At 49.8% G+C, this 72089-nt stretch overlaps 2 protein-coding genes and 1 pseudogene across 2 annotated transcripts; 2 read left to right on the forward strand and 1 right to left on the reverse strand.

Moving 5' to 3' along the window:
- The first annotated feature begins 11470 nt into the window (after nt 1-11470).
- LOC144140015 (uncharacterized) lies at nt 11471-20088 on the forward strand. The gene is made up of 2 exons (XM_077672228.1): nt 11471-13635; nt 20075-20088. Exons 1-2 carry the CDS (start codon nt 11805-11807, stop codon nt 20086-20088), a joined length of 1845 nt encoding a protein of 614 aa, XP_077528354.1. The 5' UTR covers nt 11471-11804.
- Nucleotides 20089-31244: 11156 nt separating this feature from the next.
- On the reverse strand, nt 31245-32523 carry LOC144140016 (uncharacterized). Its single transcript, XM_077672229.1, has one exon. It carries the CDS (start codon nt 32521-32523, stop codon nt 31330-31332), a length of 1194 nt encoding a protein of 397 aa, XP_077528355.1. The 3' UTR covers nt 31245-31329.
- A 5305-nt stretch (nt 32524-37828) lies between these two features.
- On the forward strand, nt 37829-41003 carry LOC144139526 (uncharacterized; annotated as a pseudogene).
- Nucleotides 41004-72089: the final 31086 nt, after the last annotated feature.

The raw sequence follows: 72089 nt of genomic DNA on the forward strand, positions 1-72089 counted from the left end.
AATACACATGATTCCTGGCACAAGAGTGCCGTTGGTCAGTTTCAACTGCGCGAACAAATTGCGAGGGACGAACCGACGGCCACCAGCCAGACTAAGCGCAGGTTCGAATGATTCCGTCGAAGGGCCCGATAGCCGTGCAATAGTGCAGTCAATCTAAGCCGTCTTGTTTGGCCGCTAGTCTTGAATTACTCTCGTTAGCGAGTATGTTGTGTTTGGGAGTCCCCTATCAGACCTTCAAACGCTCGTTCCGGCTTTTCTAAAACTGTCGTTCAGACGCGAGAAGCACGGCCGCACGGCAGTTCGATACGGGCCGACTGCCGACGGGCCCCGCTCAGCAGCAGCGGAAGAAGTAGGCAAAGCATGGCGGTCGAATGCCACAAAAAGCGTGATATACCGTCGAGAGGAGACAACTGCATCGCGCATTTCAAACCAGCAAGTGCATTTCCCTGTTTCTCAAGGTGGCCTTGCTCCTGGTCGGTGACGTGACAGTTTCCGCAATGCTTTAGAGGTGTGATGACAGGGTAAAAGCTAAAGCCCTTATTGCTGGCCCTGTTTAATGAACGATAACTCGGCTAATAGTTGCGGGGAACGCTCGCTCGCTTTGCTTTGAGGTTCTTGGGATGGTGTGAAGGGGGAGGAAAGGGGCCCGAAACTGTCTGACGGGGGGTTGCCGACACCTTATGAGGACCGCGGGGGAAGGCGAAGGGGGTATGACAGGGGGATAGCAGGAAAGGTGCGAGGTGAATGTGGCCGGGAATTTGGTTAATTTAGAGGGGAGAAATTTGATTAAGTAAGTCTGCACCAGCTCTGTTTGCGCGCGGAAGGAGAGTGCCATGTAATTTGGCGGAGGGAGGCCGGTGGCGGCTGTGGCTAAAGGCGGGAGGGGGCAACATGGCGGGGCTGATCGCAAGGGTGCCTCGCTTCCATGGAGGAAAAAAAGTTTAGGAGGGAGCGTCACGTGACTATCGTGAAGCCTAGTCATAAAAAATAAAAAAGGAAAAACTGATGGGAGATGCCCCACCTCACGTGATAGGCAAGCGGTAGTTCTTTGCGCCTCACGTGGCCGCCCACCTGCCCGCGCCACCTCACGTGATAGGCAAGCGGTAGTTCTTTGCGCCTCACGCGGCCGCCCACCTGCCCGCGCTATGCTGCTTCGTCCGTTCGGTTGCCGAATTCGGGTTTCGGCGACGAGTCCCCGTCCGGGCGTTGCGCGCAGCGCTGCCTGCAACCCTAAACGCGCAGCGGGCTGATCGTGCAGGCAAAGTGTTCGGACGGGAGAGACAGAAAACATCTTTATTTATTGAGCTTTGGGATCCGTCGAAGTGCGCCGCAGTCGAAGTGTAATGTTCCGCCGCAGTGCAAAAGTGTAGATGTCAGTACGACATCCGTGCCTCACATTTTATTTCACAAAACACACCTCACTTCCTTGGTTGTGGTCATTTTATCTTTTCTCCGCCCAGGCGTAATTTAGCGTTCGTTACCCATATACCTATCGCACGGATTGAGCAGTACTCGGACAACCAGCCCGCGTTCTGTCTGCGACGCGAGGCGGAAAATGATTTGTTCTTCCCGCGCACGCACCCAACATCAGTGGTTCTGCACATTTTGTTTTCTAATGCACTGAAGGAGGCAGCAACGCAAAACAGACGTCGTCACGACAATTGTGGCACTTACAACGGGCCACCATGCCGGAGCACCGATAAGGCGAATGTATGCAAATGCGCACGCGAGCGAAACCAAAGCTTTTCGCACCACTTGTCAGCTGATGGGACACTCGTTACAGCGCTATGATGTAAAGGGAAGGCGGCGCGATAACTCCCAGCAAAATTTGAAACGCAATCGTCAAAGCACACCTGGCAAACACCACGCACCCGTAGGCCGCTCCGTGCTTGGGAATGTTTACAGCGGCGCGTTCGAGCAAATCCGCTCGTGGTTCCAGCGGTGAGCGTCAAATTCGGCTCGCAGCTTGTGAAGGTGCTTCCTGAGCATGTGATCTACGTATCGTGTCGCTTTGAACAGCGACAGTACGTCCACGGTACGAGGGTGGGAGCGCAACGCTGGCGAAAAATCTCGTACGGCGCCTTCGGCAACGCCACTCGCCTCCACCTCCACCTGCAGCCAGCCGGAGCCACTAAATGCTAATGCGGGCCTGAGAGTGGTGCATCTTCCATATGCATTACGCGGGAGGAGCCCGAGGAGAGGAGAATGCGGCGTCAGAGGAGGTTGGCTTGCCAAAGTTGGGCCGCCTGACGTCATGCTCCCTCCTAACATTTTGCTTCCTCCATGCTCGCTTCTGCCCGTCATCTTCCGGGGGTGACGTTCTGCCCAGTGAAGTCCGGGCAGTTCGCGGGGATACAGGAGGAGAACGGCGGGGAGGCGTACTGCCTGGAAGGGTTGCTGCAATAATCAATAGCAAGCTTCCTCAGCACCTGCTAAGTAAAACGAAAAAGAAACAAAGGAGAAAGGGATGAAATGAGAGAGGAAGGTGAAGGTAACGGAGTGGAAGGGGTAAAAGACATGTTGATGCAGCCTGGGGGACAAGTGGGGAGGGGAAGAACAGGCGCTCTAAAGACGTGCGGCCAGACAGTCAGTGTTGGGCTAGGCCGGTCTCCTTCAGGTGTGCGAGGAGATGTTTGTACGCTTCGGGGAGGGGAGGTGCGGTGGCGTCCGGGGAAAAGCATATCGGCCTCTGTGCTGCACGGAACTCAGAGTTGTCCGTAGGCCAGGCGGGGTCGGGCGTGTAAGCAGTTGTACGCAGTGCAGCGGATAATGCAGCGGCCGGCGAATGCTTATAGACCGCTGTGGGGGCAAGCCGGGTTCTTGATTTTGCTGTGAAGGCGCAGTCGGTGCGTAGCCTGCTAAGGAGGTAGCTGTCTTGCCGGCTGAGAACACGGGCGGTTGCTGTGCGCGAAGCGACCCGAGCGTCCGGGTCCACTATGATATTGTGCCCCTCGTCAGTGCGCGACACGGCGGTGGAAAATGGCGCATCCTGTGAGTGAACAGCCTCAGCGAGGCCGTCCGCTGCCTCGTTCGCTTAGATGCCCGCGTGCGAGGGAAGCCATTGTAGCTTGACCGCGCAGTAGATGGCGACGCTTTTGTTTAAAAGCCGCTGCTCGAGCGCGAGGTGAGCAGCCAGGGAGGAGGAGGAAACAACTTTATTGAGAAAACACCTGCTGCGGGGACGCGGCCTAGGACGTCGTGATAGCTGGGCCCCTGTCAAGGCTTACTTGCGCGTCCTCTGTTGGAGGAGCACTTTCAGGCCGTTGACGGTTCAGGGCAGCCATCACCAGCTGGATGGCCTGGAGTTGCGAGTTGTAATTGACATCTCTCGCTGCTGCTGTAAGCTGTGGCGGGAGCGTGGTGCCTTTCGATTCGTCTGGATGAGTTCGGCAGTCCCATAGGACATGGGCTTCCGTGGCTCTCTCTCTATTACACAGTTTGCACAGATCACTGGTATACACTTCTGGACATATATGTTTAGCTATCACTGGGGTCAGTAGAGAGTTCGTCTGCAATTGTCTATATACCCCTGACTCTTTCTTTGTTAGTTTTGGATGGGGTGGGCGAAAGGTCCTGCGGCTATGTCGGTACCACTCCAGGATGTCCCTGTATGTGGTGAGTGGTGTCGTTTCTTCAGGCACCTGCAACCCTGGTGGGAGGCTCGGACTCTCAGACGCTTCGCGGCTGGTAAGCGCTTGTGCAGTCCGGTCCGCCTCCTCGTTGCGGTTGCTGTGCCCTTCTCGCGAGTTCAATGGGCCCACAGGTGCCGGGAACCATCTTATAGTCACTGGTGTCGACCGGGGGGGGGGGGGGGTAGGGTACCGCACACCCTCACAACACAAGGGTCACACTGTTTGTAGCATAACTGGTGATCGCTGGGCGAGAGTCACTTAACACCGTGGAGCATTTCGGATTAGGGAACACCAAGGCGATTGCCATTTCTTCAGCGTGTTTCGTGTCTTTGGCTTTGATGCTTCCCGCCGTGTATAGGTCCCCAGTGGTGGCGGCTATCACCACCGCGGTGTAGGGGTCTGGTCGGCCTGGGTGTTGAGCGACGTCGACGTAGAAGGCTCCTGTGTCCGCAGCGTGAGTGGTGGTTAGGGCCTTGGCTCTTGCGAGTCGTCGTTCTGGGTTGTGGTCTGGATGCATATGTCTGGGGATGGGACATATACGTAGGTTGTCTAGGAGATTTCTTGGCAATGGTAGTGATTGTTCGCTGTTACGTTGTGATTCTTGCTTGCGAAAGCCCAGGCGGTCCAGGATGTCTCGCCCAGTGCGGGTCTGCAGTAGCCTCGTACGTTGCGCCGTGCTCTGAGCCTCGGCGATTTCTTCAAGAGTGTTGTGTACGCCTAATTCGAGAAGCTTCTCCGTACTGGTGTGGATGTATAGGCCTGTCGCCATCTTGTACGCCTTGCGGATGAGTGCGTTGAGCTTTTGGCGTTCCGCTTGTTAAGAATTACTCCGTTCTCGGAAGGCGTGTCTAAAGTTTACACGTCGCTGACGGGGAAGAGCTCGGGAGGACTTTGGAGGCCCCGGATCAAGTAACCGAAGACGAGGATCGGAACGAAAAGCGGCCGCTGTTTACACCATGCGGCGCATCCGAAGAACCAGACCCCCGGACGGTGCGGCGCCAGCGAGCGACGTGTGTTTATATGTGTGCGCGCTTGCAGACGAACCGACGCCAACCATCGCCATTTGAGGCACCGAGACTCTCCTCTTTGTTCGTGCCCTTACCCTCTTTCAGTAGTGTATACCTGTGCGTATAATAAAACAGTTCTTCAAGTGAACCCCACACTGTTCGCATCGTTCCTTAGAGATCTCCTGCGCGCGCGGCACCAGCCGTCCCGTTAAGTTACGCGCAGTCGAGCGGGAACTCGCTAATATCTAAAGGCAAGTTCACGCCTGCGGTTTTCCGTACTGTTTTCGACAAAAAAAAACACTACTCAACATTTTGGTGCCGAAACCTGGGAGAAGTCGACCAAGCGACACCGAGAGCATCATGGATCGACTCCAGAGAAAGCAAGCAGCAATTCGCAACTGCATCGACAAGACCATGGCAACCGCCAACGAGCTACTGCAAGCGTCACCAGCAGCGATCGGTGAGCTAGAAGAATTGTTTGACTCGCTTATCCAACAATCTGAAGAGCTTAGAGTAGCTAACGAGAACGTCGAAAAGAAGATAGACATCGACCAGCTTGATGAAGAATTGGCCAGCTGTAGTGCGTACGGCACAAAAATAAGCTCGATGAAAACAATCCTCAAAAGAGCTATCAAAATGGGAACAGCTAGCGACATTGCCCCGGCGGTTTCATCGCAAGTTAACACCAGTTCAACGAGCAACATACAGTCCCCGGCTCCCGCGTCAAGTACGACGTCGTTTCAAACACAGGAGGCAACAACCAGACTTCCGAAGCTCGAAATTGCAAAATTCAACGGAGACGTGCGCTCATGGCCGAAATTCTGGAACGAATTCGAGTCGACAATCCACAAGAATTCAGCGCTTCCAGCCATTGACAAATTTAAGTATCTCTCAAGCTATCTGACAGGACGAGCTGCCGCTGCAATCGAAGGCCTTACGTTGACAGACAGAAACTACGAGATCGCGGTCAAAACCCTTTTGGAGAGGTTCGGCAAAGATGAAGTGATCATCGAGGATCATATGTCGCGGTTGCTGTCGATTCGACCCGTGCTGAACGTCGAGGAAACAGGGAGGCTGAGGATGCTGTACGATGAAATTCAGGCTGGTGTCCGAAGTTTGGAGGCGTTGGGCGTGCCGCCGAGCGGCTACGGAGTGCTGCTGCTCACTGTCCTCCGAAAGAGCATTCCAAAGGAGCTTCGCTTGGAGTACTGTCGCAGGAAGACAGCTCGCAGTGATGGAACCGAGGATGAGCTACTGAGTTTTCTAGACTTCCTGCGAAATGAAATCGAGAGCAGAGTACGGTACTTGTCGGTTTCAAGAGTCTCATTCGCCACGAAACAAACAGAACCGCATGGGAAACGACCAAAAGCAGGCATCGTCGTCAGTCATGTCAGCGTTCGCCGATAAGAAGGAAAATGCATGCGCCTTTTGCAAAGCACGTGATCACCTGACAGCCGACTGCCAGGCGGATGTTTCTCTCGAACAAAAGAGCAACATACTGAAACAAGAGAGACGTTGCTTCAAATGCACCAAACGAAACCATCGAGCAGCTGAATGTCGTACGGCTCGACAGGCCACTGCTCTTTGCGGCCTCAACAACAGACCCGCCCGGAAACCATCGAGCGAGGTTGCGGCCCCGCCAGCGCCTACCGCAGAGTCGTCACTTCAGGCAGCAGCGACGATTGGCGCTGTCCGCATTATGCTGCAAACTGCTCAAGTTTGGGCAGAGGGACCTCACGAGCGATACAAAGTGAGGATCCTTCTCGACGGCGGAAGTCAGCGCACATTTGTGAAACAAGAACTATCGCGACGGCTAAAACTCCGCATCCTGGGAGAGGAAAAACTGACAATTATGACCTTTGGCAACGAGAGGCCCATTGAGCAAAGAAAATGCCGCCGCGTCGAGCTGTGGCTGCGCAACCAACACAGCGGAAACGAAGTCCGAGTGGAAGCGTTGGAGGTCCCTCATATTTGCTGCGACGTGATACCAGCTCCGGAGATGACCACCGTGGCATACCTTAATGAACAAGGAATGGAGGTCGCCGACTGCTCGGTCGATGGGTCCCGTCGCGACGAAGTAGGACTCCTCCTAGGAGCCGATTATTACTGGGAGGTGGCCACCGGTACCATCAAGCGCCTACAAAGCGGGCTCGTCGCCGTGGAGACGGTTTTCGGATGGACGTTGCAGGGAAGTGCGTCAACTTCGTCATCCGCTGTCGCATATCACGCCAGCACCGGGGTCTTGCGCGTAACGGTAAGCGCCGACCTGGATGACGACAATCTTTCCAAGCAGCTAAAATCATTCTGGGAGCTGGAGCACATAGGTATTATGGACAAGCCAGATAACACCCACACCGAGAAGCAAGTGCTACAGGACTTCAAAGAAAACGTCGCTTACAAGGACGGTCGCTACTGCGTTGCCCTTCCCTGGCAAGAAAACATACACGAGCTTGCGGATAACAAGACGACGGCTCTTGCGAGGCTCTCCTCTCTGACTACAAAGCTTTTGCGCAGTGAAGGCACGGCTGAGGCCTACGACACGGCGATGCGGGACTACCTCTTTACCGGACACGCTGAGGAAGTTCCCGACGCGGGTGAGTCCCCGAGGGGGCCTGTTTATTACATGCCGCATCGCGGCGTAACGCGCACGAGCAGTGAAACTACCAAATTGAGAGTAGTTTTTGATGCTTCGTCAAGCGCACCAGGTCAGCGGTCTTTGAATGAGGTACTATCTGCTGGGCCGAACCTAAATCCGAACCTGTCGGATATCCTCATTAGGTTCAGGATGCACAATGTGGCCATCATGGCTGACATTGAGAAGGCCTTTCTCCAGGTAGGGCTTGCGGAAATGGATCGCGATGCACTACGCTTCCTTTGGTACGAAAGCGTTCCCAGACGGGGAGAAGTTTTTCCTCCGATCAAGGAGTATCGAATGACAAGAGTGCCCTTTGGAGTTACCTCTAGTCCATTTCTGCTCGCAGCTACCTTAAAGCACCATCTCGACTCTGTGCATAACTTGTTTCCTGCAACTTCAGAGATGCTACGTGACCACTTGTACGTGGACGATCTTGTAACAGGAGCTGACGACCTGGAGGAGGCGGAAAAGGTTTGTCGAGAATCACAGGAAATCATGCATCTAGCTGGCATGAGCCTCCGTAAATGGAAATCGAACAAATTCAAGCTCGAAGAGGCATTGTCGGAAACAGATCGAACCCAAAGCGTATTTTCCGACGTGACGATGACAAAAATTCTTTGAGTCGAGTGGAGGCCAGAAAGTGACGATTTTGTGTTTGAGATGAACACGCTGATTGACTTTTTGAGCAAGCGACAAGACACGAAGCGATTTCTTCTGCAGGCATCTGCACGCGTGTTTGACCCCTTTGGCTTCCTCGCGCCAATTTCGACTACTGCGAAAGTGATGTTTCAGAGCCTGTGGGACCGAGGGACAGACTGGGACGAAAGTCTCCCGCCCGATATAGTTGAGACGTGGGACAAGTGGTGCCACCAGCTGCCTATGCTGAGGCAGATCGCAACACCTAGGCTGATCGCTCGTGACCTCAGCCATGCGTGCACAGAAGTGGAGCTCCATGTGTTCTGTGATGCCAGCCCAAAGGCATACGGCGCTGTTGCTTATGTTAAAGCAAGGACAGAAAATGGATGCACCACGGTGACATTGTTGATGGCTAAAGCGAGAGTGACTCCTCTCAAGCGACTGTCACTACCGCGACTGGAATTGATGGGAGCCGTTATCGGCGCATGGCTGGCGAAAAACCTGACGAAACAGTTGGGAATTGAAGGCATGACAGTTCACTGCTGGACAGACTCAACGATAGCCTTAAGCTGGATCAAAAGTTCCGCCTCCAAATGGAAGCCTTTTGTTTCAAACCGAGTCCAAGAGATACAACAACTGACCAATCCCGCAGTGTGGAAGCACTGTCCCGGAAAGGAAAACCCCGCAGTCATATTAACCAGGGGTATCTTACCATCAGTTTTGGTGAATGCTAAGCAATGGTGGGAAGGGCCAGAGTGGCTCAACAAAAGCAAAACGTACCCCGCCTTCGAACCCTGCCTTGCTGATCCCCAATTCTGGCAAGAAGAAATCAGAACGCCGGTGCTAAACACCATAACAGACGGCGAACCAGCTGTTCTGATAAACCTAAGCGAAAAGAGTTCCCTCACTAGAGTGCTTGGGACAACAGCGTGGATCAAGCGCTTCCTCTACAACTGCCGAACCTCTTCGGAGAAAAGGATGGGGAGCCTGTCAGCCGAAGAGATGACCGAGGCGGAGAGGTACTGGCTGAGGATTTCACAGATGGAAACATTCGGAAATGAAGTACGGACCCTCAGTGCATCCAAGCCGCTCGACCGGAAATCCCCGATAAAAGATTTGAACCCGTTCCTAGACAACGAGGGACTGCTACGAGTTGGAGGTCGGCTGCAAAACAGTACAGAGCAAGAGAGAACAATACATCCGATCATTCTGTCTGCGAGGCACCCTTACGCTGGCCTTCTGATTCGCGGGGAACACAAGCGCCTTCTACATGCAGGAGTACGAGATACGTTATCCCACCTCCGTGAGAACTACTGGATCATTCGTGCAAGACAAGCCGTGAAATCAGCCATAAGACGCTGCGTGCCGTGTCAGAGACAGAGTTGTCGACCTGCCGCGGAAGCTCAGGCCCCGCTACCAGCTGACAGGGTGACTCAGGCGGACCCCTTTGAGGTTACGGGTGTAGACTTCGCGGGCCCCATATTTTACACAGACCAAGGAAGCATGCGGGAGTCTTATATAGCGCTCTTTACTTGCGCTACAACCAGGGCGGTACACCTAGAGCTGGTAAGAGACCTCACTACTGAGACATTTCTTATGGCGTTGAGGAGATTTATTGCGAGAAGAGGAATACCGAGAACTGTGTACTCGGACAACGCTCTCACGTTCAAGCGAGCCTCAGCGGACATGAACAAAATCTTCCACGCCATCAAGGGAAGCGACACTCAGGCATACCTAAGTGACCATCGAATAACTTGGAAATTCATAGCGGAAAGAGCAGCATGGTGGGGTGGTTTCTGGGAGAGAATGGTACGTACAGTCAAGAACGTTCTCCGAAAGGTTCTTGGAAGAAGTGCACTCGACTACGACAGCATAGTAACCATTCTCACTCAGGCGGAAGCGGTTGTCAATTCTCGTCCGCTCACCTACGTGCACTCTCAGGCGGAAGAACTCACGCCTTTGACCCCGTCGCACTTACTCATCGGACGTAGGCTTACAAGTTTGCCCTCCCCCGGCGGTAATATCGTAACGACATCTACGAAAAGTACAGTCACAAGGCAATCGCAGCGACGCAGCGCCCTTATGGATTTGTTCTGGAGACGATGGAGGCGCGAATATCTGCTGGAGCTACGTTCGGCGCACTTCGCAGCGGGACTCCCGCAGAAGAGCGTCAAGGAGGAAGACATTGTCTTGCTCGGCGAAGATAAAACACCTCGCCAGCTGTGGAAACTTTGCAGGGTGGTCGAGACGTTTCCCGGACGAGACGGAAAGGCTCGGGCCTGCAGAATAGTTCTTCCTAACAAGAAAGAATTACGGCGGCCAGTTCAAGCGCTTTACCCTCTGGAGCTTGTTACGAATCACCCAGCAACACGTGTTTTTCCGCATCAGCAACCACGTGGGAATCGACCATGTGCGCCCACGTGTCGGTGAATCGTACGTTCGTGTCTCGACATGCCGGGTCTGTCACCTCGCTTGGCAACGTGATTCCGGCAGCTGCCAGCGCCACACCCTTCAGGCACCGGCGCGTCGCCTTGACCTTCCCGGCTCAGACGTTTCGCTATCGGCACGATCAGCAGTTGATAGCGCGACCCCGGCACCTTTCAAGGACACTCTCTCCCCCCCTCTCGGACGCCATGTGGGACGAAGCCATGGGTGACTCGCGAACTATGGACACGTGTGTGTGTCTGTGATTTCGTGGCGTGTTACTCTTGGGGGCGTTTTTTGGGTATAAAAGAAGCAGCACAAACGCTGATATTCATTCCTGTCTGAGCAGCGAATCCATGCGGTCGCTCTGCTCGTGTCCTGTATTGTAACCTCGCCCGTCGGGGCATTGTATGTTTTTTTGGCTTCGGCTCACCTCTCGCTATGAAGTAAACAGTTACGTTATCCTACTGCTCTGGACTTCTTCACGGCTGCAACACCGGCTGGCCGCTCGCACCATACACGCTACCCATCGTATGTTGGAGGCCACGGAGAAAGGATCGGGTAGCTGTTACGAATCACCCAGCAACACGTGTTTTTCCGCATCAGCAACCACGTGGGAATCGACCATGTGCGCCCACGTGTCGGTGAATCGTACTTTCGTGTCTCGACATGCCGGGTCTGTCACCTCGCTTGGCAACGTGATTCCGGCAGCTGCCAGCGCCACACCCTTCAGGCACCGGCGCGTCGCCTTGACCTTCCCGGCTCAGACGTTTCGCTATCGGCACGATCAGCAGTTGATAGCGCGACCCCGGCACCTTTCAAGGACACTCTCTCCCCCCCTCTCGGACGCCATGTGGGACGAAGCCATGGGTGACTCGCGAACTATGGACACGTGTGTGTGTCTGTGATTTCGTGGCGTGTTACTCTTGGGGGCGTTTTTTGGGTATAAAAGAAGCAGCACAAACGCTGATATTCATTCCTGTCTGAGCAGCGAATCCATGCGGTCGCTCTGCTCGTGTCCTGTATTGTAACCTCGCCCGTCGGGGCATTGTATGTTTTTTTGGCTTCGGCTCACCTCTCGCTATGAAGTAAACAGTTACGTTATCCTACTGCTCTGGACTTCTTCACGGCTGCAACACCGGCTGGCCGCTCGCACCATACACGCTACCCATCGTATGTTGGAGGCCACGGAGAAAGGATCGGGTGCCCCCGCCCGGTCGCAACAACTGGTTGGCAGCGGTCGGATGACAACTTCACCTGGAGCCAGCGGTGCGAGACCCAACACCACGGACGTCAAGGCGGCTTCGGACTTCGCAGAATTCATGGCGGTCAAGGGTGAGTGCGGGACTTTTCTTCACTGAGTTTTACCAGGCTTCTGAGGATAGCTGGTAGGGCGTGTGTTTTTGTCGCGTGGGTTATTCGCGCAAAACATTTTTTGGAGCAGTGGGAAAGCAGTACTCTAGACCGGCCATGAATTTGAAAGCGTTGAAAAAACCGCAGTTGTTGGAGCTTGCAAAAGAGTTGCGCTTGGATGTTACGGACGCGCTGAGAAAGCCAGAGCTGATACAGGCTATACTCGCTATTGGGGCTGACGATGACGAGCTGTCTGAGTGCATTGAGACGATCGATGGCAGGGAGACCGCTAAACGTCAGGCTGCAGAGGCAGAGGCTGTGCGCCAGCGTGAGGAACGCGAGGGAAGAAAGCGCGAAGAGGAACGCGAGGAAAGAAATCGAGAACAGGAACGCGAAGATAGAAAGCGAGAAGAGGAACGCGAGGAAAGAAAGCGAGAACAGGAACGCGAAGATAGAAAGCGAGAACAGGAGCGACAGCATGAGCTGGAAATGAAGCGTCTAGACGTCGAGGCGTCTCGACCTAGACGTCAGAGTGGCAGCAGCGTGCAGTCTGCGGCGACTGAGCGACCTACGTTGCGAATGTGTGACCTAATGCGACCCTACAAGGTAGGAGAAGACATCGGTCTTTTTTTGGTCAACTTCGAGCGTACGTGTGAGAGGGCCCAGTTTAGCCGAGACTCATGGCCGCAAAAGCTGCTTACGCTTTTGCCAGGTGAGGCATCCGACGTGATGGCCCGCTTGCCAAAGGAGGAGGCGGAGGACTACCAAAAAGTCAAGTCGAGCCTCCTGCGTAAGTACAGGCTGTCAGCAGAGGCGTTTCGCCAGAAGTTCCGGGAAGCCGAGAAAGCTAGAGGCGAGTCGTACTCGGAGTTCGCCTACAAGCTTAAGGCCAATATGGAAGAGTGGCTCAAAGAGGCAGAAGCTTTCGGAGAGCACGACAAAGTAGTTGAGTGCTTCGGTCTTGAGCAGTTTTACCGCCGACTACCGGAGAACCTGAGACTCTGGGTGCAAGATAGGCCAGGGGTAAAAACTGTGGATCAGGCAGCTCAACTAGCCGACGAGTTCGTCGCACGTCGAGGTGCGCAGGGGCCGAGAGACGGCCACAAAGAGTTCAGGCCGAGGCCTGATAAGTCAGGGCCGAAAGGCAGAGCTCCCCAGGTAGACGGTGGAGCAAGGAAAGTCGTTGTCGGGGATAGAGAAACTGTCCACGACAACGAAACGAGAGCAGCAGACGCTGACGAGCAGCGCAGAAAGAAAGCCTATGAAGCGCGCAGACAGGCTGCGTGTTACAACTGCGGCGAGACTGGACATTTCGCCGCTAGTTGCAAAAAGGGAAAACTAGTCTTTCATGTACTAGATCCGGATGAGGATAGCAGGCAACTTTTAGAGCCCTACGTACGCGAGCTAGCAGTTAACGGCAAACCGTGCCGAGTTCTTCGCGATTCCGCAGCAACGATGGACGTGGTCCACCCGTCCTACGTCGAACCGCATCAATTCACGGGCGATTGCGCGTGGATAAAGCAGGCCGTAGAGGCACAAGGCGTGTGTCTTCCGATCGCCAGGATAACCATCGATGGTCCCTTCGGAAAGCTCGAAACCGAGGCCGCTGTTTCTCCCAGCCTTCCAGCGCAGTATCCGTATCTTTTCTCGAACAGGTCGGATCAGCTGTTAAGGGAAAAGGGGTACCATTTTGAGAAACTGCCGAGGAAAGAACCAGCGGGGCTCGCTGCGAAGAGATCGAGTAACGATAGGGTCGCCACCTCTGTGAGGAATGGCGAAACTCAGACAGAAAGCGATGATGGGGCATTTCTAGAGACTCACGACGGAGGGCAGCGTAAGTACACTGTGTGTAAGGTCCCTACGGTGAGCGGAGATGTTTCGTCGCCATGTTCAAAGTGCGCTAGATCACTGGAATCCCTGAAAACGGCTGTCGACCCGAACGCCAGCAGTTCGCGTGCAACTGAGCCGTCTTTTGAGACAGGGCAGCCTAGGTGTAGTGTGGTTCTGGCAGGAAGGAAGGAGAACGGAAACACGCTTCGGTCTTCGCGTGCCGAGGTTGTCGCTGAAAGCGCGAGGGACGACGAGGTAGTGACTGTTGGGAACTCCAAGGTGTCTAATGGGCTCGTCGTGCCCGTTTCACTCCCAGCTGATGCTCCCGTGGATAGGCCAACATTAGCTGAGCTAGTTAAGGTTCCGGTGTCGCCTGTGGCTGAACCGAAGTCTGGAACCGACCAGCCTAGAGGAGTGAACGTAAACGCGTTCCGAGGTTCGTTTGCCAAACGCGTTCGTAAAAAGACGAGCAACGAGGAGGTAGCAAAAACTTCAGCGCGTAATTGTGGCGCGTGTTTCAGTGCGAGCAAAGTTGTGAGCTCGCATCGCGTCGAGGGAACGCCGCCTAGAAGCAGTGCACGCCTAACGTATGAACGGGGGAAAATCCCGCTCGCTCCTCCTTTGTCGAACAAAACGACCGGTGTCATTTCACGCGGTCACAGCAGCGTTGAGAGAACGGCTGCAACTAAAGTGCGATACAGAAAGGGAAAAGCTCAAGGCATTAACGAGAGCTCAAATCGCAGCTCTCGGCGCGAGAAATGGCCTGTAGACGCCTGACTTTCTCAAATTCCTTTGTTTTTCCTGAAGCAGGTTTCGCCTTTATGATTACGTTTTTTTTGTGTGTGTATGGGACATTTCCAATCACGCGAAATGTCACCTTTCAGGTTTGTGCACTTGTCTAAAGTACTGCTGGGCTAAAATATAACTAGTCTAGATAGTTATTAGCGTATTTTTTCGCAACAAAAAGCCTGGTAGATCTTCAGTGTGGATTTGTCTTCGCACTTGCCGGCGATGCGGTTGTGTCTTGCTGTGTTGTTCTGTTGCTTGCCTGACCAATCCAGAGACGTTCTTGGGGAGCCACTTCTGCCCTGTGAAGCTCCAGCACGGTGTCGTACAGCCCAGGCCTGGAGTCGAGCGTCTGCTGAGCACTTCACTGCGAAAGCATCCCTCCGGAAAACGGTTGAAGACCCTTATCCATCGGGATCTCGGACCCCCGGCGGAGAAGCTGTTACGAATCACCCAGCAACACGTGTTTTTCCGCATCAGCAACCACGTGGGAATCGACCATGTGCGCCCACGTGTCGGTGAATCGTACTTTCGTGTCTCGACATGCCGGGTCTGTCACCTCGCTTGGCAACGTGATTCCGGCAGCTGCCAGCGCCACACCCTTCAGGCACCGGCGCGTCGCCTTGACCTTCCCGGCTCAGACGTTTCGCTATCGGCACGATCAGCAGTTGATAGCGCGACCCCGGCACCTTTCAAGGACACTCTCTCCCCCCCTCTCGGACGCCATGTGGGACGAAGCCATGGGTGACTCGCGAACTATGGACACGTGTGTGTGTCTGTGATTTCGTGGCGTGTTACTCTTGGGGGCGTTTTTTGGGTATAAAAGAAGCAGCACAAACGCTGATATTCATTCCTGTCTGAGCAGCGAATCCATGCGGTCGCTCTGCTCGTGTCCTGTATTGTAACCTCGCCCGTCGGGGCATTGTATGTTTTTTTGGCTTCGGCTCACCTCTCGCTATGAAGTAAACAGTTACGTTATCCTACTGCTCTGGACTTCTTCACGGCTGCAACACCGGCTGGCCGCTCGCACCATACACGCTACCCATCGTATGTTGGAGGCCACGGAGAAAGGATCGGGTGCCCCCGCCCGGTCGCAACAAGCTGTAATAAGAATGAGCAGAGGCTCATTGGGGGGGAGGATGTTAAGAATTACTCCGTTCTCGGAAGGCGTGTCTAAAGTTTACACGTCGCTGACGGGGAAGAGCTCGGGAGGACTTTGGAGGCCCCGGATCAAGTAACCGAAGACGAGGATCGGAACGAAAAGCGGCCGCTGTTTACACCATGCGGCGCATCCGAAGGACCAGACCCCCGGACGGTGCGGCGCCAGCGAGCGACGTGTGTTTATATGTGTGCGCGCTTGCAGACGAACCGACGCCAACCATCGTCATTTGAGGCACCGAGACTCTCCTCTTTGTTCGTGCCCTTACCCTCTTTCAGTAGTGTATACCTGTGCGTATAATAAAACAGTTCTTCAAGTGAACCCCACACTGTTCGCATCGTTCCTTAGAGATCTCCTGCGCGCGCGGCACCATCCGCCCCGTTAAGTTACGCGCAGTCGAGCGGGAACTCGCTAATATCTAAAGGCAAGTTCACGCCTGCGGTTTTCCGTACTGTTTTCGACAAAAAAAACACTACTCAACACCGCTGTCTTCCAATTGTGATAGGCGGCCACGTATGCGATGTGGCTAATGGCAAAAGATTGCAACAAGCGGAGGAGGCTGGCCTCTTTCATACCCGCATAGCGCGTGGATATTTTCCGGATTAATCTGATTGCTGTGGTGACTTTGGTTTCGAGCTTATTTAAGGTGAAGCCGTTGCATCCACGCGCGTCGAGGTGTAAGCCCAAGACTCGCAAGGTCTTTACGTGAGGGATGACGGTCCCGTCTCTTGTTCTTAGAATTATGCCGTCGGCCACCGTGATGTTCGTGCGTCGCCCGTAAGGTGATAGAACCAAGAGTTCCGATTTGGTTGGGGAGCATATTAGTTCAGTGTCACAAAGTCGATCTTCGATGATGTCGATTGCTTGTAGCCTCTATGTGGCCGTCGCTGCCTCCCGTAACCCACAGGGTGATATCGTCGGCATAGATGGTGCGTTTAACATCGGGAAGGCTTGCGAGGTGATTGGCCACATCGATCATGACCAAGTTGAATAACATGAGGGAGATCACTGATCCCTGCGGCGTGCCGACGCTTCCCAGCTGTTTGTTGGGGAGGTGGATGTCCCTGGCGTGGATAGTCATAGTCCGGTTGGACAGGAAATCTAACATACGCGAAAGCGCGTTGTCTCATGTTTAGGCGGGAGATTTGTTTCAGAATGGCTGACTGCCGGATCTTGTCAAAAGCGCTCTTGAGGTCCAAGCCGAGCACTGCCCTGTTGTCGAGGGAGCGTGCTGGCTCGTCAACAACCTCGTGTTTAGGTAGCAACATCGCATCCTGGGTCCCTAGCTTCCATCGGAAGCCGAGGATCGAGTTCGAGGATGGAGGATCGAGGATCGAGGACTGGGGATCGAGGAAGTCGAGGATCGAGGATCGAGTTCGGAGCAGCCAGCGGTTCTATCTCATTACGGCGGACAGTCCTATTACGGCGAAGAGTGCATTACGGCTGAGCGTCGCAACACGGCGGAAGGGGGACAGTTTCAGCCGTGCAGCCGTTCAAATGATCTGCAGCTAGTTTCACTCAGCATTGTCGCAGCTGTGCGTTACGTGCAAGAGCCTACATATATATATATACGTTGATACGTCTTTCCCAAATTTTCACTGTTTTCTGTCAATTGATATATTTTTTGGGTGTTTTGCGTGCTTATTTTTTACAGCTGTATGGGGTTGTACTGTAAATGTTCATTTAATTTTTGAATACGTATTATTTTTAGAGGCATTGGAAGTAGCGAGCAATATTTCTTTACTCAAGAAAAGTCTCGCGGGGTTTATGGATATTTATCAACCAAAATCTATTCTTTTCTTCTCAGATAAGGTTTTTAAAAATTAATTGAGACCAGCCTTTCGCGCCACAGTAAATTCCGCTTGCTCCATATTTCTGTTTGGTTTTCGCGCTGCCCTATCTCCTAACATTATGGCTGTGTGCCTAACAGACAAAATAAATCGTTCATTGAACACGGGGACATCGCTGCTGCCGTTTTCAGAGACTTCTCAACAGGATTCGACACCAGGGACCTTGACGTTCTTTTCACTTAGCTCGAGAATTATGGGATAAAAGGTACTGCCATAACTTCGATACGAAGCGTCTACTAATTAGGCAATAGAGCGTTTTAATTTCCATAGCAATATCATACCCTGTCACAGTTAATAGAAGAGTTCCAGAAGGGTCGATCTTGTGCCTGTTGCACTTTTTAATTTTCACGAATAATCTACCTCTGTGTTTTACTTCCTCAATGCATACTGCATGTAGACGGCACCACCGTCTTTGGATGCCATCAAAATAGCTGTGCCTTGAACCAAATGCTCCAGGCTGATCTTTGTTCCTTCCAACATTTATGTCTCTTTAAGAAATTATCTTAACGTTCCTGAAATTAGCTGAAATTACCTAACGTACCTGAAAGAAATTATCTTAACGCTATTCTTTGCCATTTAGTTCTGGAATTAGACACTTCCTTATTTGAATCTTCCAATTCACTTGCGTTTTTAAATAAAAACTAAAAACGTTCTTGGTAAACACTTCGCGTTTGATACAATTGTAAATGCAGTATTACGTGTTTGTTTGGTGAATATGGCCTTCATATTCCATTTTGTGAATGGATTGCCATTGTATTTGTATTGTATGTTTGTGTTTATTGGCGCAAGGATATCGAGGACCATAGAACGCCAAAACAATGTTGAGCGGTCCGTCAATAGTCAGGTTTGAGCTTAGAATGTGTATGAAATGAGTATGATATATCCTAAAATACTGTATATATGGGTGTAGAGGGCCCGGGACAAAAACATGAGATGTTCATAATGGCGGATGAAATGGATTATAGATGGAACGTGACTGTAGCTCGAGCCGAAGAGCACGCTACGTGAGCGTGCCCCTAGTGCGAACAATGAAAACATCGAGGCTTCGCTCAATGCTTGTAGGCTCTGACGTGACGCACTGTACGAGATGAGCTTTAAAAACTTGATATCTGCAAGATAATTTCAAAAAGATTTGTTTGTGAACATAGGTTCATCTCCTAAAAACAGGGACGGGTGTAGCGGAATGTTGAAGGTATAGATTTTAGAGAAATGCCGTTTTCTGGCCTCACTGCAGGATGCGCACTCAATTAACACATGGAGGACGGAGAGCCGGTCCCCACACTTGTCACAAAATGGTGGGAGTGCGCCATTTAAAAGGTATGCGCGTGTAGCGTATGTGTGACCTATGCGTAGTCTGCAAATCGATACTTCAATGAATCTGTATTGTTTTTCTGTTCAGTATCTTCCTAGGTGTGGTTTTATTGAGTGGAGCTTGTTTTCTGTGGGTGTGTCCCACGTGTCCTGCCAGCACTTACGGAATCCCCTTCGGATCACTGGCTTCAAATCGAGGTAAGGAATCTCTGCGACGTCAACACCACTAAGGAGGGCCGCCAAAGTGGCGTTCTGGTCAGCAATTTCATTGCCCAGAATGCCACTGTGTCCAGGGATCCAGCAAACAAGTATTTCTAGTTGTCATTTATAAGCAGTCACAAGAGCTTTAAAAAGGTGATTGAGGACAACATTTTTTGTAGGTTTAAAGCAATCTAGTGCCATAACGACACTTAGGGAGTCTGTGTAGATAATTGATTCTTGTATTTTGTTCTGTGTAATGTGCTCTACTGTGATTAAAATACCATAAGCTTCTGCTGTAAAGGTACCGGTATTTTTGTTCAAGGTCCTTGTGCTGGTGAAATCCGGGCCATGTGCAGCACACGACACAGCGGAAGCTGACTTCGAGGCATCCGTGTAAAACGAGGTGTATGGATATGTGTGTTGTAGATGTAAAAAATGCTGTAAGATCAATTCACGAGGTGCTCGGTGCTTATCAATGCGTTTAAAGGATGTGTCGCAACGAATCGCTGACATTTCTCAAGGCGGGACTACGTCAGCGATGGAGGTCTTCATGCCCTCATCGAAAGACACCCCTACTTCCTCTGCAAGGCATTTGACACGTAAGGATAAAGGGGCAGGGATCGAAGGGCGCGCTAAATACTAACGGGCAGATAAGACGTCATTCAGAATTTAACTGCACGGGTGATTCTTCACAGACATTGTCCTAATAGCATAGAGCAGTACTGTATAAGCACGCTGGTGCTCTAGGGACCAGTGGTCACATTCTACATAGAGACTTTGAATCGGACTTGTCCTGAAGGCTCCCGAGGCAAGGCGAAGGCCCAAATGTAACACTGGGTCCAAAATTTTAGGCCAGTTTTAGACGCAGACCCGTACGTTACGCTTCCATAGTCTATACGGGACCTAACTAAACTGATAAAAATGCGTAGAAGGCAATCTTTATCAGCACCGTAAGATTGATGCGACAGCACGTTTAAAATGTTTATGGTATTTAGGCATTTCTGTTTGAGTGTCTTTATGTGCCGTATGAATGTTAGTTTTTCGTCAAGTATAACACCCAAAAACTTATGTTCTTTCTTGACGGGAATCCGTTCTCTGTTCAGCGCGATGTCGGGTTGTGGATGGATTCCACGCTGTCTTGTGAATAGAACACATGTACTTTTTTGAGGATTCAGTTTAAAACCATTTTCCTCTGTCCATTTCGCAAGCCTGTTTGCACCTAACTGTGTTTGCCTTTCGCATATGGACAGGTTGGAGGAGCTAAAGCTAATATGAACATCGTCAACATACGTTGAGTAGCAGATTGTGGGTGGCAAGGATTTCCAAAGCGAATTCATTTTAACTACAAATAGAGTACAGCTTAATACTCCACCTTGAGGAACACAATTTTCTTGTATGTACGTTCTGGATACAGCTGTCCCTACTCCTACCCTAAATGTTCGCTGTGACAAAAATTTTCAATAGTGTTTAACATGCGCCCAGACACACCGAAAGTCTTGAGATCAAGCAGTATGCCGTGGCGCCAAGTTGTGTCATATGCCTTTTCTAAGTCAAAGAAAACAAAGACAGTGCTGTTTGTTGCAGGGTGGCGAGTTTGGCGAGTTGGTGTACTTGCATCTTGGGGAACAGCGCGAAATAACAGGGACACAAAAAGAAAGAAGTGGACAGGACTAGCGCTGACTTTCAACTCGATTTATTAGAAAAGACGTAACTACTTATACATACACAGAATCCTCCTACCCCCCCCACGCCACGTGCCCACACCAGCCAATGACATACTATCAAGATCAAAACACTCCACTGTTGACAACGCACATTTCCTAACACAGGAACACCTTATCGCGACGACCGCTCCAGATAACCAAATTCTTTTTCGTGCAGGACAACTGATGTTTCACTGATATAATCTCTCCCCCACTTTCTGATGTAGTATGATTCCATCAACTTAAACAGGATATCAGTCTTGCTTAAACAGGATATCAGTCTCGCGGAAAAGCGGATAGCATCGGTGCTCACACGTGCGGCAATGTTCGGCCAGACGTGTGTAATCATCTTTTTTAAGCTTGTTGCGATGCTCCAATAATCGAACGTTTAAGCAGCGACCTGTTTGACCAACATACACTTTTCCGCAAGATAAAGAAATCTTATAAACAACAGCCGCAGAGCACGGTACAAAGGGTGATACATGATTTACTAAATTACATACATACAAACTAGATACATGATTTACTGGTTTACTTACTGATTTACTTACTGATTTACTGATAAGTAGCTACGTCGTTTCTAATAAATCGAGTTGAAAGTCAGCGCTAGTCCTGTCCACTTTCTTTTTGTGTCCCTGTTAGTTCGCGCTGTTCCCCAAGATGCAAGTGCTGTTTGTGGATGAAAGCATCTTTGACATACGACTCAAAGGCTACCAGCTGGTCAGTTGTGCTTGGACCTGATCGAAAACCGGCCTGACAACTGTCCAGGATGCCGTTATATTCAATAAAATACATTGTCCTTTTATTTACCATTTTTCTAAAAGCTTTCCCAGGCAACTTGTCAAAGCTATTGGTCGGTAACTGGCAGGTAGTGAGGCATCTTTCCCCTCCTTCAATACGGCAACTACAACAGCTTCTCTCCAAGCTCTCGGAAAATATCCTGCTGCCCAAATTTTATTGAATAAGTTCAAAAGCATTTGGAGAGTTTCTGTGGGCAGATGTTGTATCATCGCATATGATATCCTATCGGCCCCTGGTGCTGAAGCCTTACATGTTCCTAGGGCAACCAAAAGCTCTGTTAGAGAAAAATTCGAGTTGTATGGTTCGTCGGATGTTTTGTTATCTCTAGTCGGTTTTTTCTCCATGGATGTTTTGTGTTATAAAAAGTATTCGTGTAGTGCGTATAACTTGAAATATATTCAAAGTGTTTTGCAAGGGCTTTTGCCTGATCCTCAAGGGTGTCACCCGCACTGCTAACCAAGGGTAGGCTGTGTGTTTTACGTCCATTAAGCTTTTTAATTCTATTCCATACTTTGCCTTCATCTGTGTATGAATTGATAGAAGTCACAAAAGAGGGCCAGCTCTCCCTTTTGGCTTGTTGGCGAATGCGCCTTCCTTGTGCTTTCGCACGTTTGAAGGAAATGAGGTTTTCAGAAGTGGGATACCTGCGAAGGACACCCCATGCCTTGTTTTGAGCCTTGCGTGCATGCCGACACTCCTCATTCCACCATGGCCTCCTAGTGTTAGGTGTGGCACCAGATGTTTGCGGAATTGAGCACTCGGCGGCATGAAGTATATGGGCCGTAATCAGTTCACAGGCTTCATCAATGCCCAAATGGCTTAAAGATGTGTATGAAAGCTGCGATAGCTGTTTAAATTTCAGCCAATCTGCAGCACATTCCTTAAACCTTTTATGAGAGTCGGAACTGTTAGGGATTTTTCCAATACTTTTCAGGATGAATGGGAAGTGGTCGCTCCCATAAAGATTATCGTCCACTCCCCATTCAACACATGGAAAGAGGACAAAAGACAAGCATTTCCCAAGTGAGAGGGAAGATGGCAAAGTGCGAATGCCCGAGTTTGCCCGAAGTTACCCGAAGTTACCCGATTTGATCCGGAGGGGCGCGCCGTGGCGCGAGCGCCCTCGAGCGTCGGAATGCGGAGCCGACGAGCGAGCGCCCTCACGCGGACGGAACGAGAAGCGAACCGGCGCAGCGGCGCGCCGCCCGCAGCTACGCCGAGCAGGAGACCGTTGCTACGCCGAGACCGTTGCTACGCACGCTCTCTCTCCTCCTCCGCGCCGTTGCTAGGGGAGAGGGAGAGCGCGAACGGCGGACGAGTGATGCAGGGAGCGGCGCGCCGCCCGCAGCTACGCCGAGCAGGAGACCGTTGCTACGCCGAGACCGTTGCTACGCACGCTCTCTCTCCTCCTCCGCGCCGTTGCTAGGGGAGAGGGGGAGCGCGGACGGCGGTCGAGTGATTTAGGGTCGCTTATAAAGTGCATTCGCACTTAAAAGAGCCGATTGCCAAGTCTATGTGTGAGTATGTGTTGTGTGTAGTGTTGTAGTATGTCGGCTGTTTTTTATTGAGTAGACAAGCTCCGGAGGAAAATAAAAGCTTTTCTAGCAAGCCACCCCGGGCATCTGTCCGTTGAGACCCCCAGAATTTACTGTGAGCATTAAAGTCGCCTACCAATAAGAAGGCTTGCGGGAGTTCATCTATGAGGGACTCGAATTTCTGAGCTCGATAGGCGGTAATCCGGGGGAATGTATAGAGAGCAAACTGTTATTAACCTATTAAAGAGGATTGCTCGGACTGCCACAGCTTCGAGGGCAGTGAGCAACTGAAGAGGTTGGCAGGGGACAGTCTTTTGCAAGACAATTGCTACACCACCAGAGGAGTGAGTGCAGCAGTCCCTGTCTCTCCTGAATATTGAGTATTGTTTGAGAAAATTGGTTTGTGTAGGTTTTAAGGGTGTTTCTTGTAGGCATAGGATATTTGGATGGTACTTATGAAGGATTTCGTAGACATCATCGAGGCTTCTAATTAATCCCCTACAGTTCCATTGGATAACGCTTTGATCTGCCATAAAGACTAGAAGAAAGATGTTGAGCATAGGTTTTGCTTGGATGGAGATACCTATGTCACTGAGCCCAAATCAGGCCCAGTGACTCGGGGAGCTTGTGGTTTTTTGCCGCGGCCAAGACTGACGCGCTGTTCGTTCTTTGGGTGACTGCGATGCAGGCTGAGATGGCGTGGCATCCATGTCCTCGTCCGAGTTTCGGGCCGTTGACGGGAGGGAGGTTTTACGACGCCCATCCCGCAACGTGTGTGATGGGATGGCAGAAGATTTAGCCAATACCTTTTTCGTTGTGCTAGACATGGCTGCAGAAGAGGGGCCTCCTGTACCCATATCCATCGCCACCGGAGTTTCAGCGGCCGGAGTCTGTGGAGTAGTGACAGCAACGCCACTCCCAGTGCAATTCTGGTCAGGTGCAATGCATGCGAGCACGGCTGGCGTTGCCTGAGTTGTTTGGCCTGCCAAGGGCAGCACCTCGGGGGGTAGGTGCGCCACCAAGTCAGTTTCGCTGACCTGAGTGGCCGCTGAAACCACACGCCACCCCACCCCCCGGCGGGCCGCGCTGGCATAGCTCCCTGAAGGAAGCAGAGCATACCGTTTACGGACTTCTGAAAATGAGACATTTTGCATCACTTTTAGGTTGATGATTTCTTTTTCTTTCTTAAACTCCTGGCAAGAGCGAGAGTATGCCCCGTGGGGTCCTCCACAGCTGCTGCACTTGAGTTGTGTGCTTTTGCAGTCGTCAGCAGAATGGTCCTGCTCAGAGCACTTCGCACACGTTTGTTTTCCTCGGTACGAATTGCTGCCGTGCCCATACCTCTGGCAAATAAAGTAACGTCGCGGGTTTGGTATGTAGACTCTGGTCTTACAGTGCAGAAACCCTGCGTTCACATACTCTGGCAAAGTGCAGCGATCAAAGGTCAATATTATGTGCTTTGTCCTAATTTCGTTCCCGTCTCGTCTAATGGTGATGCGTCGCACAGCGGTTGCTCCCCTGCTCGCGCAAACCTTCAAGCAGGTCAGAGTCTGTTTCGTTGATCAGTTCTCATTCGGAGATGACACCCTGGCAGCTGTTAAGGGTACGGTGGGTAGTTACTGTACCAGGCGGTACAGAAAGTGTGTCCGAAGACGGGCCCGTCTATGGCCGCTTTCTGGCATGTCCGGCCAGCATCCAGGTTCTGGCAGCCGCTGATCATACGACGAGCGGCCAACATTCGGCAACCAGCGCTTCGGTATTTCTCCGGCCGCCCGTGTTCAGACGCACAACGGCAGCTGCCCGGCTGCCAGATATTCAGTTGCCTTTCGGCTGCCGATGTTGAGAAAGAAATCGGCCGGAGTACGGCTTTAGGGCATCCGTTTTTCCTTCGGGAAGCGGTGTTCAGGCGAAGCACGGCAAGCGACCGGCCACAGGATATCCGTATTCTTGTGGCAGTTGGTGTTCGAAAGGAGACCGGCCGTAGCGCGGCTGCCGCGCATCCTCTCTTTCAACGGTGAACCGCGCGTCCGGCGGCAGAATATTCGTTTTCTTCGGGCAGCCGGTGTTATAAAGGAGATCGGCCGACTTACGGCTTCAGAATGTACGTTTTTCATTTGGTTAGCGTCCTCGGCCGAATTACGGCAAGCGAACGGCCGCAGAATTTTCGGCAACCGGTGTTCAAGAGGAGACCGGCCCATAGAGAAAGAAATACTGGTAAGAGTGGACACTCCCATAGAGGCCTGCGGCCGAATGACTGTACTGTAGTGTAGCGCACCGAGTGGACGGGTAGCCAAACTACTAACCATACTTTCGTTCACTTTCGTACGTTCACTTTCGGTTTCAATTTCACGGATACCGATTTTGGCGGGTAGTTTGAAGGACTGGAAAGCGCTGCTCACGGCGACGGGCATCGGTACGGTATTCGAATGCTTTCATGCAATAATTACTGTTTATTTGAATATATCATTCTCAGGCTTAGTGCCCGTATGCTTTTACAAAAAAAAACCTTTTTCTGAAAATGGCAAATTGCAATTTACAGTACCACTCACACTTGGTTAAGAATTCTGTCGTGTGTTCACATGTTGCCGAGCCCCATAAAAGAGACACATCATAAATGAAGAAATATTTATTGCGTGGCACTAAACGGAACAAGTTCAAATTGTCATCATTCTTTGCAACACACATATAATAATAAACAGTGAGTAATACTTAACAGAGACAATACACAGTAGTGAGAGGAAAATACGTTTCCAGGAATGAAAAAAATATGCACAAGTAAAGGTATCACAACCACACAAAGGATTTTTTCTCCACGGTAATTGAAAATGCAGAAAACCCAGAAACTCAGCCATCCACAGGTTTACTTGTATCTACGACACCCTCAGACTCTATGCGCTGTTGCAGTCATACAAAAATATCAACCATAACATAATCTAGACACTGGGATACTTGCAACTGTTTACAACCACTATCTCCGGAGATAATTTTTTAGTCTGGCAATTTCTCCAGTTAGGATGTGAAAGAAGGGAAAAACTTAGGCTTTGATGGCCTCACTTATTTGATGAACTCTAATGAGATCTATTGCCTCGGGGCAACTTCAAATCAGTAGCAGTAATTGAACAGAAATCCCATTTATGTGGAGATGCACACGCAAAAGGTTAAGAGGAAAAAAATCAACTTCCTATTGGTTCCTTGCAAGGGTGCATTTTCCCAAGAAGCCGGGTTACCTACCGAAAGCGTCACCTTCCCAGTAAAGGCAAAGGGCCAGGAGGAGATATTTTAGGTACGTGCACGTAGTCAACCGACAGGTTCCAGGCTCGTTTAAGGCACACAAATTCATGCCTTCCGCTGTCAATACGAACAGTTTAATATAAGAAACAGGGAAGCAGTATATGCTTCTCGTGTATGAGACAATGGTGGCACTTACAGAGTACCATAAGCATTTGACAACGTAGGTCCCAACATGGTTCTCTTCATCTCGGCCAGTCCGACAACAGGCAGCACGTACGGTGGCAAACGACATTTAGCATGACCTCTTACCCTGGCAGTCTTCATAATGTCAAAGGGTTTTTGTGGATGTACTGTTTTCACAATATTACAACTAGCAGGAACAATAATTTGCGAGTGGAGTTTAGAGACTGTATACGCTGTTGTTCGTGGTTTTAAAGAGATGAGGCATGTCAGTGATAAAAAACAGTTTGTTCCTTGAGTCAACGATAGTCTTTTCAGTGGTCACGCCTTATTGAGTGCCGAGACTTGCGTTATATTTTAGGTGCTAATGGCAAAGTTCAATAGATGGAATACAGTTGCGGTATCCATCAGAAGCATCAATAAAGCAGCAAGAAGCATTGCAGGCAGTCATCAATACAACTGAATAACTCTGGGAGAACAGTTGCCACGGCCACTTTTGTGAGTCCTGTGAGGGCACAATTCATGAAGTGCTTGCACCATGTTTGGTATGACGAATGCAGTTGGCTGGTTGGCTCTGTCTTGAGGGCACCTGTAGACCTGCACAGGTGATAGGTGAAATAGTACACAAACTGCTTGCAATGACAAATGATATGTGAACAGTCAGTAAATTTCACTTCAACTAGTATTCAAGTATTGCCTCCAGTGCATGCCACCTATTTAAAACACAAGTTCTCTTAATCTATTCAGCAATCATGCGGTCAAGCTATTAGCAACACTAAAAATATGGGTCTTTGTAATTTCGCAACACTGGTTAGGCATATTCTTAAAGGAGCCATGAAGAGAAAACACAAGTTCGGTTCATTCAAAAGGTTGTCTCGTTAGAATCATACTGACACCACTTTTAACGTCAACTTCGCTCAAATAAGCTACATAATTACGAAAAACGGGAATGGTCATGCGACCCACCAGCTCATTTCCCGCAACAGAACCTATGTCGTCACATGGGCTAAGCTCTGCGATTGGCGGAGGCTGGCAGAAGCAGCCGCAAATTAGGTAGAACTTACAAACTAGACGAACGAGCAATTTGCGCTTAAATTTAGGGCACATTCTTTACAAAGCAATAAGAATGATGGGACAAACAGTGGAAGTTACGAAAGCACATGTAAACATAGAAGTACTGATGCGTTCTGCTGTTCGTACTGCGCACAGCATGCTTTGGTTTCGCTGCACAGCACTACGGGGCTTGGGGTTGTCTCAGACGACACTGGCCGATTGACGCAAGCAACGGTGTCTTACGTGACCCCATTTGTCGAGCGAGCACTGTTTCAGGGAACGAATATTTTCTCCCAGAACAAAAACAAGCCAGGTTTAAATGCGGGCAAAAACAAACCAAACGCTTGCCACGGTATGGTGGCGCCATCTAGGTTACGGAACGTAAAGAAACGGGGGAACAAACCAACACCGCTCTACAGGGTGGAGACAACCTTTGAACGGTCCCGTGCCGCCGCAATTGGGCCAACGGGCTCAACGCGTTATTCTTTTCGTTTCCCACGAGACCTAGCAACGCGAAACAGACAATATGATTCAAAATTTTTCAGTAAACCGCGTTGCGGCGATAATTTTAGCGCGGTTTTGACACAATGACTTGCTTCGGCGGCGAGCGAGCAACTGAAAATGGCGGCGCCAACGTATACGTGTCCCTACCCTGTACGGCGGATGCGTGAATGAAGGTACTCTAGGCTGCAGAGCGGTCGGTTTCAGTGATGTCACTTGGGACCACGAAAACGCACGATTGAGCGGGAAAATCAAAATTTTAACCTAAATTGTTTAATTTCTCAGTGAATAAAGCACCGTTTGTATCCGGACAAGCGCTGGGGGCACTATAAAACACGAAATCTTTCGAATAAAACCAACTTGCATTTTCTCTTCATGGCTCCTTTAATGCAATTGAGCTATTGTTTGGGTTAACAAGAATGATAACGCTGCTCACATAGCCTGAATCCCTTTGTCTTTTTTGTAAAATCAGGACGAAGAGCGAGAGCGAGCTGAACGTTAAACAAACCTGTTGCCCCACGGGCTCGCGAAAGAAACGCATCCCGAGAACGGGCACCTGGCGAAAGTATATTTGGGCGCTGTGTGGGCAGCATGGCAAGCAGCAGTGAGCGTCGTACTGAGTACTACTAACCGCCAAAGGCTATGCCTTAAAAAGATATGACAAGAAACACACAGTTCCGACTGAATAGGTGCAATCTGCGCAATACGCGTTTAATTAAACTAGCCAAAATATGACCAGAGAAAAGCGAGCAAACGCTTGAAAAAACGGCAAGTGTGGATCAGTTGTATGCAATACCTGCGATACCGGAATTGATATACGATGTAGAACGAAGACCAAATATGAAGGTTTCAATGCACTGCGCACTCACCCCGCCTCGAGCAAAGCTGTTATCTGCCGACGAAAGACGCGTTTTTACCGTACCTGACGCGCCAAAGCGAAGCGACGAGCGCGCGTTATCGGCGTCGGCGAGCGGGTTCGCTTTGTACGCCGGCAGCTTGGTATGCACCCATGTGTAAAACTTACGATGAGTGAACGGCTGCTGGTTTTGCCCGGATAAGCCAAATTAATGCAGATACGGCTACTTCGCCGCGTACGTTAGCCCGGACGGCTTTGCAGCGCATCACGGCCATAATACATAATAGCAGTAACAGTTGGCCAAGCTAGCAATGGCTAGCTAGTATAATACAACGCAGCCTGCGGCTCACGTAATTCAGTGCAGCGACAGCAGCGCGCAACGCCTGCTTTGCCTACGGACCGCCGGCCGGCCGGCCACTTCCGCAACTCACCGCCGTCGTTTGCGGCACGTAAACGCTACGTGCGACGACGGGCGCGTACCGCTGACATTCCTCAGCGCTAGATGAAACGGCACAACCAGCCTAAAATACCATTACGTCCGGCTAAAAAATGGTGTCTTACGCCTTTCCGGGGCGTTTCCCAAGCGCTTATCCTAAAGACGCCACACTAGCTATGCCTGATTCCCTGAGGTTACGCAGTGCTCGCAGTGTTTGCAGTACAAGGAAACGCAAATATGATACGCCACACCAGCACTTAAAAAAAAATTCCCCCGCATTTCCCCGAGGGGGAGAATGTGAAAGTGCGAATGCACGGTTGTCTGCCCGCTTGCGGCTCTTGCGCTCGGCCCCAGCAGCCCACCGCCTCGCCGCCTTCTCTTCCATCTCTTCCATCGGGTTTGTAGTATCACGTGTACACCACGCAGTAATCAAGCCGCTATAACGCCGCTGAGTCGCCAACGCACGCCGCTGACGACGTAGTTTGAATGCGTTAAAGATATAAGGCGCGTCACTAACACTGATATCAGCGTCGTGTCCGTGGCTTGGTCTCTATATTAGCCTGGTCACTATAAACCACACCTTCAGCTTCAATTTCCACTATTGCATTTCTGCGCGCATACTTCTTTTCCGCGCTGAACGCTCTTTTAGTCGGCGCTTCCCCGTGCAAAAATCTCTCAGCTCGTGCGCGCACAAGCGCACCCTCATACGTCTCTTTATCTATTACTTCGAGCTGCGCTTTTAATCCTCTAATGTCATCCTTCAACGCCCCGGGCGATTCACATTCTTCCTTAACGTAAACGTCCAGGGTACTTCGTAACCAGGCTTCTCTTTGCTTCTCGTCGTATTTGATTGCGGATGATCTTTCAAGGGCCTTTAACTTAACTTCTTGTTTGAAGAGCTCCTAATTGAGAGTAAAGTTAACGTTCTCTTCTCCACCGAAAAACGTCCGTGCACATGCATTAACGGCGTCAGTGAAATGTTCATCCTGCAGCAGCTTGTTATTAAGCTTCCAAAGCCCCCAACAGAACGCGTTGCCTGGTTTTACCATTCTACCAACGGTTACGGTCACTAGACAGTGATCGCTGAAGGAAACGGGGGAGACTAGGTAGCTACCACACTCCGGCAGAATCTCTGACGAAACATACACTCTGTCGAGACGCACATGACTGTTGCCCTGGAAGTGTGTATAGCGAACGGTACCGCTACTGCCAAGGCTATCGCCCACATCTTCCAGCGCGAAGTCAGCGACGATATCAGTTAAAACTATCGTACTCGCATCGCGGAACCTTGTCGAGCTACTTTTGTCTTGCGCAGAACATACGCAATTAAAGTCGCCAAGTAAAATAACGAGCCTCTCCGTATCGCAAAACCCGCGAACATCCTCAAAAAAACCCTTCCTTTCCGCTGCCTTTGTGGGCGCGTACACACAAATCAAGCGCCATTCGCTTGACGATAAAACAAAATCGCACACAACAAAACGCCCACACTCGGACGCGGTGACGGTCTCTAGGGTTGCCCCCAAACTCCTTCGATCCAACAGGGCAACGCCCGCAGACATCCCGACCGCGTGAGCAACGCACATGTCGTACCTCGACGCAAACGGGCGCACCATACGATCTGTCTGCTCCTCTCTCTCAACCTTCGTTTCTTGTACCGCCACTATATCCAGGTCCTGTTCGGTCACTAAACGATACAACTGATTCTGCCGTCTCCGGTCAGCAAGCCCCCGGACGTTAAGCGTGGCAATACGGATTGGCGTGTTTAAATACAGCAGGTTAAGAGAGAAAACAAACAGACCCGAAAGCATTTATGCTGGTACATTTGACAAATGAAAAAAAAAAACACAACACCGTAAAACGACGAAAACAGCCCCCCCCCCCTCCCCCCATGGAAAAAAACAAACGGATCCAACTTGAGCCCGTTGAGAGAGCTTCACTTAACGCTCGTACATACAAAACACCCCAAACCCCCACCCTGAAACGAAGGAAGAACTCTTCGACGCCCAACACACCCCCCCAAAAAAACGCGCAATGACCGCAAGGAAAACCCTTCGACACCCGACACAGAACCAAAAACCCACGTAATACAACTAACGAGCTTAAACCCAATACTAGAACACGCCCTGCACTTTTCTTGCTTTTCAAAGACACACAAAGAAAACTTAAAAATACTTTTAGCAGTCCGAAAACGAAGGCAAGGATGGCGTTCTTACGAATTCTTTGTTGCCGTGGGTCCTCTGTCGTAGGGCGTGTTGAGCTTCGGCTTGAAGCTCGAGCGCCGCGACGTGGGTCCCACACTCACCGACCCCACCGCTACGGAGCCATCCCCCCCTCCGCGTTGTCCGACACTGTCTTGACGCGGCCGCTTGGCCACAGACTGGTCCTGGTCGCTAGTTTTCAAGTCGACGCCCTCTTGGGGGGCGGGAGATTCCAACGCCGCAAACTGACCCGCCACGCTCACCGGGCTCTCACCGTCGCCGTCGTACGTCAGCTGGTCTCCTTCGTTGACACTTTGCGCAGGTAGCACTACGACGGCGGCCGACTCCTTCACCTCAGCGCTCTTTTCAGGCGGCGCGTCCTCCGTCACCGGGTCTCCTCCGCCCCCTGCTGCAGCCGCCTCCGTCTCCTCCTCGTCCATGATGTTCTCCGTTCGGTCCACATCCCCCACCGGTCCGGCCACCTTCGCGTACGTCCGCACGCACTCGTTCGCTTCGTGACCGAAGCGGCGGCAGAGAGTGCAGCGCGGCACCTTGCAGTCGCGCCTCATGTGCCCCGTGCCATAACAGCGAAGGCACTGCGGGGCCCTGCCGGGCACGACCACGAGCGCCTGCTCGCCTGCGACACGAAGCTGGTGGGGCAGGTCCTCAGCCCTCACGCCCGCGTTGAGCTTGAGGGTCACGGACCGCGTCGTCGAGCCCTTGTCGTGGACGCCTTGAACACGCCAGCGCTCCCGTGAAACTTCGCTGACCCTCCCGTAGGGAGCCAGCGCAACTCGTACGTCGTCCTCGGTCACGTTGTAAAGCAGCCAGTGGAGCTTCAGCCGCAGGTCCTGGTTGGCAGGGTCGACGACGAGGCAGTGTCGACCTTTGACGTGAAGCTCCTTTGCTTCCAAGATCTTCTTGACGCCTAGCTCCGACTTGAACGTCACCGCCCATACGTGACTCATTTGGAACGCCCCCAAGGCAAGTACCTCAGGGAGCAATTCCAGCCGAGCCAAAGTATCGCGGAAATCTTCAACGCGATACGGGCGCGCACGCATGTCACCGTGCAAAAAAACGGTATTAAAAACAATACGTCCTGTAGGCAATGTCGGCAACGAAACTTGATAACAATCGTCCTGAGCAAGAAACCTGTTACCGCGGCCGGGAACGGCCGCATTAACCGCTCCTGAGGAGCCCTGCATCCTGCGTCTGTTCACTGTGGTGGCCGGAAGCAGACTTTTATAAAAATTTGTTTTCTTGTCATCCTGTCGATGCCGTCAAGTTTAGAGAAGAGTTTACGTCATTGTTACCGTGCTTAGACGAGGAAGTTATGGCGCATCTCGAAAGAGATATTACAGTAGAAGATATACGCGGCACTATCGACGAGTTAAGCCCAGGGAAGACGCCGGGCCCTGATGGCCTGAGCGCTGCTTTCTACAAGGCGTTTAAGGGTGACATTAGCCCGGTCCTATGTAGAGTTTACTCTGAGGCGTACCACAAAGGTGAGCTGCCACCTTCTTTTCTCGTGTCGCACACTGTGCTTATACCGAAATCGGAGGAGGTTGCGAAACTCAGGCAGATCCCTGGGTATCGTCCTATTAGTCTGACAAATGTCGATTATAAGGTTTTAATGAAAATATTGGCAGGCCGCTTACAGACTGTCATAAAGGACCTGGTAGGGCCGCATCAAACGTGCGGGATCAAAGGGCGGTCGATAGTTACAAATATTCATACTGCCCGAAGTGTTCTGGAGTGTTGTGACGCCATGCAAGGGACTTTGGCAATGCTCCAGGTAGACATGGCTAAAGCCTTCGATCAGGTGTCGCACGAACTTTTGTTAAATATGTTGAACACGTGAATGTTGGTTCTGTTATTCTCAATGGTGTGCGCATGGCGTACACTGGGTGTTCTACTAGGCTTGTTATTAACAAAACGATCGGCGCACCCGTTCCTGTTCAACGTGCCGTTCGTCAGGGTTGCCCATTGTCTCCGTTGCTTTTTTGTTTCTACATTGAAGCGTTTTGTTTAAGTGTAATCCGGAGCAAAGACGTCAAAGGGTTTAAACTTCAGTCGTGTGATGTGCGGGTGTTAGCTTACGCTGACGACATTGCTCTTTTTTTTTGTTGATAGGAGAAGCATAAGCATTGCTGTAAACACCTTGAAATGTTTTTGTAAGTACAGTGCCAGTGGTGTTAATTGGCAGAAATGTGTTGGTTTCTGGCATGGCCAGTGGGACAGTATGCCTAGTGTTTTCGAGTGTATCAGCTGGCAGACGACGCCGGTGAAGTACTTGAGAGTGCCCCTCGAGAACTATGTAGACAGCGACCCTTATTGGCGCAGTCAAACAGTCGAATTGCGTGAAAAGGCCGAGAAATGGAAGGGAAGCGGACTTTCAATATTTGCTAGGGCATCAGTGTGTAATGTGTTTTTAATTAGCAAACTGTGGTACGTTCTACAGGTGTTGCATTGTTCGCGGGCGCGTGTACAGGCCTTGCACCGAGTTTTTGCTATGTTGATTTGGGAGTCGTCATGGGAGAGAACAAGCCGTACGAACCTGTTTCGGCGCGTGCGTCTTGGTGGCCTGTCATTATCGCATCTGTTTTTGCGTCAAGTGGTAAATCGTTTTTTGTTTCTTCGGGATGTGAAGGACTCCTTTTTGCGCACTGTGTGTCAGGTGAAGTTGGCCAGAGCGCTTCCTGATTTTGTTTTAACGTCAGCTTCTTTATCTTTTGGCGCAACGAAAGGCTACTTCCGTGAGGTGGTACAAGCCACCATGTTTTTGCGTGCACGCTTCACGCTAGAGTACTTATCTAGTGTGACGCGTAAAAGATTGTATAATGACCTCGTTGATTCAGTACTTCCCGTTCCATTGTATAGATCGCTGTACCGTGTAGGGCCAGGACAGGATGTGCTCAAGCGTGTGAAACGTATGGCGATTGGCCCATGGGTTAAGACGTTTTTCTTTAAACTTCACTCGGGCGTCCTTGATGTGAAAATGTGGCAGAAGGAAAAGGGAATGTTTTTGCCGGGTGGGGTGGACTGCTACCCGTGCAGAAAACCCGAAACTGTAGAACACGTGTTTTTGGACTGCTGGGACGGGGTCTTCTTTTGGGACGTGCTTCAGCGAACCCTCAAAAAAGATTTTCCCCTGGACGCTCACGGCATTAGGTTTTTACCTATTGAGAGTGACGAAGTACCTTACGACCTCGTGATGGTCCTGGCCCTACATACAATTTGGAAATCCCGCATGGCCATACGCCATAGGGACGTTGACGCTAAATGGTCAAGAGAATATTTCGCTGATTCAATGCGTATGATTATTGAAGTGTGGAGGGCTCAGCCTGAGCCTCCAGAGTGGTTGCCTGTGATGGAAACACTGACCAACCTCAAACAATTTTAATCGTTTTTCTGCTGTCAAGGTGATGACTAGCAGTTTTATCGTTGCAGTTTTTTGTTTGATGGTGCTTGTTTTGTACTGAAATGTTGCAATAAAAAAAAAAAAAAAGTGTCCGTGGCTTGGTCGGTAGAGCGTCGCGCTGCGGCCGCAAAGTCCTCGGGATCGAAACCTGGCGCCGGATGCTGTTTCTTTTTTAAATATAGAGGAGCACCGCTCCCTCGCGGCGCGGCGGTGTGCGCCGCGCGCAGTGGCGTCACGTGGTGAGTGACGTCACTGCGCCGTTGCTACCGACGCTCCTCTCCGCTCTGAGCCGTTGCTAGGGAGAGCAGGGCTGCGGACGCCGCCGCCGCCGGCGGTGGATGGTTTGGGGTCGCTTATAAAGTGCATCGCACTTAAAAGAAAGTCTCACCTTTCGTTCACGATGCAAAACCGATGTCGCAAAGAAAGCGCTAGGCGTTTCCTTCTCAACAACAGAGGTTAGCACGAGGCTGCAGAAACGCACGTGCAAACGCTGCCGAAAGAGCAAAATGGCGGCTTGCGCTTGCGGCTTGGCCAGGCTTGGCGAAAAGAAGCTACAAAAATTTACATTCACAGCCATTCAACTTACTACACAAATAAAAATGTGTAGTCTAATGTGTAACAAAATTTTAAAAGTATAATATTGTGTGTTAGCTTAATTTTAAATATATAGTTTTTTACCACTTCCGACTGCCGGAAGGTGCGCGAGTCAGGCCACTCGGTCGCGATAAGCCCGTGTGTCCACTCTTCTAATTTTTTATTTCTCTTTGACCGGCCTTCGTAAGGTATCAGGTTATACGTCATTATGCGAACAACGGCGCGCGTCTGGGCGCCGAGAATTCATGCGCACACGTACTTGGAAGAAGACCCGCCGATGTAGGACCGGTTTTTCCCTGGGTGAAGAAAGAGCCGTTAGGGAGTCGAATGCCGCAGACACGTTTTTCGTCCGCTCGGTGTTTCTACATTTTAAATGAACGAACTACGTTTGTCAAACAGTATTGAGTGTTCTAGGTGAACGGGCAAGGTGCAAGGACTCACTGGACATTACCAGTGAAACGTTTAGGCCATCAAAATGCCATTTATTGCCACAAGAAGACTGTGCCACACCGACGGGTGAGCTAAGCCTCGACAGTCATAGCCGCTACAACGCCTCGCCCGTCGGCTTCGTCGACGCATCAGCTCGAGGCTGTTCGCCCCCTCAAGAAATGGAGACCATTGGACATATCGACCCGGCAGCGATGTTTGACCCGAGATGGCGGTGGTTCACCAAAATAAGTGGCCTTAAAGGGTGTCGAGCAAGCGGCCACCACGCAGGAGCTCAACCGGCGCCATGTCAAGGACTCCCCACCAAAGAAAGGCAAGGGTGCGCAAAAGCGCAAGTTTCCGGCTATTCTTCTCACAATAATACTGCGAAAAACAATGTGCACAATATTGTTTGTGATAAACGTAGAAGAGGCAAAGCTCGTGCATTGGTAGGCTCAACTTCGTGCCCTGCACTATGTTACTTCATGGGTTTTTATGACTGCCTATTTAGAAACAATTGTTATTTTGAATTTTCCATAACAACAGAAACTTGTGAATGACGAAGCCTGGATGTTAATTTAGTTGCGGTGTTTGAAATTGAAATTAGCTACACTTGGGATATGACTCATTTGGTTAAACATAATCGCCAGCATCCTAGCAAACACGGATTTCGTCGGGTTTTTCTTGCTCAACGCAGCTTGTTGAGTTAACACACAATTTGACTCTAGCAATAGATAAGCTTAAAGTAGCTGACTATTTTCTTGTGCGGCAAAAAAGCATTTGACGGTGTTTCATATCACCTTCTTGTTAGTACATTGCGGGCAATAAACTGAATGAATTGGTTATTGCATGGATAGCCGAGTATATCACTCTAAGACAGCAGCTGGTCGCTCTCAATGGTTGTTCATCCGGATATGTTCCCGCGACCTCAGCAATTCCCCAAGGCTCGGTTGCGGGCCCTCTTTTGTTTGTGTGGCCTCAAATCTTTGTTAAAAATGTTCGCGAATGACTGTGTAATTTACAGGACTATAGCGAATGAACGTGATTCAAAATACTTGCAGCATGATTCAAATTAATAACATCCTGGTGTGCTGATTCAGAAAAGTCGGTGAATCTTAAAAAATGTGTTAACGTCAACTTTACAAGAAAACCTTCATTCCAATTCAATGCGTATACAGTAAATTACACTGCTTTAAAAACGGCCGCGGAATATAAATAACGAGGAGTTTATTTAACGAGTTCTTAGAGAAATAGGCACGTTCACAACATAAAAGTTACGGCTGCACGTGTTTTCGGCTTTTCGAGATAAAATTTCAGCGAACCTCAACCTAACTTAAAAGAACAACCGTATTGCACTCATGTGCGCTCAGTGTGTCGGAACGGACCGAAAAACGAAAAAAACGATATTTTTGACCGGAACGAAAACGTAACCGAAACATTATATATTATTTCGTTCCGGAGTGAAACCGAAATATTTTTAATGGTTTTCCGTTCACGGGAAATGTCTGCACGGTCCCAAGAAATTCACGGTCAAGGCAATGTTGTCGCCCTTTGTACGTCCACATCGCGTCGCTAGCACCATCATGTTGAATTCCGGCAGTATCATTTGCCTTGTCAACAGTGCGGTGGATTGGTGTCTGCACCATTGACAGCTTGCAAAATAGTTACTGCGCATGCGCGAGCAAGTTTATTTTCCACCAGATAGCTTCGAGCATAGACTAGCAGGCAAACTACTTTTTTTTCTTCAATTGACCACTACTGCCTGCCTTTTTTTATTTCGTTTTTCCTGTTCGGTGGAACATGCAAAGAGGAGGCGTGATATTCCTGCAGTGTGTTTCGTTACCGACGTTGTTACTGTCTCGTCGGCTGACGAGCGACAATAAAAGCGCACCCAACGATCGGTTGCTGGAACTCAAGTCCCTTTATTAAGCGAAGAGAAATGGTGAACCCCCCCCCCCCCCCCCCCGGTCCCCGATGGCGCGGCGGCGCAGGCGTGGAACACGATATCTCACGCGTCATACATCCGGCGGGTCAGGTAACGCGAACCGCTCGAGCAAGCGTGAGAAAGGCACCTTCAGCGAGCCGTGAAGTGCGCGTCCACTACGTTTTTACGACTGACTCCAAGCGAACATTGCTGATGTTCGGCCACCTCCCAAGCGCCTCGTAACAACGTTTGCAGCTAGTTCAGATGGGACGCGACAGAAGAAATCGCGCTCGACGGTATTTTAATTATGACAGCGTCTCAAAGACATCGACATGCCAGATTGAGGACTGTCAGCACGTTGTGTCGGGCGACCATGGTGGGAACCTCGAGCGTCATTTGCAGCGACACCACAAGGAAGTGTACGGCAACATTCAGGCCGACAAAGCCCACTCTACAAAGCGTGTTGCGTCGGACGAGGCGGAAGGCCCTCCTACGGCAAAGCACAGGCAAGTGGATATACAGAACATGTTTAAACCCATTTCACCGAAGTGTGTTTCGCTCGAAATAACAGAGGACATCATCATGAATAGCTGCGTTGAACTAGTCACAAGAAACGGTCGGCCGTTTCGTCTAATTGATGACTCAGGCTTTCGGAAAATAATCGACCCGGTCCTAAAAGCGCTCAATGCTAAGCGAGCCATCACAGCAGAGACTGTAAAGGACAGGGTCCAGGAAGAAGCAAAGAGCAAGCGAGAAGAAATTTCGCAGTCGCTGAAAAATCGGATGTTTTCTTTAAAAATCGACAGCGCGTCGCGACTTGACAGGGCTCTGCTTGGCATCAACGCGCAGTATACCGAAAATGGAAAACTAATTCTTCAACCTCTGGCCATGAAGGAGCTTTACGATAGGCACACTGCCGAGCATTTGACATCACAGGTGAAAAACACTCTGTCTCGCTACGACCTCAGTGTCACCCAGTTGTACAGTGTCACAACTGACAACGGTGCAAACATGCTAAAGGCTGCTCGCCTTCTCAGTGAAACAAACGATGACCCCGACGCTTCCAGTTCAGACGAGGATGACGATAGCGGCTACCCTGAATATGGATATTGCGGCTCTCTGATGGACGATTCAGAAGACGCCGAGTGCCTTGGTCTTGATGGAGCCGATTTTAAGATAGGCTTCAGGTATGCTGCGCACACGCTGCAACTGGCAGTCAGCGATGCTCTTAAGGACTCCGGTTCAAACACCCTCGTTGCACAGTGTCGCGCACACGTGAAGAAACTGCGCGTACAAAGTGCAATGCGTTTGATAAGAAAGGTAGGGCTAAGGAAGCCTGCTATTGTTATTTATTTATTTATTTATTTATTTATTTATTTATTTATTTATTTATTTATTTATTTATTTAAGTACCCTAAGGGCCCGGGCGGGCATTACATAGGGGGGGATCGAGGTGTAACGCACTAATAATAACATTATATGAAAAATAACATCGTGTGAACAGAAAAGCAAGAAAAACAGTAATACAAGAATTGCACTCCGAAATCGCAGAGTACAACGCTAAACAAAACTATGAAACAAACAATAACAAGCGATATAATGTCGTACAGGGAAGAACCAATATGTTTACAACATAACAGACACAATGAAATTAAAGTTAGATATTGCTTTCAGTCGTTAAAAAGGAGAGAAGTGCTGTTTGAAAAGAAGGAGCGTCTGTTGGTGTGGCTAGGTTTGCAGGTAAATAATTCCATTCGTTTATGGCCAATACAAGAGGAGAATTCTGATATTTTTTTTGTGCGGGCAAAAATGGGATTAAATTTGTAAGCATGATCTACGCGTGCCGAAGTATATGGTGCCGGAACGATAAATTTGCGAGCGAAGGCCGATGGGTCATGGTACAGTGCATGGAAAAAAGATAACCTTGAAAATTGCCTGCACAGGGTGAGAGGGGGAAGATTTAGTTGCTCTTTCAAGGCAGAAACGCTTTTGTATCGCGAGTATGAAGACATAATAAATCGAGCGGCTTTGTTTCGCACTGATTCAATTGTGTTATTAAGTCCAATTTGGTGAGGATGCCATATTATTGGCGCGTATTCGAGAGAAGGGCGAATCAGGGTATTATACGCCTGAAGCTTCGTGTCAGAATTAGCCAGATGAAGGCGACGTTTAAGCAATCCAAGCTTTTTAAACGCCTTCGAAGTGATTTTTTCTATGTGGGGACCCCATTTTAAGTCGGAGGTCAATGTTACGCCCAGGTATTTAAAGGATGAAACCGTCTGAATTTCGGAGTCATTTATTAGATAAATATAACTATCTGATCTAGTTACGGAAGAAAATAGGACGTGTTTAGTTTGTTCTGCGTTTATTTGCATTTGCCATTTTTGGCACCATTTAGTTAGTGTTGATAAGTCAAGCTGAAGTGCACTAACATTATTGATTGCCCGACATGCTGGATGTCGACATTGAACATGTTGACCAGGTTCGTTGAACTGAAGGACTTCGCTAAAGACTTCCTTTCACGCGAACAGACCACAAGTTGGACTGACAGCATGTGGGCAAAAGTAGAAGGGCTGATCCAATCCCTTCAGCCAGCACAAGAAGCCACGAAGGTGCTTCAGACAGAACTGACAATCGGAGATTTCTATGGTGCTTGGCTGACGTGTTCCATGAAGACATCAGCGATACCGTCGCCACTGGCACAGGCCCTGGTTCAGTCCATGAAGAAACGAGAACGAAATCTCTGCAGTACGAATATCTTTTGTGCTGCATTGTACATGGACCACCGCTATCGCCTTCTGCTGACACCTGATCAAAAATATCAAGCGAGGATGCATCTGTGCAAAACCTGGAAGCGAATCACAGCCTTCACAGGCCTTCAGCAGAAGCAATGTAGCAGCTGCATTTCAGAGAGCACCGCTGCGCCCACTTCTGAAGAACCGGAGGACGCCCTCGAAGCGTTTCTGAAAACGAAGGAAGCTGAGGCTGGAACTGAATCGCGTTTGACAAGTGAGCCAGGATAATCGGACATGGTACTTTTGCTAGAAATGCTGGACAAAGAGCCGCGCCTTCCAAGAAGCACAAATATGTTGAAATTTTGGGAAGAGCGCAAAGAGCGGCAGCCGGAGCTATACATGTTAGCACAAGTGGCCCTTGGTGTGCCAGCCACACAAGTCAGTGTGGAGAGGGCATTTTCTGCACTGAAGTTTGTTTTGTCGGATCAGCGGTCTCGATTGTCGGAGAGTACACTCGATGATCTGCTGCTTCTGAAATCGTGCTCACTTCCTTAAAGATAATGCGGGATTCAAATAGGAGGAAAAATAAATACTAAGGTTTTGTTGTTACTTTTCTTCGAAGTCTCTTGCAGAGTCCCTCTTAATCATATGGTAGTTTTGGGACGTAAACACCCAATTATGACGTTACTAATTAATTTATCAATTAATATTATATAAATTTTATTACGTATTCTATTACTGTTTATTTTATAAAAAATACCTTACGAACCGTTACGGAACGTTTTTTTTTCGTTCCGGAACAGAAACGGAACGTAACTTTTTTCTGGGGAATGAAACAAAAAACGGAGCGAAAAACATTTCGTTCCGACACCCTGTGTGCGCTCAATGTAGGAGTACGCATGTGTTTTCTGGGATCCCTACACCAAAGAGCTGGTTGATACGCTCGAAAACATACAGAATAGGGCAGAGCGATTCGTATTAGGCATTGGCACTGTCAACTTAGGAGGAGGGAAAGTAAAAGTAAACTTAAATGGTAAGACGGGAAAGATCATCGACGAAACCTGAGGTTGAAATTTTTTCGTAATATCTATCATTCCAAAACTGGAATAGAAGGGGAGAAGTATATCCAAGCGCCATTCTACATATCCCAAAGTGGGATCGCTAGCTTGAAGCAAATTATTAACTTTCCTTTAAGGTGACGCCTTGCGCGATTCATTTTATTTTGCATCAAGATGAGAGTGTAATTATCTTCCACGTATGACTTTATCCAGTTTATAATTACGATTTTCACCGCGCTTTGTAGAATTATTTTGTTATTTGGTCTCATATTTGATGCTTAGTGTTATGTATCTCCCTGCTGTAATGCATGCAAGGGCAAGCAGGTATGAAATAAATAAATAAATAAATAAATAAATAAATAAATACATAAATAAAAATAACTGAACAAATATTAAATAAATAAATAAATAAATAAATAAATAAATAAATAAACTTGCGGAGCCGCAAGTTCGCCTCCGACTGGTTGAGAACCCTACGCATTCAAACTTGACCAATGAAATATTTATTGCTTTATTCATTGCAGTATTCAAGGTTTGGTGTATGAATACTACAATTGCTAAGTTATTTGTTTGAAAGAAAATATAAAACTCTTGTCTTACGCCTTTTCTTGCGTGAACACAGAGGGATACAACTGCAGCCATCTGAAGAAGGGCGTCATTCGCAACACGTCTAGAATTTTCTTAACGTAGTACGACTTTAGAGGAAAATTAAGTTCTTTTGGACTATTAAGGAGTGTGCACGTAACTCACGAAAATAACAAAAAAGATATATTGAAACTGAAAGTACTTTTTTGATCTCTTCTAGGATCAGCCATGTGAAAGATAATCAGAAAAGGTGATCGAGTAGAAAATTTCTTTGCAAGAAAAATGGGCAAATACTGGACATACTTTTTGTGTGAAGTAACTTATATTGAATGCTGCTGACTGTTTTGTGGAGTACCGAACCGCTTCGTAAAGGCATTCGCACGGGTTTTATATAGGCCTCCTGCGCTGGAGTTTTGGCGACATGTAGCGCCCCTTGCGGCCAACGCCTCTGGGTAGTACAAAAGCAGACGACTCTCGCCGCCCTCCATGTGTTTTCAATTACAAGCAAGAGTGAAAGTTGGTTCTGGCGCTTTGTGGTGTGTTTAAATGACTGCATACTGTATGAAATAGCCCTTAAAGCAGTTGCAGAGGCTAAACAAAATAATATCCGCTAAAAGAAGCCGATTTGTCGGCTTTCTTTTGAGCGAGCTGTCGCGGTGGTCGCGGCGTGGGACAGTACCGAGAGGTCGGGTGGTTGAACGATAGTTAGTTTTTTATTCTTGCGTGCGGTCGACAAAGGAAATTTCACGAGTAGCATAAACACGGAACGCTGCTCATCCTATATCTGAGGTAACTGCAAAAGGTTGCTTCAGCGGGAGCATGCAAGCGAACGCAAGGATTGCGCAGCCGACCCAGCTGACACTGCTGGCCTGGCACCGCCTCTGAAACGAGTGGAATTTTTGTTTCGTATTTTCGCAAACTAAATGATTCTTGCGTAGCGTTTTACGCCGCACAATTTACGAACGGCAGGGTACACGTATACTAGCGAGTAGGTGGGGCGATAGCGCCAAATAAACAAATTAAGCGCTATTAAAGGACGCAAAACACGCACCAAATCACACGCCCGCTGCCTGCAGAGATGTGTACTTCTATAACATCACATAACACAGCATAGCATAACAGCCGCATACACGGCGCGGAGCCCCGAATATTTACATACAATCATCACTGACTGTGTTGGTATTCTAGTGCAGGGGTCGTCGAATCTGAAAGCCGACACGCCAGTTTTGACTTCAAATGGATTTATACAGCGAGACAAGAACAGAGAATTGGCTTCTTCATGTTGAATTTCTCTCCCCCCCCCATCTTCACACTTCGCCAGATTATTGTCATATTATTAGAAATTCGCTGAATGTTTTCCCTTTACATTCAAAGCCCCCCTCCTCCTCCCCCCGATTCGCTGTCCAGCCCTCCGCCGTGTCGGCCGCATGGAACTCAGCCGTTGCTGACTATCATTCTAGGCTATCAAGTGCGAACTGGGAATGTATGCTGCAAGAGCGTAATTAAGTAAAGTGAGAGCAAACAAGGAAAGCGAGCGGCCTCTTAGGTCGCCCGACCACTTTGTTTTACGGTCACTAATTTCGGAATCGCAAAACAGATTTCACGCATCTGACGGTCGCGGCATTTTGTCACTGAGACACGCAACAAAACGGCAAGCTAACGCTGTACAATGTATTCGTAACGGCGACGTAAACGAGCACTGTTTAATGAAAGTGCACGCATAGTGTGCAGGTACGCAAAAGAGCGGCGCACCGCAGCAGGCGACCCTGCGGTCCGCCGGACTCGCTGGCTTTTTAAAGCGCAATCATCCCCGATTGCGTCACTCTTCTTGGCTGTTTTTGAGAAGTCTTTGTCACCTAGAGTATTAGTTTAAACTAGACATTTCACTTAAAATTTCACTTCGTACGACCATCGATCGGTGAACCTGCGAGTAGCGGACGCCGTCATGGTACCGGAACTTTCTTCGGCGCTGTAAACGTGTTTAGCGCGGCAAAGCTTTTTCCCCTAATGCCAAGTTGATCGCTGAAATAGACCGGACTCGTCGGGGATGAGCTGGTGACCACGTCGCAAGATAATCGGGAGCGTCGAGCTCATTTTGCTTCTGTCAACACGGGATCCTATGGGACCCGCACAGCTTTGTACTACCCGGAAGTACTGCCCGGAAGCCGCTTGCGCAGCGCCCCCTGGGCAGCGCAGGAGGCCTATACAAAAAAACTGGTCAAGCAGCCGTTGTAAAAATAGTTGATTTTGTCAGAGCATGAAAGTGTTGTCTGAAAAGAAACTGCCTGAAAGCGGCACTTTCATCTTTGTGAAATTCAACCCACTAAAGTATGCGCCTTCCGCCCCCCCCCCCCCATCCTTCCTTGTTTATTACAGGTAAGCCGCCCCACAGAAGATATCAGGACCTGGACAATACATCTTCTATTCCAGCTCTGGAAAGGAATGAATATTTGCCGTCTTCGACCGTAAAAGAGGCACATCAATAAAAGGAACGACCATTTGTGAGCACTGTTGAATAAATTAATTTTGGTGTAAACTGACGCTGATAATTAAGCCAGGCTGCGCTGAAGGCTGGACGGCTGGTGGTTGCGCGCGGGCTGACTTTGAAGTGGGTGCATTGGACCCAAAATGGTGGGTTTGTGCTGCTGTACAGCGCGATTGAGTCATCTGCTTGCGCTGCATGCACTGGTCGTCCACCGGCCTCAGTACAGTTAACGTACTGTGGCTGAACTACAATGCCCGTAGCACGGCCGAATTTCCGGAAGCTTTAGTCCGGTTGGAGTCCGACAACCGCATCTCGGCTGTCCTCCAGTGGCCGTACTTCGGCCGCACACGGGTGGCTTTGGGATGGCCGGAGCCCTACGGCTGGAATCTGGCCGTATGAACGTAAGCCGGTCGACTGGCCGACGGACACTGGCCGTTGGACTGTGATGGGAGTACGGCCGTGTAAGGCCAAAAGGCCCACATTTGGACACGGGCCGAACATGGTTGCCGGAGAAAGGCCGGGCAGAAAATCACCGGCCAAAGTACACCGGCTTGAGTAAGGCCGAACAGTCCTGTGCTGCCTGGGCCCAGGCAGCACAGGACTGTTCGGCCTAAAACAGGCCGGTGTACTTTGGCCGGTGATTTTCTGTCCGGCCGTTTTCCGGCAGCCATGTTCGGCCCATGTCCAAATGTGGGCCTTTTGGCCGTATACGGCCGTACTCCCATGGCTGTCCAACGGCCAGTGTCCGTCGGCCAGTCGACCGGCTTACGGTCATACGGCCAGATTCCAGCCGTAGGGCTCCGGCCATTCCAAAGCCACCCGTGTACGGCCGAAGTACGGCCGCCGGAGGACAGCCGAGATGCGGTCGTCGGACTCCAGCCGGACTAAAGCTACCGGAAATACGGCCGTGCTACGGGCATTGGAGTTCAGCCACAGTACGTTAACTGTACTGAGGCCGGTCAGTGCATGTCGCGCAAGCAGATGACTCATTCGCGCAGTGCAGAAGCAGCACAAACCCAGCATTTTGGGTCCAATACAGCCACATCAAAGTGAGCTCGCGCGCAACCACCAGCCGTCAAGCTTTCAGCGCAGCCTTGCTTAATTACCAGCCTCAGTTGACAGCAAAATTCATTTATTAAACAGTGCTCACAAATTGTCGTTCCTTTAATTGCTGTGCCTCTCTTACTGCCGAACACAGAAAATATTCAGTTCTTTGTAGAGCTTGAATAGATGTATTGTCCCAGTCCTGATATCCTCTGTGGGGCGGCTTACCTGTAATAAATGGGGAAAGAGGGGGGGGGGGCGGAGGGCGCATACTTTAGTGGGTTGAATTTCAGAGAGATAAATTGCGCCGCTTTTAGCCAATTTCTTTCAGGGCAATATTCCGGAACACTTTCATGCTATGGCTACATAAACTATTTTTATAACAGTTGCTTTACCAATTTTGCTGTATATAAAACTGGCGTGAATGCCTTTACGAAGCGTTTTGGTTCTAAACAAAACACTCAGGAGCATTTAATATAACTCCTTCACAAAAAAGTATGTCCAGTTTTTGCCCATTTTCCTTGCAAAGACATTTTCTACTCGATCAACTTTTCTGATGATCTTGCGCAGGGCTGATCCTAAGAAGGAGCGAACAGGTACTTTCATTTTCAATCTATTTTAATGTTGTTTTCATGAGTATAGGTCCACACCACTTAATAGTCCAAAAGAACTTAATTTACTTCTAATGTCATACTACATTCAAAAAAGTCTAGACGAGTTGCGAATGACGCCCTGTTTCAGGTGGCTGCAGTTGTATCCCTCTGTGTTCACGCAAGGAAAGGCGTAAAATTAGAGTTTTATATTTTCTTTCAAACAAATAACTTAGCAATTGTAGTATTCATAAACCAAACCTTGCATACTGCAATGAATAGGGCAATAAATATTTCATTGGTTAAGGTTGAATCCGTAGGGTTCTCAACCCGTCGGAGGCAAACCTGCGCCTCTGGAAGTTTATTTATTTATTTATTTATTTATTTATTTATTTTTATTCATTTATTTATTCATTGTTTTACTTATTTATTTATTTATTTATTTATTTGATGCCTACTTGCCTTTGCATGCATTACACAAGGGAGATACATAACACTAAGCATTAAATATGAGACAAAATAACAAAATAATTCTACAAAGCGCGTTGAAAATCGTCAATATAAACAGTTAATGCAATCATACGTGGAAGATAATTACACTGCAGTATTGATGTAAAATAAAATGAATCGCGCAAGGCGTCACCTTTAAAGGAAAGTTAATAATTTGCTTTAAGCTAGCGGTCCCACTTTGCGATATGTAGAATGGCGCTTGGACATACTTCTCCCCTTCTACTCCAGTTTTCGAATGATAGATATTACGAAAAAAGTTCAACCTGTGGTTTCGTCTGTGATCTTTCACGTCCTGCCATTTCAGTTTACTTTTAGGTTCTCTCATGCTAAGTTGAGCGTGCCAATTACCTAATACGAATCGCACTGACATATTCTGCATGTTTTCGAGCGTATCAACCAGCTCTTTGGTGTAGGGATTCACGAAAACACATGCGTACTCCAAGATTGAGCGCACATGATTGAAATACGGTTGTTCTTTTCAGTTAGATGGAGGTTCACTAAAATTTCGTCTCAGAAAGCCAAAAACATATGCAGCCGTAACTTTTATGGTGTGAACCTGCCTATTTAACCTCTAACCACTCCCTAAATAAACTCCTAGGTATTTATATTCCTCGGCCGTTGTCACAGCAGCATAATTTACGGTATACGTATTCAATTGTAATGAAGGTTTTCTTTTAAAGGTGCCATGTTAACACACTGTTTAACATCCAAAAACTTTTCTGAATCAGCACACCAGGATGTTATTAAATTCGAATAAAGCTGCAGGTATACGGAATCACGTTCATTCGCTATAGTCCGGTAAACTACACAGTACTTTTGAACAAAGCTATAGGGCCAATAGTAATAACAATGCAAAAACCGATTCATTCAGTTCATAGAATGAAATGTACTACGCAGAAGGAGATATGGAACAACATCATTTGCTTTTTTGCAGTCCAAGAATATATAGTCAACCACTTTAAGCTTATCTATTGCAAGAGCCAAATCGTGCGTGAACTCAACAATCTGCGTTGAGCAAGAAAATCCTGACAAAATCCGTGTTTGCTAGGATGCTGGCGATTATGTTTAACCAAATGAGTCATATCCCAAGAGTAGCTAAGCTCACCTTCAAACATCGGAACTAAAATAACAGCTAGGCTTCGTCAGTGACGAGGCTCTGTTGTTATCGCAAATTTAAAATAGTTTTTTTTTCTATATAGGCAGTCGTAAAATCCCATGAAGTAACATAGTGCAGGGCATGAAGTTGATCCTACCAATGCGCGAACGAGTCTCTTCTACGTTTATCACCAACAACATAGTGCAACATTGCTTGTCGCAGTTTAATTGTACGCAGAATAACTTGCGCTTTTGCTCGCACTTGCCTTTCTTTGGTGGGGAGTCCTTGACATGGTGGCGGTTTAGCTCCTGCGTGGTGGCCGCTTGCTCGACGCCCTTGAAGGCCAGTTATTCTGGTGAACCATCTCCATCTCGGATCGGACATCTCTGCCGGGTCGATGTCTCCAATACTCTCCATTTCTTGAGGGGGCGAATAGCCTCGAGCTGATGCGTCGAAGAAGCCGGCGGCAGAGGCGTCGTAGCGGCGATGACTGGCGAGGCTTTGCTCACCCGTCGGTGTGGCACAGTCTTCTTGTGGCAATAAATGGCATTTCGATGGCCTAAAAGGTTCCCTGCTAATGTCCAGTGAGTCCTTGCACCTTGCCCGTTTACCGAGAACACTCATTAATGTTTGAAAAACGATGTTCGTTCATTTAAAACGTAGAAACACTGAGCGGATGAAAAACGCGTCCCCGTGGTTCGGCTCTCTAACGGCTTCTTCTGCCCCCAGGAAAAAACCGGTCGGTCTCCTTCCAAACACGTCTGTGCATGAATTCTCGGCGCCCATGCGCGTGCCGTTGTTCGGCTGTATGCCGTTTGCCGAAAAAATGACGTATAGCCAGATACCTTACGTAGGCCGGTCTCCTCTTGAACACCGTTTGCCAAATATTCGATGGCCATTCGCTTGCCGTAATTCGGCCGAGGACAGCTAACCGAATGAAAAACGTATATTCTGGGGCCGTACGTCGGCCGGTATCCTTCATAACACTGGTTGCCCGAAGAAAACGAATATTCTACCCCCGGACGCGCGGTTCACCGTTGAAACAACGAATGCACGGCAGCCGCGCTCCGGCCGGTCTCCTTTCGAACACCAACTGCCGCAAGAATACGCATATTCTGTGGTCGGTCGCTAGCCGTGCTTCGGCCTGTTACCGCTTCCCGAAGAAAAAACGGATGCCCTAAGGCCGTACTTCGGCCGTTCTCTTTCTCAACATCGGCAGCCGTAAGAGAACTGAATATCTGGCAGCCGGTTAGCTGCCGTTGTGCGTCCGTACACGGGCGGACGGAAAAATACCGAAGCGCTGGTTGCCGAATGTTGGCCGTTCAACGCATGATCAGTGGCTGCCAGAACCTGGATGCTGGCCGGACATGCCAGAAAACGGCCATAGACGGGCCTGTCTTGGGGCACACTTTCTGTTCAGCCTGGGAATTTAAGGAGCGGACACTTGGCAATGAAAGAACAACCACGGTTAAGCCATGTATACATCAGATATCTAAGAACCTGAGAAGATCGCACACCGCTGCGAAATCGGGTCTTTTCAGCACCTGAAAGACGTTTTAGGCTTTGCAGAGCCGTCAATGGCCACCATAAAAAGGCTGCCAAATGCGAAACAAAGCACTGCCACCCCTTCGTGCCATGTGCATACAGAGCAGTGTACTCTACACCGCTGTCTTGCAGCAAACACTACGTGGCGCACACATGCAGATGCCTCAACGCCCAACTCAAGGAGCACCAGAAAAATTTGGTAATGGCATGGCAGCGTGGAACCATCTGGCTCTACATTGCTGCGGTTCCTGCGGCACCACACTTTTTGATAGGTGTTCGGTTATTGGCAGGCATGGTAAAGAATTGGGGGCAGCAGAAATTCACAGATTTGGTAATTATTGTGTAAGCAGGCCCTCGGTGTCTGTTTAAAAACAGGCACGTGAATTTCTTGCAGCTTAACTAACACTCCTAACTTTCAATTGCCAGTATTGCATTTTTGTGTGTTTTGGGGCACTTTCTGCTATTTGATCATAGTTAGACATTATGTTACACTGTGAACGAATGCCTGCATGTATCATGCTCCGGTGTAGAGAAATTTTTGTCCTTTGTTTGGGCTCCATATGCTTCTGTTCACATTGTAAACATTCATGACCTACGTTTTAGTTTCTTTTCGCTGGATGGGTCTATAGCGAGGCAGCTATAGCAATCACCTTCGGTGCGTTGCAACCCAATTCTTTTGTGCAACAATCTGCATTTCATTTAGCTTAGCAGATTTCATTTAGAAGAGGAGGCTCCTAAAAAGTATGCCATTATGAAGGTGCATTTATAACTATCTGTGCAAACGTCGCCATACTCATGTTTTAAGAGGAAAGTAGTTCACAAATTGGTATGAAGGAAAGCTCCTTCAAGTATTTTCTATATTTTGGTTAGTTTCAGGCCAACCTTTCACTGCTACTCGCCAAGGTGGCTCAATGGCTAAGGCGTTGTGCTGCTGAGCACGAGGACACGGGTTGAATTCCTGGCCTTGGCGGCCGCTTTTTTATGGACGTGAAAAGCAAAAACACCCATCTGTACCAGATTTTGGCGCACGTTAAGGATCCTCAGGGGGTCCAAAATAATCCGGAGCCCTCAAATACGGCGTGCCTCATCGCATGCATTGTGTTGGCGCGTTAAACCCTACAATGAATCAAACTTTCACGGCCAAACCTTTGCAGGCATAGTTTTCCACCTCTAATGCAATCAGAGACAGCGCCCCATTAGTTTTTGTGATTGTTTCTTATATAGTGGTTGTTGTTTTGTTACAGCTACAGCAACTTTGCAAGTTGCAGCAAGGAGGGTGTGAATTTCAAGCAAAACTCCAAGAACACTACAGTGCAACGGCATAGGTTGTACTTATTTAGACCTGCCCACTTAGCGACATAAAATTTGGGGGGACAGCAGTGAGGGGGCTTAAGTTTTATTTTTAGTTTCGCCTTTCAGAAACTACCAATACTGGAAACTGATATCAGAAAGGGGTAATGGTGTTTATTTTAGGCTGATTTGTTCTTTCATCATAACAAACTCTACTCCTGGTTCTTATTGCGGAGAGCCAAAAAAGTCTCTATTTGTGGAGGCACCTACCGAAACATTTAGCCGCTCCCCAACCCGTGCTAGGGCCAACCTAAATTTACTGCAAATGTGAAATTTCTGCACCGTTCTGGGATAGGACCCCCCTCCTTCGGTCTACACCGTGCGCACCCTAAGTGCACACTGGGTGCGCACCCTGTGGGCACCCAGGCAACAGTGGCGTGCGACAGCCAGTCCATATTCCAATTCAATCATAATTAGCAGCCTCATAGCCCGATAACTTTGCGCGATTTGGCGTTTCTCCTTGGGTGGTGTCGGTTTATTTTGGCGGAAGCATGTGCTTGAATTTGTTGCCTAGGCATGGACCGTTGTACTTGAAGATGCTCTTGTATGGTCCTTTGGTATCTTTGAAATAAGGAATGCACTGGATGGTTCCGAGGAAGGCAGCCTGCATTGTTTACTGGCAGGGAATGAGGAGACTGGGGCAGACTTCAAGCGGAATTCTGCGAATTTTTCTTTGAAACTGAAATCGGTGAAACTGTTTTGGTGGTTTTGAAAGCGATGACTAACATTGACGAAATGTCAAGTGCATGTGCATCCTGTATTTTTTTTCTGGTGAGGGATCGTTGCTGCCTTCGGAAATTGTGGTGTTTAAGGATAGTGCTCCCTCCCAAATTTGCCAGTAATCTCGAATTGCCTGCAGGGGAGGACTTGCTTGAACTTTTACAGTAGCAGTTGCGGGCTTCATGAGCTTTCAGAACTTCTTAGAATGCATGTGCTGAAGACATGTCCAGTTGAGTGAATTCACCATAAGTAAAGCACATCTTTACACAGACACGGCAACCTCGATCGGACCGCCACCGTAGTGCATGTGCGCCCCACTCCCACCAAACTCGCATCAGTGCTTCCTACCAATATCATGCGCCAAACGTTAGCGATGAAAGATAGACCCAGATGTCGTTGTACCTATTTTAACGCTTTTAGTGAGTACTTTGGTGAACGCGGCCTGCGGGCAGCTTTTCTAAGTAATAAACACCATTCTAGCAGCACCTAGTTGCACTTAGTGGTACTCTACATGATGGTCACAATGTTCTATAAGTATTGTGGTGAGTACCAATCCACAGCACGGCAACTGTCGCAGCATCAAAAACTAACGTGCACGTGATTTAAAAAAAACAACCTCTGCGTGTGGCGGCCACTTTTCGGGAAATTCGAGGTACCATTCGTACAATGGCAAGGGGGTTAAAATTCAAGGGTCCCCCGGACAGTCCAGGAGAGTTGGTAGGTCTGCTTATTGCGTTGGTTTTATTTGTTTGTTTAATAATGATTTCATTTTTTATTTTTAGGACCAATAAACCCAGATCAAGAAGCCGACAAAGGAATTGTGGCAGCCATTATAAAGATTTTATTCATGGAGAAAACAACAAAGGAAAGACGAAGACAGATAGAAATGCAATGTAGACACAAGGACGATGCTGATAATGAAGGAATTGATAAATATACTTTGGCAATTCCACCTAGGTGCACTGCAAGGCAACAAAAAGAAGTTGCATACATTGCATAAGAACAAATAAATACCTAAAACTGACTATGGTTTCTGTATCATTTATCTAACACCTGTGTGCCATTAACAGGGCCAATGTTAATGGCCTGCTTTAGGTTATGCATGGCAGTAGACTTGTGCGGGCTTCCTCTGGCCTGCATAGGAAAATCTGAATCTAGTCATTGGTAGGCCATGAACCTGTGGTCAATATAGGCCATACATGCTTGGCCAATGGTACGCCGTACTTTGGCCCCTAGTAGGCCATACTTTGGCCACTTGTAGGCCATACGTCTTCGGCCAATGGTCGGCCAAACGTTTTGAATGGTATTAGCGGCCAAAGCAGATTGGCCAATGAATCACAGCCAAGCTCCAGTCTTACACGGCCAAGGACCGTTTTGGAGTAAGGGCCCAACACCTTGTCCGAAGATTGCCCAGGAGGAAAAGGACTGGCCAATGTTCTTTGGGCAAAGATTGACCGCACATGCTCGTGCTGCCTGGGATTCAAGCAGAAAAATTTCAACACCATTAAAAAAACCTACCAGGCACAAATGAGCACTCAGGAGCGTTGAGGAAGGGTCGAATTATCTGCATATCGGCAGGTCATCCTGCTTGGATGTCCTGCTGAAGGTCTCGTCGTTTGCTTCATTCGCAGTAAGCCCTTTCGTCCCCTCTCATTATGCGCGTACCAAAGGGACTGTCTGCGGAGTTGACGTGGACATTTCCCCGAGTGAGCTCTTTGAGGAGTTTTTGGATGCCAGGGTTAACGAGGTGTACCGCTGCTCTGGTGTGGTGGGCGACGTCCGCAGCACTACAGAATCAGTGGTCGGCACATCTGCGGATTCTCCATGCCCTTCAGAAATTAATCTGGCCTCTGATCTTCAGACTAATTCATTCTCCCCCGTCCTCCCTAATGCCACAACTTTTGGCGCTTTGGCCACAGTGCAGGAAGATTTAAATCCTTCACACGCTGTTGCAATTGCGGGGCCGATCATCTGGCTATCCAGTGTACTGCGGATGAAGTTATACCCTGCCTCATTCGAGCTGCTCATCCAGCGCACTACTCGAACTGCCCAGACCGGACAACAAAAGTCAATGTCTCGGAGATGCTTGAAAATCACCGTTGTTCTCGCTCTGAAGCAGTAAATCTATAGTCAAATAGAGAGCTTATTGGTATTCAGGTGTTATCACCGGCCACACCCGTACCAGTGAGGCTATTCTTTTTATTTCATCACCAACATCTGCATGAAGAACTCATTTTGCCTCCATTGTACGTTTCTTCTCTCCTTGATCATACTCACAAAGTTGGTATAGCATCAAACCGGACGAACGCTTTTTCCCGTACGTCTTTAGAACAGAATCGTCATCCCTCTCCTACAGCAACCATTGTAAATCACACGCTTTTCAAAAGTGCCATGGACAAACATTGTGTAATCTGTAATTTGTGGTGGGCAGTTATGCTTGCTGGCTGCTGTTTCTTTTATTGTTGTTTTGCCTAATTTTATAAGATGTTTGTTTGATATCTATTTCCTGCGCTGGTTTTCTTTCGTTTCGTTATACTTATGAATGTAACCACTCCCCTCTAAATGCCATTGGCTCTGCGGGTATTACTAATCAATGAAAAAATAAATAAACAAATAAATTAATTTTTGTGCCCAGTATAGCTAAAATGCTTAGGTCGTTATTTTCAACGGGGCTATTGAACGACTATTCGCAAGCTTGAATGATTATATACCGGTGGCAACGCCGCCTGTATAAACAGTGCCTAATGCGTGAGCGAAAAATGGCCAAACAGCCACTCTCCTGTTGCTCTCTCCTACCCTTCCCCGCTCCGTAGCCTTCCAGCGTGCTTTCGTGTCCGCCAGCCAGCGCCGCTTCTCGGAAACTATGCAAAATAGTGGAAAGTTTGTTTAGCGTTCCCGAGGCGGCGCTCCTACGCCTTCTTGTTTTTCACCATGCCTGTCTGTCTTGGTCTGTCACTGATAAAACTTCCTTTGTCACCAAGCAAAATCCCTTGGGCTGCCGCAGGCTGATGCCGGCTTTGCGCGCTTATCTACTCGGATCACAAGCCCTGAAATTTTCTGAGTGGGGCATCCCCCCTCTATCCCCTCCGCATTTAGGTATTGTTTTGACCCCCCTGTTCGCACTCCGCATCGGTACGCACTTCTAAAATTGAGGACTGTACTGTAGAAGCACCCGGACAGCGTGGCGGGATCGCAGCTGCTTATCCTTTTGTTTCCTATAATTTTCTGAAGTTTACAAGCACGTGATATTATTGGAAAGTAATCGTAGAAGTGAGCGCCTGAACAAAAAACGTGCACGCAATTTTTTCTTCTCTAAATACTCCAGAAAGAAAAATATCAGTAAAATAATGGCGGCCCCATCCGAAAATATCATTTTTCTGTTAGCTATATTGTGAGCGTGTGTAAGCGCAGTCAACATTACTGGACAATTATTGCGCTCTGGGACACTTACGTGCTGTGGCCAATCGCCGTAATTCGGTAGGACCAATCCCTCATCTGTGCATACCCATTATCATCATCATCTGTACATAATCATCGTCTCGTGTGGCTGATTCCGTTGAGTCACCGACGGTCTCATTAAACCTAGTCCGCTGGCACTGGTGCCGACTTGTGCCGGGTCTTCCGTCTCCTTACAAGTGGTGGAGGGTGCTTCCTTCGACCCTGACCTCTCCCTGACCTAGCTGCACCCCTGGAGCTCCGTTCAGGTCGCCTTGTTCAACCGCCATCCAGTCCAATGGACCGAGAAGGCGCACCGAATGCTGCCGCTACTACCACGCCGGCATGGATGGTGACTTGCCGCCAGCGCGACCCTCCCGGCTTCGCTGGTCTTCGTGGCGAAGACGTCGAGGAGTGGCTTGACGAATTCAACCGAGTCAGCCAATTTAACAGGTGGGACGAGAAGTTCAAGCTCGATAACGTAGGTCTCTCCCTGCATGAAGTTGCAAAGACCTGGTATCGCAACAACGAACATACCATAACTGATTGGGCCTCATTCACTGAGAAGATCCGCCAGATATTTGGCACACCGTCTGCGCGTTCAGATGAGGCAAAAAGAAAACTAGATGCCCGCTGGCAGCGTCCAGACGAGACATTTTCGTCTTATATTGAGGATGTGCTAGCTCTCTGCCGTCGGGTGAACCCAGACATGGCAGAGGCTGACAAAGTTCGCCATCTACTCAAGGGAATCGCGGAGTTCGCCTTTAACTCGCTTGCCCTACAAAATCCGTCTTCCGTGGAGGACGTGCGAACCTCGTGTCAGCGCCTCGACCAGCTACACGCGATCCGCCTGCAGCCACGGCAGGAATCAGCTCGTCTTCCGCCTGAGTCGGAGCTTCGTGCTCTCATACGTGATATTATTCGTGAGGAACTCCAAAGGCAAGGCCCATCGTGCCCTCATGGTGACCGGTGTGCTCAGCCCGCGACTGATTTGCGGGGGATTATCAAAGAGGAGCTGGCGTCGATGACGTGTAGCCCGCGCTGTAGCCCCCCAGTGGCTTTCGCCGCACCCTCGTACGCGGACGCAGCTTCGCGACCCCCGGTCTCACCGATCGGAGTTCCTGCACCTCCGCCAATGTTCGAACAGCTCACAGCGATCTCCTCAGCGGCCCATGCGTCACCAACATATTCCAACTGGCGACCGCGTATGGATTTCCGGCCTAACGAACGCCCGGTCTGTTTCTATTGTGGAATCCGCGGCCACATCTCGCGGTTTTGCCGACGGCGCCAGCAAGATGAGCGGCGAGGCTACGCGCCCTACGAACGCGACGTTCGCTACAGCTACGGACCTCGACGACCTGGAAATCCACCTCACGACCGCTCCCCGTCGCCTCAGTTTTCCCCAGACCGTTCGCGCCGTCAACTGGATCCCAGACGCCGTTCCCCTTCGCCCGGACGTCGTTTCGTCTCGCCTCTTCGCCCCGTTTCGAACGACGCCAACCACCTTCCGGAAAACTAGATGCTGCAGTTTACGGAGGGGAAACTGCATCGTGCGAACTGTCTATAACTCCTCCGGCGCGTCCCTCGAACATTTTGCCTGTAATTGTGGAAGGAATTGTTGTACAAGCTTTAGTGGACACTGGTGCCAGTATCTCCGTCATGCATAGTGATCTGTGTGACCGGCTACGAAAAGTGAAGACGCCCTACTCTGGACCTTCATTGTGCAGTGCAAATGGAAATGTCATACAGCCTGCCGCATCTTGCACAGCACGTGTCGTCATCGGAGACGATTGTCACCATATTGAGTTTGCCGTTTTGCCGGAATGCGCCCATGAATTAATTTTTGGATGGGACTTTCTTTCTTCAGCTTCTGCGGTTATTTCCTGTCGCCAACCAGCCATTCACATTTCCAGCACAGAGCCTTCCCCTTCACCAAACTCACGACAGCAGAACTTAACCTTACGGACGGACTGTTTTTTGCCGCCGGGTTGTGAAGAAGTTCTTTTGGTGTCCTCGAGCAGCATTTCCGCAGGTGATGTGATAGCGTCTCCATCAAGCCGTATGCTTCCCCGAGGAATTGCTATGTCCACATGCCTCGTCCGTTTTTCACAAGGATCTGCAGCTTTGGCCGCTCGAAACACCACCACAGAGCCAATTTTGTTGCCTAAAGGCATGACCGTCGCTGCTGTGGTTGACAGAGAGCCTGTTTCTGTCCTGTCCAACGCAGTACCACCTTCGCGTGCGTGTGACCTTGCTTCTTCGGGTGGTATGTCTAGTATCGCTGCAACCATCAGCCCCGACCTTACTTCTGAGCAAACAGAACAGCTGCTCACGGTACTGGCGAAGCACCTTGCATCCTTTGACGTGGTTGCTAACACACTCAAACGGACGACTGTGACCGCTCACCGAATTGAGACAGATGGCTCAGCGATTGTACGCCGGCGACCATACCGCGTCTCTGCTCACGAAAGAAAAATTATTGAAGAGCAGGTCGCTGAGATGCTCAAGCGCGACGTCATCCGCCCATCGTCAAGCTCTTGGTCATCGCCGGTTGTGTTAGTCGAGAAGAAGGATGGATCAGTTCGCTTTTGTGTCGACTACCGTGCACTAAATAAGATCACTCGAAAAGACGTTTATCCGCTGCCCCGCATCGACGATGCTTTGGACAGTCTTCAAGGAGCGGAGTACTTCTCGAGTCTAGACTTACGCTCGGGATATTGGCAGATCCCAATGCACGAGGATGACAAAGAGAAGACGGCGTTTTCCACCCCAGACGGGCTTTTCGAGTTCAACGTGATGCCATTTGGGCTCTGTAACGCGCCTGCCACGTTTGAACGAATGATTGACACCGTGCTTCGTGGTCTTAAGTGGAAAACTTGTCTCTGCTACCTGGACGACATTGTTGTTTTCTCAGGTACATTTGACCAACACTTACGCCGTCTCGACGAAGTACTGAGTTGTCTTTCCAATGCGGGACTGCAGATAAACACAAAGAAATGCACTTTCGCCAGCAAATCTATCAAAGTATTAGGCCACGTCGTGAGCAAAAAAGGAATTCAACCGGACCCCGAAAAGATTTCGGCAGTTTTAAATTTTCCCCGTCCACAACAGCAGAAGGAACTCCGCAGCTTCATCGGCCTCGCATCATACTTCCGCAGATTTATTCAAAATTTCGCAACAGTTGCTTCCCCGCTACATCACCTTCTACGCCCTGGCATCCCTTTCGTTTGGACAGACGATTGCGAACGGGCTTTTCAGGCCCTCAAAGACGCCCTCACGTCGAGCCCCGTCCTTTGCCATTTTAACGACAGCGCTCCCACGATCCTACACACGGACGCCAGTGGGCAAGGCATTGGTGCCGTCTTGCTTCAACTAGACGCCCAACAAAAAGAGCGAGTGGTTGCATATGCCAGTCGTTCGCTTACGGTGCCAGAAAAAAACTACAGCATAACGGAAAAGGAGTGCCTCGCCGTTGTTTGGGCAATTCAAAAGTTTCGCCCTTACTTATACGGCAGGCATTTCACTGTCGTTACCGATCACCATGCGTTGTGCTGGCTGTCGACACTCAAGAACCTTTCCGGACGCCTTGGCCGTTGGGTTCTTCGTCTGCAGCAGTACAGTTTTACTGTTACTTATAAGTCCGGCAAGAAGCATTTGGATGCGGACGCCCTTTCACGTTGCCCGTTGTCCAAATCGCCAGCCCCTGTCTCCGCGTCGACACAGCCTGTCCTGCCCATCGCACCCATTCCTTGTGCCATGGTTGAAGACACACTCAACTTATCGGCCTTGCAACGTGGTGATAATTATTGTCGCCGAATCATAGCAAGACTTGAAGGCACCGAACGACCACCCAACAGCCGCTTACGTCGGCAGCTCAAGAACTTTCAGCTCGTTAGTGGAGTTCTTTCCCGTTACAGCCATCACCCTGCAGGCAGTCGATGGGTCACTGTTTTGCCTCGGATGCTCAGGCCAGTCATTTTAGAGGCATTCCACGATGACGCGACCGCTGGACACCTTGGTTTTGAGAAAACGTACGACCGAATCCGTAGTCGTTTTTTCTGGCCTGGAATGTCCACAAGTGTGGCAAAATACATTTCATCATGTGCCAAATGCCAACATCGGAAACGCAGTACGTCTTCCCCAGCTGGTCCGTTACAACCAGTTCCCTGTCCCCCTTCTCCTTTTGATACGGTGGGCATTGATTTGTATGGACCACTGCCACGCACACCCACCGGCTACCGCTGGATTGCAACGGCGGTCGACCATTTGACCAGGTACGCGGAAACATCACCTCTGCGATCTGGATGCGCTCAAGAAATTGCTGATTTTGTACTTCAGAGCATCATCTTGCGCCACGGTGCACCTCGCGTGCTTTTGAGCGACCGAGGCAAGGCATTCCTTTCGCAAATTCTGGCTGAAGTGCTTCAAGCAGCAAATACTGTGCATAAAACTACCACTAGCTACCATCCTCAAACCAACGGCATCACCGAACGATTTCATCGTACCCTCTCCGACATGCTATCCATGTATATTAAGCCGGACCACACTAACTGGGATCGAATTCTCCCTTTTGTTACATTCGCCTACAATTCGGCTATCCAGCGCACCACTGGCTACTCACCTTTCTTCCTGGTTTTTGGACGCTCCCCCTCTTTCATCATTGACACGGCTTTCTTTTCTGCCCCGGACTCCCTTGCCGCCCCGTTTTCTGACGTGTTCATCTCTCGGCTTAACCACTGTCGTCACCTGGCCCGTCTTCACACTGAACTCACACAGCAAGAACGCAAAAGCCGATACGATTCCACTCACCGCTCCGTTCACTTCCGTCCTGGGGACGAAGTATTACTGTGGACGCCACTACGCTCCCCCGGTCTATGCGAGAAGTTTTTGCATAGGTACATTGGTCCCTACATCGTAGTTGAGCAGACATCTCCTGTAAACTATCTGGTGTCTCCGGCAGCTGCCCCTACTGACCGCCGACGGCGAGGAACTGAAATAGTGCACGTCTCTCGCATGAAACGCTACAACCAGCGTACATCGTGACTCTCGGCGACCAGGAGGCCGCTTCCAGCCGAGGGGGGGATATTGTGAGCGTGTGTAAGCGCAGTCAACATTACTGGACAATTATTGCGCTCTGGGACACTTACGTGCTGTGGCCAATCGCCGTAATTCGGTAGGACCAATCCCTCATCTGTGCATACCCATTATCATCATCATCTGTACATAATCATCGTCTCGTGTGGCTGATTCCGTTGAGTCACCGACGGTCTCATTAAACCTAGTCCGCTGGCACTGGTGCCGACTTGTGCCGGGTCTTCCGTCTCCTTACAATATGTCTACCCGGCAATCAGTATGTTCTTAGACTATTTCAGTCCGCCTCCGTCTTTATCTTTGGAAAAATGCAGCAAGTAGGAAGCGAGCAACACGTTGAACGAGATCCCCAGTGCGCCACAGAACTAGCGTTCCGTCACGGCTAAGATGTAAGCGAAACGGCCCTTGAAGCCCAAAGGCAAGCTGGCAGACACACGGGGCGGCCTCTCTCGCATCCACCGTGGTCCCACGTAATTCGCACAAGCAGCGCCAAATCCTCCCCTAGTAGTACGTGGCCTCTGAGAAACGTTGCATTAATCGCCATGGCAACGAGTGGCGAGGGGGGAAAGTGCATTTGCTGACGTCGCGGACGCTGCTGACGTCATTTATCCCACGGCAGCCAGGCCGTGCCGCCGCGCGCCGGCCCCTGAAACCGACGCTCGTCCAAGTTGGACGCTCGTCCACGAGCGGCGCCGATGACTCGAAATGGCCGCCGCTCGTCGTTTGTTATGTGTGCAGTAACGTGTTTAATAATTGAACGAAGAAAACATGTAGTTTTTCTGGTGTCGAATTGTTGTCTTTGTGGCGATAATAATTGGAGTGTTACACAAACATTATTTTTGCTATACATTTATTCAAAATTCATATGAGGACGTCTTTGATTCGAAGTCATGAAAACACATGTACTACACCCATATATTGCTCATACATTTTATGTACACAGTATTGGACTAAGCAAAAATATGACATATGCAAATTTAGGCATACAATATTGTACAATAGGGAAAAAACGTGCTACATACACATTTACAATAACACGGTTAGGCGGGCTAGTTGGTATTCTGAATTCATGGCTGTAACTTTTCCGCAACTTTAAACGGTGACAGGTACAGGTCTTCGAGTCCCTTTTTGTATCGGTCTCCGTCTAAAGTTGCGCAAAAGTTACAGCCATGAATACACATTTAGGTACACAATACCTGATTACGAAAGAAGAACTTCGAAAGTTCTAGTCCCTACACAGATTTTTTTTTTTCGCGCACACCTCGGCGGGAGAAGAAAAGAACTTGAAAGTTCCACTCAATGTATACTTATTTCTTGGGCTCACCTCGAGACAGGAATGTTTTTTAGACATTAAAAAAATTCGTTTCAGTTCAGAGACACAATAATTGGGAATCTATATGTTAAAAGAAAGCACGCACACGTATGCTTCAAGCCCTGCCTTTTGGGCGAGTTAACGCAAACTCTGAAAGAAAGCGTTGACCCGCCCATTAACCTGCATACACTTCCGAGAAATCATGTTCACACCAACAAAATGCAGCCATAAAAAACTGTTGCAACACAATGACCGCACTGTAGACACTCTTTGCTGGATTATATCTACGTACAAAAACAATGCCCAACCAAATGCACGTCGTAGAACACAGAACACAAATCGAACGCACCCGTCTTTTCTTTTAATGGCGCGTGAATTAACAGTCTGCTTACCAGGGGTGGGAGGGAAGGCGGGGGGGGGGAGAAGACACCCAGAAAAAAAAGAATCTTTCCTGTATTTTAAGCCGCAGATATCGGCCAGGTTGTTACAAGCTACCCTCTAACTCGTGTCTGGGCAGCGCCTCTTATCTCATCCTGTCCGATACGGCATGACCATTCTAACTTCAGAACTATGGAACACCAAAACCACTCGCGATATGATGACAAGGCGCGGGCGCGCAGTTTAGATTGAACAGCAAAGCCGGCAATGCTACTTGGTTTTATTTATTTTTTAATGAGCGAAACGCTTGCAATGGCGGCTGCAGACAACGCATGTATTTCGGTTTGGCCTTCAACTGCTTCATGTGAAAATCGACTTGCATTGAACACCGCGGAGTTACGTCAGATTTTTCGGAGTTCTGAAGCAACGCTTGGCAGTAGTTTCGCCGCAAATATACGTTTTGGAGCAAGACGGGGGAGGAAAAAATGCTTAGGGCGCAGCACCTCCACGCCATCAATCGATGTGGTAGTATGTACGCCATGAAAGGCAAGAAGCGCGTACAGTTGAGCTTGCCTTCTTTGTGAGCAGGTGCGTCGTGATGACATTGGATGGATTGAGGAGAGTCGCCGGAGGAAACGTCCAATGAAGTCGCAAACCGTCCTCGCCTTGGGGCCCAAACCTAGACTCATACCTGCTGCACGAAACAACAAAAAATACCTTGATAAGTATACTAATCGACGTTCCAGCAGTTACTAAGGCAATCATCAAAAAACGGCAATGCCACCACAAATTGATCTTGCAAGTGTGTGCGTGCCAAAGACGCGTTTACTTCTACTAAAACTTTGCGTACCTGCACAGCTGGGATATATTTGCACATTAGTTTCCACTCCAAGACGAGTGACATGTCTCATTAACTTCGTTACATGCGCGAATTATTTTGAAAACAGAAGAGTGCAATCAGTCGGCTTTTAAGGAATTCACTATAACTTGTACAAAGCTAATTTGCTTACCTGTCGTCTTTGGAGAAGGCGAGAAACTTGGTCGAACTGCACCGCCCTGTGTTGCTGCACCACAGAGCTGCGCAGGAGTGGTAACTCTCCTTCCCCCGCTGCCCCATATTTAGAATACATTCGAATGTATTTTATAATGCAGCGAAACTTTCCGCCCGTGGAAGCGTTTAGGCAACCCGCGCAACCCTTCGCACGCCGGCTCGCTCACGCACGTACCGAACTGGCCCGCCGTGCGCGCCGAGAGAAAGAAAAAAAAATATTGGCGCCGGTGAGCTGTTGCGCATGCGTGAGGAGGCGCGGAAGCGTTGACGGTGTGGAAAGAAAGAAACACTGAGGGAAAGGGAAGGGCCACGCCGCAGCACCGTGCCGCTAGGATCGCCACAATTTCGGAAACCGAAACTAGCCAAAGTCGCCGACCAGTGGCAGACACTCGTCGTAGAAGTGGGTGCAGCGTTCGCGACTCGCGAGCAGTGACGTAAGGCGAGATGTCCTCCGGCACGCGCCACATAGCGGATCAGTGCCTGAACTAAGCGTGCCTACCCTTCCCATTGAAAAGCGCGCGACGCGTCAGGCAATGTTAATACAGGCGGCGTTGACAGTGGCAACAGATGCATCCCAACGTGAGGGCTGAGCTGGTGTGGGAATGTTTGGTCCACAGCTTCTCTGGTCAGTCTCGTTGTGTTTACTTGATTTCACAACGATATTTCAAGCCGAATTCATAGCGATAGTTCTGGCCTTAAAGGAAGTACCTCCGGAGAACTTTATTTCAGCTATAATTATTGTATCCCTACCGGTTTGTTGTGTTCTCTCATCGTGCGAAAATTCCGCGCTCATTCGTGCATTCAACTTTCTTGTGCCTTCCCATTTCGGTACATCTTCTTCATTTAGGTTCCTGGTCATAAAGGGTTATTGCCTAATGAACGGGCTGACTCCTTGGAGCGATCGTCGTTACGTGGCCCTCCGGTTAACCTAAGCCCTATTCCATTAATGGCAGCAGCAGCAAGGTGTCGTACGTCTCAACGCATAGCAAGAGCACACGAAGAAATCTCCACTAACTTCGAAGATTATGTTCATTTAAAGCATAACCGGAATTCCCGTTATTGTGAACCTCGTCACTGCAAGGTTACATTATCTAGCTTCAGGTGTCGAGGCCCCCAACTCAACTTTTACACACACCGGGTTAGTTTCGCCTTCTTTTCCCAGTGTGCTGTTTGCGGTGCACATGAGACTTTAGAGCCCTTCTCTTCGCATCGCCGCTGTTCTGCCGTGATAAGGCAACGTAACCTTGCCACGCAGTGCAATGAATTCGTCATCCTATATCAAAGACCATACTACTATCTTTTGTTGCCACATCACTGGGATATTGGCACCGAAGGGTGGCTGCAGCCATTCATGCATGCGTATCCGAGACCAGGCGGCTGCCCTGTTAGCTTTGAATCTTGCAAGAGCCTTTTCTGGCTCAAAAAGCTTACTTTTCTTCCCCAAACTCTCCTTACAATTCTCAACCAATTCTGTTTTGTAATTATGCGCTCTTTCTGCAAAAAAATCGATAGGTATATTTTTATTTTAAGCGGGTGTTTAACCATCCTCACGCCCGATTCCTGGCCAATCCCCCACGTGAGTATGTGTCCAGTCAACAGGAACAGCAGCAGCAACAACAAAGCGGACACTTTAGCCCAAAAAAACTCCCGATCGTGGCCAATCCCCAAAGTGCTTGCACGCGGCCGATGAGGCGGTGCGGCAGGGCCTACATTTATTTAGAGTAGTGGGGGGACGACAACATGGGCCGAGAATCAGGGAGCGCCCGTGGAGTGCGGCCGAGCAGCGCGGAGGCCATGATGTTCTGTGTCGCGTGGCTCGCCGTGTGTCGAGACCACGCGCTGCTGACGATGGAGGCAGCGGCCGATGATGATGATGGTGGGCGCTTGCTGTTGATGACGAAGTGGCCGCTACAGGGCTCCCCCCTAGCGCAGAGCGCGACAAAAGGGTGTGGCCGCGGTCAGAGTTCCTTGAGTAGTCCCGTAACAGTCCAAGTTGTCGTCATGAGAACTTCCGGAGGGCATTACAGCCTCCGGTGGCCTGGGCTGGGAATGGAGTAACGGACGAGCTTTAGCACGAGTCGACGGATTCATTCTGAGGCTGCGGCGGGCATTCACATCTATGCAGATGACGGAAGGGTTCTGGAAGGGCGGGTGTTTTAAGCGCAGAATTCCATACTGCGAGTGTTCCGGGGTAGAACCAGCACTACTGCAACGTTGAAGTCGGTGTCGATAGAGTAGAGTCGGGTGCAGAATCAAGGGGTACGCTTGACTTGGAAACGGTAGGTGTCGCCGATGATTTCCGCCCCATTTTCGTGGTGCAGAAGTCACCGTAAGCCGGCGACGATACGGGCGGAACCAACGAAGGGTCCAGCGCAGGCACCATGGGCGTCGGCGTAGTAGGAGAAAATGGCTAACTTGAGATTTTGCCCTGGGAGAAGATGGTCTTCGTGGTCGGTGCTTGCCACGTCGACGGCGCCGTTTAAGCTTGACGGTGCATATGACTGCTGGTTGAGAAATGTCGGTACCGCCTTCCTTGATGTCAGCGTTGTAGTAACGGTCGGTCGTGCGGGGCTGTGGCAGCAGCTCGTAGAAGAACGGGTTTTTGTCACCGTTGGTAACGAGTACAACAGTTTGCGTCTCGTGCGTGATTTGCGGCGACGGCAGGGTAACAGTAGTGGACGCGTCAGCCACAACAGAGATGGTTGAAATGCGTGGCTGGGCAGCGTCTTTGACTGAAGTATCTAGGCGCGTGGACGAACATGGCGTGGTGGTTGTCGAAATGGCGCTTGGGTCCACAGGAGCCGCTTGCATAAAAGGTGGCAAACGAGGTTTCTTCAGAGGCCAGCCCGGGGCTCGAGTGCTTCGAGGAGGCAGCGCAGATACATTGGGCGACGGACTGCTAGAGTGTGAGGTGCAGTTCATTGTCGTTGCCTCTGAGCTGCCGTCAACGTGGTAGAGCGTGGTCGCAGTGGCCGTGATGTCGTCATGTGCCAGCATAGTCGATGCCGGCATGATGGAGCGAGGCAGAACGACTTCGACAGGGGTGGTAGGAGGCTCTGCGTCTGGTGCGGGTGGTTTTAGATAGCGACCATAGCGCGCGAGGAGGATGGTCCTGAGCTTTTCGTAGGGCTGGGCTCCAGGCTCCGGCAATGTGGAGGTCAAGCTGGATGGTAGGAGCTCGTACATCAGTGAGTAACGGTCCTGCTGCGCTGTGACGCCGTACAAGTCATAAAAGCACTCCATCTGACAGAGCGATACTTCGGGGTTCTTGGGGTAGACCGGAGGGCGGGGTGGCAAAGTCACTGCACTGAGTGCCGTGGCGGAGGCACTTTGAGTGGAGTGGGTGGGCGCAGCCGGCTTGGAGTGGCCCGTAGAATGACGTTCAGTGAAGCCGGGTGGTGGTAGAACGTCTCGTCGCTCTTGGGTTCGAGAGTCATCTTCAGGGCGCGAGGGAGGCTGCAAGCCGGTCAGCACGGTTCCCATTCCATCGTGCGGTACGTCGCGCGAGGTAACCGTGTACGGGGGCGATGCAGCGTCCTTGTGGCGGGAAGGGATCGTGTCGAGGCGCGCCATTACGAAGGCCTTCAGTGTATCGTAGGGCCGCTCGAAGCGTTTTAGGTGCTCACTGCGTGGGTCGGCCAGAAGTAGGGCGGTGGTGATGCGGTAGCGCTCGGCCTGTGAGTGGATACCGCGAATGAGGAAGTGCGCTTCCATTTTGAAGAACCAGGCTGGGGGGTACGGTCGCTCGAAGGCCGTTTAGGACGGCAGAGGGCAAGCTAAGTGGGGCTCCATGCTGCCGATGTCCGGGTCACCAATTAATGTAGGCGGCCGATCAGGCGGTGCGGCAGGGCCTACGTGTATTCACAGTTGCGTGAGGACGACAACATGGGCCCAAGGATCGGAGAGCGCCCGTGGTGTGCGGCCGAGCAGTGCGGAAGCCATGATGTTCTGTGTCGCGTGGCTCGCCGTGTGTCGAGGCCACGCGCTGCTGACGATGGGGGCAGCGGCCGACGATGATGATGGTGGGCGCTTGCTGTTGATGACGAAGTGGCCGCTACATGCTAATGTGCGAAACCAAAGAAAAATTAAGAACAACAACAATGCCTTTTGTGCTACTCAGCCACAACCTAGGGGCGCTTTCCGACTGGCATGTTTCTGTTGCCGTTAAGTCTCACACGTAAATAAATGTAGGCCCTGCCGCACGACCACATAGGCGCCTCAAGCATCCCTTACAAAAATAAGTAAATCAAAACAAAAAAAATAAAGTTATCGAACGTCGTTTGCTACACACTCCCATATTTGCCTGTAAGCAACTCACACTGTAGAGAAGAAGCCTAGCAATGCTAGAAGCGTTCGAATTGCTGCAGATTTTTTGTAGCGGACGATACGATACTATTTATGGAAAGGACCATGCCAATATGCACCGCATAGCCATGCAAAAATTTTAAACGTCAAACGCCAAAATTTGAAGTTGCAAATGAGTTTAAAATATTTAGCAGGCTTTTATTCAATGGGCCCAAATCAAATCTCTTGGGAAGACGACGAAGAAGAAGAAGAGTGCAGCCGGTCAGTTCTCACCAGCTTTTCAATCAAACTTGAATATTCGGAGAAATGTCACTCCGCATCCCTTAAAAGTATTATCATCGTGCTCCATAAGTCACCCGGATCACGCCAATATCCCACGTTTGGCCGTAAGTTCAATTTTGACCAGTTTACGGCCTTTTCAACCTTTGAGGCGGTGGACACCGCCTGTGCTGAGCCTCGCCTATGGATGCGACGTCGACGCACGTCGTGGGAGCCCCTGAGGCTTCGTCGTCTGTCGTCCCTGGCCAAACACCCTTGCCTGACGGCGCAGACGACGACATGGACCAGCAACCTTCGCACGCATTTTCCTGCTCCGCAGAAGACGACGAAGACGCCACTGCACCATGGATAGACGTCACCAGGCGAGCTCAACGCAAGAATAAGCACAAGACCACGACTGCGGCAGGCCGAAGCCCACTCAAACCGGCAACCACGGCAACCAGCAACTCGAAGCTGCCTTGAAACAGGCCGAAACCACCCGGACTTCCGGAGAATGATTACAAGATGGCTATTCGCCCACGCAACGGCCTGGCACTGCGAAAAATCAGCCCGTACACGCTTGCCAGCTGCATTTTACATGAAGCAAATCTAACGTGGGGAGAAGCGGACCTAAAGTCAGAATTATTGAAGCTCAAAACATGCTCGTCGTGAGCACTCCGTTTCTAGCGGCGGCGAAAGCACTTAGTAAAATTCATCAACTGAAGATAGAAGGCAGCATTTTCCCGGTCAACGCCTACGGAATATCACCCGACAACTCCTGCAAAGGGGTTATTCACAACATCGCCATCGGCGTCACAACGGAGCAAATAATGGCGGTCCTTTCTGCTCCCGGCTATGAGCCTCTCACGTGCAGAAGACTGGGCGAGTCAGGAACCGTGGTAACAACATTCGCCGGAAAGAAAGTCCTGTTCTTCGTGTATATCGGAGGAGTTGAAACAAGGTGCTATCTCTACAAGCGGACCCACGCCTTTTGCCACTTGTGCCATGCTACAGGTCACAGAGCCGACGTCTGCCCTCAGCCTACCACGCTTACAGACGCCCACTACAAGCGTTGCGGTCAGCAGACAAAACAGGGCGCTCAACACGACTGCAAGCCTAAGTGTGCACTCTGCAGCGGGGACCACGTCACGGCTAGCAAGGAATGCCCGCAACAGTTTCTTCCACCAGTGAACCGGAGGAAAAAGCAGCGCGGATCCAGCCAGGGTTGCCGGGAGTCAAGATCCCGCTCCAGATCCAGGGGGCCCTTCAGAGACGGGAGCAAGGCACGATCAACTTCCAGGTCCCGCAGAAGGACACCCAGCCCCAATCGAAGAACCTCCGAAGATGCGACGGGAGTTCAGGTGAGCTGGGCTCAGATGCTCTCTCTACGTGCTCAAACCACCCCTCCTCCGACCCCCAATCCCCCTAAGCGTGACGAGCTGGCGGAACTTAAACGACTAAACGCGCAGCTTTTTGCCGAGATTAAACAACAACGCCATGAAAACAGACAACTCCATAGTGAGCTTCTCGCCCTCAAGGCAGAAATTAGGCAAGGGGCAAACACTACGCCAGAGAAACGCAAAAAACCCGAACGCCCCGAACCAACTGCATCGCAAACACCCAATTCAGAACCAACTTACCAATCTCCCACCACGATAGAAGTCCCGCTGGCTCAAGAGAATACCGAAATTGCCGAAACCGTAAAGCAAATGATGGTCATGCTAAAACAAATCACGCAACGATTAGATAAATTAGAAGTACAGGGACAGACGACTGTTGCTCGTCACTCTCGCCGAGACCTCAAACCCTACAGCAGGCCATCACACCTGGCAGAAGATGCCACTTCTCAAGATGGCAACTCCCAAGAATAGGCGGATTCCTACGCAAGCGTCAAAACTCACCATATGGCAATGGAACTGTAGGAGCTACAAGAACAAGGCCAGCTCATTGGCTCAGTACATTGCCACGGCTCAGGAGTCACCAGATGTTATTACCCTTCAGGAAACAAACTCCCCGGCAAAACTACCCGGCTTTATCTCATATGAATACGGACCCTCAAGTTCTCTCGCCACGCTAATAAGCGAACGAATCACAGCTATACAGCATCCGCTCCAGCAGTCGGAAAAAATTGGAATACTAATGAAAATTGTCCCGAGGAAAGTTAAAGTGGCCCAGAGCCTTTACTTACTAAACATATATTGCCGTCCAAGGTGCCAAGATGCAAACCTCTCTTTCGTCATCAAGCAAGCAAAACGCATTGCATTGTCTAATCCCCTCATCATCGTGGGAGATTTTAACGCCGCACATCCTTTATGGGGATACAGCTACACCAACAAGAGAGGAACCGCGTTGCATTGCATCCTTGAGGAGGAAAACTTCATCCTGCTGTCAGACCCGCATACTCCCACGCGCATGGGTAACAGCGTCTCCAAAGACACGTCCCCTGATCTCTCCATCACTACAGGGAACGTCACGGCTATGTGGTCTCACACCGGGGAAAACCTGGGAAGTGACCATTCGATCCTAGCCACGACAGTACTTGGAGAAGAATACGTTATCCCCCTGGGAAGGGCGAGCCTCACGGACTGGCCTAAATTTCGTGAGCGAAGGGAACAAGCCCGACTTGACAGTGCAATCACCCCATTGCTCACTCTGGAGGAATGGACCATCCAACTCCGCAAGGATATGAATTGTTTCACAAGGAAAATTCAGACAACCACTACAACCCCCTGTATAGACCCTCACCTCCTCCACTTATGGGAAGCGAGAAGAAGCCTCATCAAACGCTGGAAACGACAGCGCCTAAACCGTCGTTTGAAAAGGAGGATAGCCCTCCTAACAGAAGAAGCAGCCCGCTATGCGGCTCACCTGTGCAAAGAAAGCTGGCTATCCTTTTGCGAATGTCTCCGAGGCCAACTCAGTACATTAAATACATGGAGACTGCTCAGATATCTTATGGACCCTTCAAAAAGCAAGACCGAGTCAAATCAAACCATGAAAAAAATAATTCACTCTTACCCAGGAGATTCCGCTGCCCTCATGAAGTCCCTACTGGACAAGTACCTCCCCGTCCATCCGAAAACGCCACTACCACCATACTCTGGACAACCAAATATCAAACTGGATGAAGACATCTACATCCATGAAGTAAAAGCGGCACTGCAAACCATCAGACGCAACACAGCCCCAGGGGTGGACGGCATAACCAATAAGCTTCTAGCGAACTTGGATGATGATTCCATCATTGAACTCACCGCCCACCTGAACACAGTATGGAGGTCGGGCCAACTCCCGGAAGGATGGAAGACGGCTGAGGTGCGCCTTATTCCGAAGCCTGAAAGAGCCCAGAGCACCGAGAACCTGCGCCCTATATCACTAACCTCGTGTTTGGGAAAGCTTCTGGAGCATGTCATCCACAAAAGGCTACAGCAGTACCTCGAACAAAATAACATGTTCCCACATACCATGTGTGGATTTCGTAATCACCTCTCCACGCAGGACATCCTTCTCCAACTGAAGGAAGAGGTTATGCTGAAATGCTCGAAGGACAACCCCAAAGCCATCTTGGCCTTGGATTTAAAAGGGGCGTTTGACAATGTCAGTCATACGGCCATACTTAAACAACTGAATGGCCTTAACTGCGGAGAACGCACCTACAAATACATTCGGGACTTCCTCGACGACCGAAAAGCCATTCTGAAGGTGGGAGATTTAAACTCCAATACAGTTTCTCTCGGCAACAAGGGCACGCCCCAAGGTGCGGTCCTTTCCCCCTTGCTGTTTAATATAGCTCTCATAGGCCTCCCTCCACTCCTGGATGCCATACTAGGCATACACCATGGATTATATGTGGATGACATCACCATATGGGCCACTCATGGGTCAATGGGGGAAATGGAGACCAACCTACAACAGGCGGCCGACATTGTCAGTGAATACGCACGACAATGTGGTCTAGCGTGTGCACCGCAAAAATGTGAGTTGCTTATCGTCTCACCACGTAAAAAACTCCCTCCCGGGTCGCCAACCATCTCCCAAGAAGTGGATGGCCACCCTATTGTTCCAACTCAGCAGGTGAGAATCTTAGGCATGCTTCTACAAGCGGATCGCTCCAACACCAAACTGCTAGACCGACTTAAGCATATCACGGAGCAAGTCTCCCACATGATCCGCAGGGTCAGCACAAAAACGAGAGGTATGAGAGAGGCGGATGTGCTAAGACTTGTCGAAGCCTTTGTAATCTCTAGGGTTACTTATGCCCTCCCCTACGCTGTGCTGTCGAAGGCTGAAAAAGGCAGGATGGAAACTATCATACGCAAGGCGTACAAACTGGCGTTGGGACTGCCTGTCAGCACCTCGACACAAAAACTCCTACACTTGGGAGTTTATAATACCTTGGATGAACTCCTCGAAGCTCATCATATGAATCAATTATTACGTCTGAGCTCCACCTCCACCGGCAGGACAATTCTCAACCAGCTGTGCCTGCGCTCACCGCATCAACACCCCCAGGCCGATTCGACTCACCTTCCGCATGAGATCCGCCAATTCATTGATGTGGCCCCATTACCCCGGAACATGCATCCAACGCACCATCAGGATTGCAGAGACACCAGAGCTAAAGCTATCTTCAAACGGTACGGCCAAAACGCCACCACAGTATACACAGACGCAGCCTCCTATCCCGGGAGGAGAGCTATGACTGCTGTTGTGACTACAGCTCAAGCCCTCCTCACAAGTGTATCAATTCTTACCACCCATGCACAACAGGCAGAAGAAGCGGCCATAGCCCTAGCAATTGCTCAAACCCCTGCAGAGATCATTATTACGGACTGCCAACAAGCATGCAGAACTTTCT

This window comes from Haemaphysalis longicornis, unplaced genomic scaffold (genome assembly GCF_048455015.1).
Source record: "Haemaphysalis longicornis isolate Haplotype H1 unplaced genomic scaffold, Haemaphysalis longicornis Haplotype H1 scaffold_5, whole genome shotgun sequence".
Taxonomy (NCBI): domain Eukaryota; kingdom Metazoa; phylum Arthropoda; class Arachnida; order Ixodida; family Ixodidae; genus Haemaphysalis; species Haemaphysalis longicornis.

What these genes read in the sequence shown, in the direction of transcription:
- LOC144140015 (XM_077672228.1), top strand. Translation starts at nt 11,805, where the DNA reads ATGAATTTGAAAGCGTTGAAAAAACCGCAGTTGTTGGAGCTTGCAAAA.
- LOC144140016 (XM_077672229.1), bottom strand. Translation starts at nt 32,523, where the DNA reads ATGCAGGGCTCCTCAGGAGCGGTTAATGCGGCCGTTCCCGGCCGCGGT.